We start from the raw sequence: 71,556 nt of genomic DNA on the forward strand, positions 1-71,556 counted from the left end.
CTAACTATTCATATTAAACGAGTTTGAAGCCTTAGAATTACCTCTAGTAGATCAATCTTGAAAAATCACAACTTTGGTAATTTTTGTGTTCTTGAGGATTTGATGATGAAATCTAGTATTTGGATGTAAGAATAATATTAATATTGACTAAGAATCAACCCAAAGTATCATTCATAACTTACCTTAGTTGGTTGCACTTGATTTGAGATTAAAATCGCCTCTTCACCTCAAGAACCCTAACCCCAAAACTCAAAATACCCTCTCCCCCCGATTTTGTACTTATATGCCCAAATTATGGGTTTCGGACGCTTCTCCAGATGCTTCGTGTCCCCAGTTCGCTCCTCCTCCAAGCTCGGATGCGGACCCCGATGCTATGGTAGTACTTTGCTGCCAGCCTTTGGTAATTTGATCATAACGTCTTGTAGGAATGTCCAAATGACAAACGGTTTGAAGCGTTAAAAACTAGATTCAAACAACTTTCATTTGATAGGTTGTTCACCACATAAAACCTTATATATATATATATATATATATATATATATATATATATATATATATATATATATATATATATATATATAGAGAGAGAGAGAGAGAGAGAGAGAGAGAGAGAGAGAGATGCTCGTCCAAAGTTAGGTCTTGCGCATACTCATTTGGAACTTTAGTGTATAGTGTAATTTTCAACTTGACTTAGACTTAGGGCTCTCCTTAGACCCCATATCATTTACTATATGCCTCGTACACTTATTATCATATCCAATTAATATCCATCATATTAATAGTCCTCGTCTGCAGACAAAATAATATAATTAACACACATCAAATTTCTTAATAGCGCTTAAGTACTTCGAAATTTTCGGGGTGTTACATATATACTTTTGTCTAGTTATAAAATCACATCATTACACATAAAATAAAAAATAAATATAAATTATTTTTAAATATAAAAATATGTCTTTTTTCCGGAGAAATTAAAAAAAAAATGTGTCAAATGAAGTGGACTTTGGAAGTAGTTTCATTTGCTCTTGTAATTGTTTATTCAAATAATGTTTAGATATAAGAGAGACTTGAAATACTATTCAAAAGATTGCAATATGGTAGCCTATATATTTTTTAAAAGGGGAGGTCTATGTTACTAAACAAAGAATAGGAGTACAAATGAAATAGTTAAGATTAGAAATGGTAATTATGGAATATTATTGAAAATTATCTTTAAAACCAGTTTTGTTATAAATATATCAATACAAGTTAGGGGTAAGTGTAGTATCTCAAATACAGAATACCTAAACTCTTTGGCATGAATGGACACCTAAACAAGTTTTACACATATTATTTCTAAATGTATTGTATCGTATTATATTATATTATATGAATATAACATTTAGATAAGATTATATTGTTTTTTTGTTGTTTCATAATGTCACACACCTTACAATATTACAAAGAAAAAGTGAATTATAGGATAGAATAATTATTAAAAAAAGGTAAAATAAAGAATAAAATAGAATTATAATAAGGGCAAAATGAGAATAAAATAACGTAATAATGCGATCACACCAAATCAGTCATTACATAATAAAAAAGATTTTTTTCATCGTTACATAACAACGAATTTAACAATACGATATAACAAAATTTAAATTAACAATCAAAACAAATATTGTATTTAAAGTAATAATAGGAACAATATAATATGTAACGACCATCCAAACAAGTTATTAAGCGAAGGCGGAGCCACACTGTCGGATACAGATTTGGTCGAACACAGTAGTTTTAGTTCAAATCATATATTTGTCATATAATTTTTATTAAATATGTATAAATTATTAATTTAGAACTCGATTACTTAAAATAATTAAAATCTCGAACCCACAAATTTAAAATTTTGGCTCCGTGTGTGCTATTAAGCACCCTGCACCCTGTTTTCAACATTAAAATTTTCCCAACTATACTCAACGACCCATTCTTTCTCCAAAAAGAATACATTTTTCTCTGCATGAGGGGCTAAAAAAATGTGATACTGTCCCATTCCCCACCATTGTGCAAATTCCATCTTATTATTAGCATAGATTTTGATGAGTAAATTTAAATTTAAACAATTGTGTCAAACTTTTCTTGAAAATAACAGTGTGAACATACTGTTTTGGAGAAAACTTTCCTTATGTGGGGTATGGTTTTATTAGTTTGTTTGATTAGCAGACTTCAAATGTTGCCGTGTGAAGACTTTTCAAGCCATTCCAAGTCTTTGCCATATTTGAACAGAGATTGCCTCTTATTGGAGCTGTATCTTCCCTATGAAAATGATCAAAATCCAAATAATATTGCCACTTATAAACATAGTGAGTTAAAAATTATCCTGTTTTTTCAGATTTAGCAGCATAAAGGTGAGTTTTTTTTTTCAAGATTTTGAGTACCATTTTTTTGTCTGTTGGCAGTCAAAGTAAAAAGCTGAATATTGTTTTTTTTTTCCACAGGAACTGTAATTTTGGGCATTTGGGTATCCAAGAACTGAAAAAGATTGAATCTTTGTGACCTGTAGATGGTGGGTTTTCTTCATTTCTGGTAATTTTACCTTTTTGGGTTATTTTATTTTGCTTGATTTGTGCTTCAGTTTGCTGGTTTAGCTCTAGTCTTGATAATTAAGTATTGTCTTGGAATTGGTTCAACTTTTGTGGTCCAAATGAAACATAGTGGTTATTGAGATTTCCTATAGGCAAGCCAATTAGTTTGGGGTTGAGTTGTTGTTTCTGTTTCAAGGGTTTTAGAGCATTTTCTTTTGAGAGCCATGGGGCATATGTCCCGGGGGAGCTAGAAGCCCGAGTACGGTTTTGGACCCAATAGCTTTTGCTCAAACGGTGTATTTGGTGTAATTTTTTTTAATAAATATACAAATATTAAATTCAGAATCAGTTATTGTCGTTGTTCTAAAATCCAGAATCCATAAAGTTGAATCCTGACTCCGCTTCTGCATTTATCATTTGGGTTTGGTAGGAGAGAATTGATTTACTAGTTAATGGCTTCTCTTTCTTTTTGCATTTCCATGGGTTTGGTTGGTAGTCTTCTGCCTATTTGTCATTTTCATTTTTGTCTGTTTCTTTATCTTGTCCTTATTTTTACTTAAACAAGGCATGTGGCATTTTATATTCCTTAAATTCTTCTGTGTATTTTGCAGCCGATCGTGTAATTAGAATTCTAAATATGATGTACAGAAATACGTGCCATGTGTTACTTGATATTAAGATTCCATTCTGGATTTGAATCTGCAGGGAGCGTATTTAAGTACTATACTGAAGGACATGAAGTGTTTTCAGTTCTACGTTGGCGACAAGAAGGAAGAACCTAAGACAGTGAATTCAAATTCCGTTTTATCCTCCTCTTCTGTTCTGTCTGATCGCGAATTTAGGAATTCGCGTCTTGAGTGCAGCTCTCAGAATGCATCAGATACCAGCACAGAGTCCAGAGGAAGGAGCCAATTTCCAAGCCTGTCGGATAGGCCTTCCAATCTCAGGGTATTTACATTCTCAGAACTGAAATCAGCAACGAAGAATTTCAATCGTACTACCAAGATTGGAGAAGGCGGATTTGGATGTGTATATAAGGCCACTGTAAAGAGTGGTGAGGATTCTGTTAAAAAGATTGACGTGGCTGTAAAACAACTCGGTAGGAGAGGATTACAGGTAAATACTTTCTTTTTTAAGCTCGAATAGTTATGTATTAGAAATTTTAGGATCTTGCACTTTGACATCTCAATTTATTAGGTGTTGGTACTTTGCTGTTAGTACTTTGTAGGGTCACAGTTCATTCATTTTTCTTACCATTTAAGCCTTGTACGGCGGTGTATTAGAAAACTTAGGATCTTGCACTTTGACATCTCTATTAATTAGGTGTTGGTATTTTGGTGTTAATACTTTGTAGGGCATCACTTCATTCATTTCTCTTGCCATTTAAGCCTCGTACGGCGGTGTATTAGAAAACTTAGGATCTTGCACTTTGACATCTCTATTAATTAGGTGTTGGTATTTTGGTGTTAATACTTTGTAGGGTACCACTTCATTCATTTCTCTTACCATATAAGCCTCGTACGGAGCTGTATTAAAAAACTTTGGCAACTTTTTTAGGACAAAAAAACTTGCAAGAACAAAGCAAACTACTCTACAGTATGAAGTTGCTAAGGGAAATATTTTAACTTTAATGTTTGTATATCTATAGAGCCACAACGACATATATACATACTGATTGAGTTGGCTTGATGTTATCAAAATATCTTATCAAACTGTGCACATGAAAGCCCATGGATTTGAGTGATCTTCTTTTTTGGTTAAAACATGTCCTTTCTTTTGTACATTTCCTCGGTTCTTTTTAGGTATAGTGATGTACTCGCCCCATCTAAATAATGACCAGAGATGCATATTTGAAAAATTGTAGATGGCAGATGGGAGATTGGTGATTTGTTGACTAGTTTTGGATTGTCTATTACTGCCTGAATAGAACATTTGCTGTAAACGGAAGTTTTGTCCGATATGACCTTTCACATATAAACAAAAATAAGAGTAGCTAATAGAAAAGGGTTTATTTTCCTCAAATTTGTTGATAGCTAGTCATGACGAGAGTTCATCATCCTCTTGAATTCTCCTTTGGTTTAAGATGTCCAATATCTTAGACATATTTTCTTATGCTTGCATTCATCTTATATGTGACTTGAGCAGAGTGATATTGAACTTCTATTTTTCTTACTCCAAGATCCACATCATTGTTTTTCTTCACTGGAGTTTTGTGGAACTGCTCTATATTTTATTTATTTAACCTCAAAAGAGTGGAATATGCTACTAGTTTGAGATTGAGCTGTAGTTAGTTGATATTGTTGATTGAATGATCCTCTTTTATTAAAAAAAAAAAGTTAATGGTCTCATTGATCATCAAGCATGGTAATACTCTCGTTGTACCATGTTTTGCCTGACCTAGTTAATATATGGTGAGTCGACCACTTTCAATTAGAAATAAACTATTCAACATCCAATAACGTACTATTCCTGCTTCTATTCAACAGGGCCACAAAGAGTGGGTAACAGAAGTCAACGTTCTCGGGGTGGCTGAACACCAAAACCTCGTCAAATTGGTTGGCTATTGTGCAGAAGATGACGAGAGAGGAATCCAGCGCCTTTTGGTGTATGAATACATGCCTAACAGAAGTGTCGAAAACCATTTGTCAGCTAGGTCAGAAACGCCTCTCTCCTGGGCAATGAGGTTAAAGATAGCCCAAGATGCTGCTCGTGGCTTAACTTACTTACATGAGGAAATGGATGTTCAGGTACTTTTTCCGCTTAGCTCTTTATACCTATATATATAAAGGCGTAAAACTTCAGCCCCTTGTACCTTGTTTTTGTTGACTCAAGTTATAAATGTTTTGAGTCAGCTATCGTTCTTAAGCATGACGTCTCTATTTTTTTTTTTTTTATAAATATTGTAGATCATCTTCAGAGATTTCAAATCTTCAAACATTCTCTTGGACGAGCAATGGAATGCAAAGTTATCAGATTTTGGACTTGCTAGGTTGGGACCTCCTGAGGGTCTAACCCATGTCTCAACTGCGGTATGCTCCCATAACTTGTTGGCATGCATCTCAATACATATTAGCTGACAAGATCTTTGCCTTTGGTCTTTTTCACTTATTCTTGCTTGTTTATTAGTTTTTCTAATTAATGTAGGATACTAAGATATTGAGAGACTTTCATGTAGACCCAGGGTATAACTTTTTCTCAAACAGTGTATTTGTATTAAAAAATTCAATAAATATGTACAAATATTGAATTTAGAACCCAGTTATCTACTTGAAGTCGTTGTTCTAAATCTAAAACCCATAAAGTTAAAATCTCAGCTCTGCCTCTGCATAGACCTAACTCGTTTTCTTGAAATGATCAACCATAATCTACCTAAAGTCTTCACTAGACTTCTTTGCTAATGATAGTCCTCCGACTAATTTTAGTTTTCATCCCTGTTACCTTTTAACAAAAAAAGGGTCCAGACACATTGACTTTTGCATGACTTCATTTTCGGTCCAGTGTCTATTTAGCTAACTAACATACGCTCCTTTAGTAAAGGATTATGTCAAAATCCAGTAAAACCTCTATATTTCACTTGCACCAGGTACTGCGTCTAATTAATTGAATCTATTTTTCATCAAATTTATCATTTGTCCATATGATAAGGTTTGATATATCTAGTTAATTAGTCCTTGAAATAATTCTACACGTGTTCGACCTATATGTTCCGAGGTGGACCTATGTTGTAAAGAGAGGGGTCACCGGTACACGGAAAGTTCGGTAAAAATTTCATGTATACATGAACATGTCGTTAAAAAAAGTAATATATTAGTAGTGACACCCTATATACAAAGCAGATTTTGGTTGAGTGCAAAAGCTCCCCCACGACCTTCAAATCCTGGGTCCGCCTCTGTAATATGTTGAACAAGGACGGGTAGTTTTTGCGGTAAATGTGTATTTTCCTTACGGAAAAGGGCTTAAAGTACCCCTATCGTATGGTAAATGGTTTATAAAAGCCCCCGTCCATCTATCCATCTGAAAATATATAAGACGTTCATTCTATTATCAAATATACCCTCGCGACTAACGAAACTCCATGTGGGCATCTCATTAAATGATGTGGCGTTCTTTCATTTGTCCACGTGGCTCAGTGGGGCTGACATTGTATTTGGGTAATTTCGACCCAATTAACCGATCCGACCCACTCCTTTTACCTTATACCACTCTTTTAACCAGAGTACCCATATATTTTACTTGTCTTCTTCCCCAATTTAGAAACTAGGTCATCAGGTTGCTTACCCGAGTCTTCTTCCCCAAAATTTCTCTTTTTCAACTAATTAAATCTTGTCTTTTTCCTTCGAAAAAAGCAGTTCCAAAAAGTGATTCAAGAGTGAGTGTATTCCCTGAAGCATGACTATTGTTATCTTCCTTCTTAGATCTGTCTTGCACGGTAGTCTCACCATGTGCCTCCAATGATTCAATGCCAGCATTGGACCTCTGTGTCACATTTCCAAGATTTGGCCCCTTCTGTAATAATGAAAGGAGGTGCTGATATGCCTGGCTATCCACATTTACAGGTTTTTCAGTCTTTGTACGATTAGTACTCCAGCCTTGTGGCTGTGAATTAGACTTCTTCTCGCTGAACTCTGACAACATTGTATGCTCAAGGTCTTCACAAGTAAGGATCATCGGTGCTGCCTCCCTTTTACTGGACTTGTACACAAGCTCAGGCCCCCCACGCGGTGAAGAAGGTAAATTCGACACAAACTTACTTGTAGGCTCAAGACTTTGATGGGAGAATTCTGATGGTAGCTGTTCCGAAGTATCACCCTCAAAGGGCTGCGTTCTGTTTTTATCACCACCAACAATTAATGCAAGCAAATCATTGGGTATAAGATAAAAGAAGTGACCACATAAAAAATAATGGGTCGGATCTGTTAAATGGGTCGAAAATTACTCAAATACAATGTCAACCCTACTGAGCCACATGGATAAATGAAAGAACGCCACATCATTTAATGAGATGCCCACATGGAGTTTCGTTAGTCGCGGGGTATATTTGATAATAGAATTAACGTCCTATATATTTTCAGACAGATAGATGGACGGGGGGCTTTTATAAACCATTTGCCATACGATAGGGGTACTTTAGGCCCTTTTCCGTTTTCCTTAACTTTTAACCATAAGAAGACTGGCAAGGAGAAGTAAATTCAACACAAGAACCACCCCTTGTCCCTAGCTAGCATGCTTTCCGAGCCTTTTCTTCCCCCTTAAGCAACCTATCTTTTATTTTGTTTGTTAGCTTTTATCAATTCTATGTATTATTGGAAACAACGTAAGCATATTATATTATCTTTCTATTGTATCAGGTTGTTGGAACCATGGGATATGCAGCTCCCGAATATGTTCAAACTGGCCGTCTGACATCCAAGAGTGATGTGTGGAGCTATGGGGTCTTTCTATATGAGCTGATTACTGGTCGACGCCCATTAGATCGAAATCGTCCGAGGATTGAGCAGAAGCTTTTAGAGTGGGTAAAACCATACATATCAGATTCTAAGAAATTTCAGCACATATTAGACCCAAGGCTTGAAGGTAAAATCTCAAGGTCAGCTCAGAAGCTCTCTATTGTCGCCAACCGCTGCTTGGTGAGACATCCAAAGTCAAGGCCGAAAATGAGTGAAGTCGTGGAAATGGTGAATAAAGTTGTCGAATCATCAATAGGAGTAGGAAATCCTGAACCACCTGTGAAAATTGTGGAACCAACTTCACCAGAATCTGAAAGAAAAGGTAAAAGGAGGATAAGTGATACCAAACTTGGAGATGGTAGCCGGTTAGTACGCATGTGGTCAACAAAGCTGATAAACACCTGTTAATATAATAATTTCCGATACGCACAAAAAAAAAAGGGAGAAAGAAAAAGTTAACAAAAACATTATATCCATGAATTGACAGCATGTGGTGACTTTGGACATTATATTCGACTTGCTGCAGAGTTTTCTGGGGATCTATAATGATGAATGAAGGGGGTTTGGCATTTGATACAACAGTTCTAGGGAAGAGTCTGAAGCTCTTATGGTAATACTGATCTTGATATTTTTACTCTTTGATTAAATGTGGCTTCTTGCCTCTCGACCTTTACCACGTAGGGTTAAGGTCTGTGTACACTACCCTCCCCAGACCCCATTTGTGGGATTAATTTGGGTTTTTTGTTGTTGTAGTTGATTAAATGTGGCTTTTATAATTTCCACGATATGCAAGAAAATGACCAAGATGAGAAACTTCGTCTTGTTATACTGTTAAACATGAAAATTATCGATACTCCTTGATATAGAGAAATGGAGTATAGTGTTATTGAACTCTTTTCTATTCCGAGTCATGTAAAACAAACATTCAAGTGAAAATATTGGATCTTCTAACTAGATTATTTCAATATCGAAAATGGAAACGAGCTTTTAGTGGTATTAGTGTTTAACCAAAAATCTGAGTCTTTGGTCAAAGCTAAAAAGAAATTCGGGTTACTGATAATCAGGAGACAGAAAATAAAATACTTTTGAGAATGATGGTAAAACAACAAATAGTTTTGTATTTCAATGAGTTCCCAATAGTATTCCGTGTCCTTACAAATGATGATACTTCTTCCTTTTATAGATAATTCTAGGTAAAGGAATGAAGCCTCAGCTTTAATGATATAATTATGAGTAATAAATGATATTAAATAAGCCGTTATACAATCATTCCTATTAAATACTAATTTTCTAACGTATCAGGTATTTAATAATGAATTTGGACTCCTTTCTGTCATCAGATCTTTGTTTTTAATGCCTTCTAATCCGTTGGCTGTAAATGACTTGAATTGGTACGAGACTAGTATCTACACTTCGTCTCGTGCCTATTTAAATTCCTCTTCCCGTGGCTGTCTCCATCCGTGCTTCTTAGTCAATTGTTGCGCTTTGACCATTTAACCAAACCACGTGTCATGTCACGTCATCTTTAATATAAACTCAGTTTTTCCCAATACAGATAGTCCCCCCACTTTCCATTTATTTATCAATTAAATAATTGGGAAGTGGATCTTCATAAAAAAGGAATTTTTGCCACAATTAATGCTTATGACAGTATTAACGCCTCAGTAATCTTTTCCATTTAATGTTCTGCCCATGTGTCATTTTCTGATTGATTCTGCTATTTACACCCTTTTTCAAGACTTCTTCATTCTCACTATTCACGAAGTGATAGTTGCCTTTATTATAGGCTTTCCATTATTACACTTCTAAGTTTGACGGTTCCCATTATATTCATAACTTTTTCTTCCTTTGTCTTCGTCACAAATCTTCAGCAAACATTTTCTTCTTCATTTCTACTTTCTTTCGACTTATCCTTCCTAACAATGTCATCTTCAAACCCTAACCGTAAAAAAGTTCCGATTCTAGACCAATTCCCCAACGCCCTTGTTAGACACAGAAGAGGCGGAGGAGGTAGGCTTCGAACAGGGTTAGAATCTACTCGAGGTGGCTCCTCTGGTTCTTCTTCAAGGAGTTCTATCCCAAAGGCCCCCTCTTCTAGAAGTAGAGAAATTCTTGATTCTTCTCAAGAACCCTTAGTTGATGAGATAGTTCCCAGCGATTTGTCTTTTGAAAGTGACAAAACGTCTCTTCAAAAGCAAATTGCAAATTTGGAAAAAGCCGATACTTACCCTACAATAGTAACCGAGCTTACAATCCCCACCATAAGAAAAGATTGTAACTGGAAGGATAGTCTTCGAATGTCAATTCCTTCCCCAAATCAGAGAATTTCCTCCTTTAGAAGTGGGTATTCTTTTGTTTATACTTACCCCTTCACTTTAGGTTTTAATCCTCCGATTGACCCAGTTATTCTTGATTTTTGCCGTTTCTTTACAATTTGTTTGGCCCAAATCGGTCCCCTAGTGTGGAGAACAGTGGCTTGTTTGAGATACTTATCCTCCAAAGCCAATGTCAATTTCACCTTCTCTCACCTCATTCATTTATACCACCCTAACTTAATACGCCATGAGGTTTTTACCTTAACTGCAAGGAGCAAAAAAGTTCTGGTAAATCCTGAAGATGACAAAGATCATGGATGGTATATCCGTTACGTTGCTGTTCGTACGGTGGACTTGATTGGCGAAACAAATACTCCCTTCCCTGAGAAGTGGAATTTTGAACGTAGGTTTCCTTTTACTTACCGTACCTACTCTTGAGAATTTCAAAAGAAATTTGTTTTTAACCTCGTCTCTTCTTGGGTTTTTGTAGCAACCATGGGAGATGTGAAACCTATTCCCAACTTCCGTGGTTGGGTAGACTCACTTTTGAAGATTGCTTCTAGGGAGCAAAGAACTTGGAAATTGATTTCTTCCTTACATGGCTGGAAGGTGAAAACACATGGTATGCCCCTTTTTATATGTTTTTTTTACATGTTAAGCATTTTTTCCTCAATTTTGATCATGTATATCCTTCCTTTAATCAGGATTTGGCGTTAGAGGAATGACGACTGAAGTAGCTATGGCCATTCGCATGTCTGCTAATGCTGCTCTTGATTTGGATAAGGCTCGAGCCTTGCTGTCAAAAAGGAAAGCTATAAAAGAAAGTTCTGAAGAAGAGGAGGGTAACTCCCTAATTACCAGGCCAAGGGTCAGGAGGCGAATAATCATTGATGCTGAAATTGAAGATACTCCTGCTCGAACCTCAACCACCGAGCCTGTTTTGATTCATTCTGACGAGGACACCGAACCAAGAGATAATAATGAGTCAATTCAGCATCTTTTTGATAGTGGTTTCGAGAGTGGCGAGCTCGACCCTGTTTTTGATGAAGCTCCTCTTTCCTCATTCGTTCCTATTTCCTCAATTCCACTGCCAACCGTAAGTATTTCTTCACCAGTTTTGACGACTTCCGTTCTTTTGCCAGTTTCTGCCGCTCCTATGTTCGTTCCCTTGACAGTTTCTACTGCACCTGCTTCCGCTCCTGCGTTGGTTTCTACATTTTCTCCTTCCATTCCTGTTTCTACATCTTCTCCTTCCATTCCTTCCATTGCTCCTCTTCCCTCTGTTCATCGTACAGAGACGGGTTCTAGCAGTGGAAGTATGACTATGAGAAGTGTTACTCTTGAAGTTCCTGCCAACCATAGCCTCTTGAGAAAGACTGGTAGAGCCGATGTTTGGCTCGAGCCCCTAATTGGAGATATTGAGAAGAAGAATATGGAGCCATAACTGCTTGACTCTGATGAATGACATAGTTCATTCTACTTTGAAGGTATTTTTCCTCTTCTTACCAACAAGTTTTTTTTTTATCTTCAATCCCTCATTTCTATGAGTTGTCTTTGTAGGCTAACCTCATTGGTACGAAATTAATGGGAAGAATTTCCCTCCTGGAAAGAAAAGCCCGTGAGTCTGAAAAAATTGTCCACGAGGCCGAAAAAATAGCTAGGGGAGCCCAGCTTGAAGCAGTCAATTGGAAAGAACAGTTTGAGAATGCTCAAGGGACCATAGAGGAGTTGCAAGAAAATAAAAACCTCCTAGAGCAGCAAAATCGTGGTTTGACTTCTGAACTGGCAACTGCCAAGGCTTCTTCAAGCCAATTTAAAAGAGACAAAGAGCTTTTGGAATGCTCTTTGTCAGAACAATTATCAAAGGCTAGTGAAGAAGTTAGGGAGCTTAAGGCACTTTTGGCTAAGAAAAAAGAGTATGCAGGAGAGTTAGTGCAAAGCTTGACTCAAGCTCAAGCTGACTTGCAGACCTCCTCTGACGAGATTCATGCCTTGAAGAGTTCTCATGCCTCTCTTGAAGCTTCCCTTGATTCCCATTTAGCTGAGCATCAAATCTTGAAAACGATCTTGCTATGTGGGAAAAGGAATATGGACTTCTGGAGGAGAACTTCAACATAGAGGTGAGTTGGGCTTTCCTAAAATCTCGCCGTGATGCTTTGACGGAAGCTGTTCAGGAAGGCTTTGACTTGCAGTCTGAACTGGCCAAAGTCGTAGATACCATCGAGAAAAGTCAACAATCTATTGATACTCCTTCTCCTCTACTTGAAGTTCCTGGAACGGAAGAACTTTTAAATGAAGAAGTGGCTACTGCAGCAATTGGGGTTGCAATTCCTGCTCCCGAGGGTGAAACTTCTGATGTTCCAAACCCTTCAGTGACTAGCTGAAAATGAAATTGTTGTAAGGGATCTTTTGATGAAGTCCCCAGTTATCATAATGGGGCATTTGTAAAAAACAAATGCTTTGTTGACTAAGTTTGTACTTAGTTTTTTTTTATATTAAGAAGTTTTATCGGTACTTCTGTATATTCTATTCTTGCCTATTTATCTAGGACTTATGGAATAGCTTAGCATTTTTATCCTTTTAAAATGCTTTATGATTCTTCTCATGGATTATCAACATGAGACTTATAAAAGAGGGCCCTTTTATTTTATCGACACTTAATGAAGAAGACGTCTCAACTTCATAATGGTGTTATAATACGATGAAAGAAATAGGAATACACACGTTTTGTATGAAACAACTTTGGCAAGTTTTTATTCATAAACTTTAACAAGTGTTTGACTATTACATGTATTACAATACATCTACAACTTTCTCGTAACTGTTTTTCTTGTAACAGATTTGTACATAACATAGAATAAACAAGGTTTTTCTTCATAACCTGTTTCAGTACATAGTCATGACCCTATCTTTATATATTAAGAAGGGTTTGAGAGGTGACTTTGTTTATGAGTTTTGAGAGATGACTCTGTTATTCTCATGAATGCTGAAGACTTCGTAACTTTTACTCAACACTTGACTCTGTTGTTCGATATTCGTATCTGCATTTCTACACGTATCTGTGTACAATATTGTAGTCCCCCAAGTGTTTGAGCGGTGAAGTATGAAGCCTCGAGCACTTGTTTATTTCTTTTACTTTGGCCCTTTTCCTGAAACAGAAAGATATACGGGACTCGAAGGTGCGATTATAAGATGAAGACTGCCTAACTCGTGTGTATTTCCATCAGATTAATTGTAACCCTGGGCTAGGAATTTAAGAATACTCCATTTTGCCTTGCAGGTTGTGACTCATCATTTGGCACGAGTTAGGGTATTTTGCCTAGCATCTAAAATCGTTAGTAAAATATTAATAATCCAAGAGAGAAATTTTAACATGGTGATACCTGACCGTAGGTACTTTCTCAAAAGTAATATCTTTTTAAGTGGACGACATTCCAATGTGAGGGTAAAACTTTACCGTCCATTGTCTCCAACTGGTATGCTCCTTTTCCTGCAATGTCACGGACTTTGTACGGTCCTTCCCATGTTGGACTTAGCTTTCCTGAGTTAGCAGCCTTTGTAGATTGGAACACCTTTTTAAGCACGAAGTCCCCAATTTTGAAAAATCTGAGGCGTGCTTTCCTAATGTAATATCGTTCAATTACTTGCTTTTGTGCTGCCATCCTTATCAATGCAGCTTCTCTTCTTCCTTCAAGTAAATCAAGGCTGACCCGCATCTCTTCATCATTAGATTCCTCCGTTGCCTGATCGTACCGTGTGCTTGGCTCACCTATTTCAACTGGAATTAAGGCTTCCGCACCATAAACCATTGAAAATGGTGTTTCTCCAGTGCCTGTTTTGGTCGTTGTACGATAAGCCCATAATACTCCAGGTAACACATCAGGCCAATTACCTTTTGAATCCTGTAACCTCTTCTTTAAGTTGTTGATAATGACTTTGTTAGTAGATTCTGCTTGTCCATTACCTACTGGATGGTATGGCGTAGACGTTATCCTTTTGATCTGCTAACTTTGAAGAAATTCTGTGATTTGAGCTCCAATGAATTGTGGTCCATTGTCACACATGATCTCCTTTGGTGCTCCAAAGCGGCATATTATATTTCGCCATATGAAGTCTTTAACTTCCTTCTCTCGTACCTGTTTAAATGCCCCTGCTTCTACCCATTTAGTGAAGTAATCTGTAAGTATAAGTAAAAACTTTACCTGACCTTTTGCTTGTGGAAGTGGACCTACGATATCCATTCCCCATTTCATAAAGGGCCACGGGGCTATAATAGGATGTAGTAACTCAGCTGGTCTGTGCATATTATTACCGTACCTTTGACATTTATCACATTTGGACACGAAACTGGTTGCTTCTTCTTCCATCTTAGGCCAATAATATCCTGTGCGAATTAATGTTCTTACCAGTGACCGTCCCCTGCGTGATTCCCACAATGTCCTTCGTGTACTTCTCTCATCACATATTCTGTTTGAGAGGGTCCGAGACACCTTGCTAGTGGTCCACCGAACATCTTTCGATAAAGATTTCCTTGATATAAACAATATCGAGCAGCTTTTTTGCGAAGCGCGTGAGCCTTTCCTTTGTCATTAGGCACGGTACCGTGCTGTAAAAAGGCAACAATTTCGTTTCTCCAATCCCATGTTAAATGATTAAAATTTACCTCGTTTTTATCAGATTCGAGAACGGAATGAAATAGATGTATGACTGAAGCATTTGTATTGTTTGCTACGTCTGCTGTAGATGCGAGATTTGCTAAAGCATCTGCCTCTACATTCTCATCTCTTGGGATCTGCACTACTTTCCAAGTTTGGAATTGTTTTATTAACTCTCGTACCTTTGCGAGGTACTCTTGCATTCGCGTCTCTCTGGCTGTATAAGTCCCCAGCATTTGATTGACCACGAGTTGAGAATCACTCTTGATTATAATCTGTGTTATGCTGAGTTCTCGCGCCAATTCTAAACCTGCAATTACAGCCTCATACTCTGCTTCATTGTTAGTTATAGAATGACATTTTATAGCCTGTCTTATAGTCTCACCCGCAGGTGGTACAAGGACTATTCCTAGGCCTGCCCCTTTTACATTAGATGAACCGTCAGTGAATAAAACCCAAGTCCCCGGTTTTGCACCATTAAAAACTAGTAATTCTTTTTCTGCTTCTAAATGCATCCCCTGGCTAAAATCAGCCACGAAATCAGCTAGTACTTGAGATTTTATAGCGGTCCTGGGTTGATAAACAACTTCATATTCACTTAGTTCTATAGCCCATTTTGCTAATCTTCCTGAAAGTTCGTGTTTATGCAAAATATTTCGAAGCGGAAAAGCAGTAACTACATTAATGGGATGACATTGAAAATAAGGTCTTAATTTTCTAGATGCCATGATCAAAGCTAATGCTAATTTTTCTAGCTGTGGGTATCGTGTCTCAGCTTCCAATAAGGACTTACTTACATAATAAATAGGAGATTGTTTACCTTGGTCCTCGCGGACTAAAACAGCACTCACCGCGACTTCAGATACGGCCAGATAGATGAGAAGTTTTTCCCCCACCTTTGGTTTTGCCAACAACGGTGGTTTTGACAAATAAGCTTTCAAATTTCTAAGGGCTTGTTGACAATCTTCATTCCATTCAAAATGATCTTGCTTTTTGAGTGCAGAGAAAAACTTAAAACACCTTTCTGAGGATTTGGAAATAAATCTCCCCAAAGCTGCAATTCTTCCCGTTAATCTTTGTACTTCCTTTTTATTAGTAAGGATATCAGGGATTTCTTCTATTGCTTTGATCTGAGAAGGATTCACTTCAATACCACGGTTAGAAACAAGAAAACCCAAAAACTTACCTGATGCAACTCCAAATGCACATTTTTCTGGGTTGAGTTTCATATTAAATTTTCGCAAAATTTCAAATGTAACAGATAGATGAGAAATATGATCATGAGATCGCTGGGTTTTGACGAGCATATCGTCTATATATACCTCCATTGTTTTCCCTAAATGTTCTTGGAACATTTTGGTGACCAACCTTTGATAGGTTGCCCCAGCATTTTTGAGACCAAAGGGCATTACTTTATAACAATAAGTCCCCCTGTCTGTGATGAAAGAAGTTTTTTCTTCATCACCAGGATCCATTTTGATTTGATTATATCCTGAGTATGCATCTAAAAAACTTAAAAAGTTCATGACCTGCAGTTGCATCAATTAGTTGGTCTATATGCGGTAAGGGAAAGGAATCTTTTGGACAGACTTTATTTAAATCGGTATAATCCACACAAACACGCCACTTACCATTTTTCTTGGGTACGACCACCGTGTTAGCTAACCAATTAGGATACTTTACCTCACGTATCGATCCGATTTTCAATAATTTTTGGACCTCATCCTGAATCACCTGGTTCTTGAAAGCACCTTGCTTTCTTTTCTTTTGCTTTATTGGTGTGAAAGAAGGGTCCTCATTGAGTTTGTGAGTCATCACATCCGGTGGTATCCCTGTCATATCAGTGTGGGACCAAGCAAAACAGTCTAAGTTAGCTTTTAAAAATTCGGTTATCATACCTCGCATGTTTAAGCTTAAATTGGCCCCGACATAAACCTTCCGTTCAGGCCATTGCTCAAATAATATCACTGCCTCGAGCTCTTCAATTGTCATTTTGATGCTTTCATTTTCTTCAGGTTCCTGAATTGTGTCAGGCATTGAGTCCAAATCTGTCTTTTCTTGTTCAGCTGAAGTTTGATTTTTTTTTACCTTCAACAGTTTCCTGTAATTGCTATTTTCTTTATTTACGGTGCTCGTACTTGTTACAGCGTTGACACTTCTAGCCATCTGCTGATCCCCACGAATTTGGCAAATTCCCCATGGTGATGGGAATTTAATAACCTGATGTAGAGTTGATGGGACAACATCCATATCGTGTATCCATGGTCTCCCCATGATCATATTGTAGGCCATTTCCATATCAACTACCTGAAATTTAGTTTCCTTCACAACACCCATAGCAAAAGTTGTTAGAATTACCTCTCCTTTTGTTACTACACTTGAATTGTCGAAGCCTGACAAGGTGTGCGCCTTGGGTATCATTTTGTCTTCAGCTTGCATTTCCCGTAGTACCCTTAGTAATATAATATTTACAGAACTCCCTGGATCAATCAAAACTCATTTTACATTAGTATCATGTACAAGTAAAAATATTACCAGTGCGTCATTATGTGGAGTTGTCACTCCTTCGGTATCTGCGTCATCGAACGAAATACTTTCATTTTCTAGGACCTGGCGCACCCGTTTCCCGTGTGTAATTGTTACCTTAGAAACCTTGTTGGAGGCTGTGTAGATTATGCCGTGAATATCTTCTCCCCCGCTTATGACATTCACTGTCCTCTTGGGTGAAGGAGGTTGTGGTGGCTCTTGCCTGTTTTTCATATAAGCTTGTTTTCCTTTCTCGCTAAATAACTCAGTGAGGTACCCTTGCTTCAATAGATGATCCACTTCACTCTGCAAGAATCTACATTCTGAAGTTTTGTGCCCGTGATCATTGTGGAATTCGCACCAATGATCTGGATTGCGTCTATTTGGATTTGACCGCATCTCTTTTGGCCACCGTACCTTATCTCCCATGCTTCTTAAAACAGCTACGAGCTCGGAGGTAGAGACATTAAAATTATATTCGCCGAATCGTGCCTTTAAACTTCTGTCATCATCTCGTGATTCTTGTCTGTTCCGATCATTCCTGAATTTTGAAGAAGAGCCAGAGTCCCTGTTCCTCGATTTTTGATCATATTGCTGGCTATCTTGTTTCGACCGTGGGTCTTTTCCTGCAGGTCCCATATATGGATCGTACCTGTTTTTACCTGATCTTTTTTCGGTTTCTGATCTTCGGGGACCACCCCTTTCTTCATGATGAAACTTAGGTACGGTATCTTCTTCAATTCGCAGCTTCGTACTATACCTGTTGTAAACATCATTCCACGTGGTTGCAGGAAATTCTCGAAGGCTTTCTTTGAGTCGTCTCGTGGCTTCAGAACTTTTGTCATTTAAATTACTTGCAAAGGCTATTGCAGCCCAATTATCAGGCACACGAGGTAGAGTCATTCTTTCACGCTGGAATCTATCAACAAAATTTCTAAGCAACTCTGAATCTCCTTGTTTGATTTTGAAAATATCTTCCATTCTTTTCTCAACCTTTTGTGCTCCCGAATGTGCTTTAATAAAAGAATCTGCAAGCTCAGCAAAAGAATTAATAGAATTTTCAGATAAAAGAGAATACCAGGTTAATGCACCCTTGGTGAGTGTTTCTCCAAATTTCTTGACCAATACTGATTCAATTTCTTGTTTGGTCAAGTCGTTGCCTTTCACGCCTGTTGTAAATGCAGTCACGTGGTCACGTGGGTCTGTAGTACCATCATATTTCGGGATGTCAGGCATTTTGAACTTTTTCGGAATTGGAAGGGGAGCAACACTAGGCTTCCATGGTTGTTGTGAGTATTTGTCCATGTCTACTCCTTTTATTACAGGCGGAACTCCAGGGATTTGTTCAATACGCTCATTTTGTTCCTTAATCTGTTTCTGCAAGGTTAGTACTAAATTTTGCAAATATGAATTATTTGAATTACCTGGTCCCCCTTCCTGTGGTTCACTGGGGGTTGCTCCGTTTCCAGAATTATCAAGACCAGAACGGGGATTCTCCAATGTATTATTATTAGGAGTTGGTGTGGGTGGTGCAGCAGGCAATCGACTAACAAGTGCCTGAAGAGCTTTGCCGACCTGTGCATCAATTAGCTTTTGTAAAGCTTCAGTTGTAACTTCTTCAAAGTGTTCAGATTGTTCTTGTTGATCAGCACGAGATTCAGTAACAGAAGTGCCTTCACGAGATTGACGTGGTGAATCTGGAGGGGAGGGAACCACGTCATCTTGATTTTGATAGAATTGATTTTCATGGTTTCCCAATGTGTTATTACTGTTATTGTCGGTGATGTTGTTTGACATGGTGACGACAATCGACAAGATATAGCTTAAAAGAAAAGATTATCAGATTCCCGGTAAACGGAACCAATTTGTTTAACCAAAAATCTGAGTATTTGGTCAAAGCTAAAAAGAAATTCGGGTTACTGATAATCAGGAGACGAAAATAAACTACTTTTGAGAATGATGGTAAAACAACAAATAGTTTTGTATTTCAATGAGTTCCCAATAGTATTCCGTGTCCTTACAAATGATGATACTTCTTCCTTTTATAGATAATTCTAGGTAAAGGAATGAAGCCTCAGTTTTAATGATATAATTATGAGTAATAAATTATATTAAATAAGCCGTTATACAATAATTCCTATTAAATACCAATTTTCTAACGTATCGGGTATTTAATAATGAATTTGGACTCCTTTCTGTCATCAGATCTTTGTCTTTAATACCTTTTAATCCGTTGGCTGTAAATGACTTGAATTGGTACGAGACTCGTATCTACACTTCGTCTCGTGCCTATTTAAATTCCTCTTCCCGTGGCTATCTCCATCCGTGCTTCTTAGTCAATTGTTGCGTTTTGATCATTTAACCAAACCACGTGTCATGCCACGTCATCTTTAATATAAACTCAGTTTTTTCCCAATACAATTAGATGATGAAGTCCATCTTTTAATTTGTCAGTTCTTGGAATATAAGAGATGCCTTGTATTGACAACTCTGCTGGCTATAATGAAAGAGAAAGGTGCAGAACTGTATATTACTTTGACAATGGATTAACCTTGATTCAAAGATTTCAAACCTCAGCTTGATTTGTTTGTTTAATGTTCTTGTGAACTCTTACACAATTAATGTTACTTTCCTTGAGTGAACATCTGGTGATTTACCTCTTGTGTTTTGGTAAGTCAACAAAAGGAAGTAAGAATACTACTATACTACTCAGGATGAAAAAGTTAACAGGTACCCCCGTATTCAGGGGCGTAGGTGGACGGAACGGAGTTCAGCCGCACCCTTCGCCGAACATTATGCTGTATATAAAAGGCAGCCCGATGAACTAAGCTCCTGCTATGTGCGAGTCCGGGGAAGGGCCAAATCACAAGGGCCTATTATATGCGTCTTACCCTACATTTTTGCAAGAGGCTGTTTCCATGACTCAAATCCGTAGCCTCCTAGTCACACGGCAACAACTTTATCAGTTACACGAAGGCTCCCCTTCAAAGTACACTATATATATAAGGTTAATTTTTTTTAATCTATATTTATTAGATGTTGAATCCCCTTAGTTTCTTTGTGTGTTTACTTATTTTATTTTATGAATCCTCTTGGTGAAAATCGTGCTTCCGTGATTTCGTGTATTTTAACTTAGCCCCAGGGAAACAAAGTAGTAGTAATCTATAACTATTTTGCTTTCATTGGCTGCTCGTTAATGCAAATCCTTACTTGGTAGTTGTCATCATTCAAATATCAGATGACTAGTGCAAAAATGTATTTGTTCATGGTTTTAATACCCCAGTCATATCAGTACCTCAGCATAAGTGGTGACCTTTTGACTAGACCATTATTGTCAAGAAGCCATTTACATAGTTTTTCCATCAAAAAGTTTGATTAACCTTTTTAAAAGTATTGTTCCTTATTGAAATGATTTCATGGTCATCTTTCCACCTAGGATGGTTGTCGATGTTGCCAAAAACTAGGCAATTGGCTAGTGGTTTAGAATTCTAGATCAGACTCTCACATTGGACAGTGGCAGATCCAGACTTTTAACTACAAAAGGATGTGGTGCAGTGGATGAGGCTGCTCTTCCTTATTAAAGGTCTCGGGTTCGAGCTCTGGGTATGAAAAAATCCTTGGTAGGAAGCGCTTTCCCCCAAATGAAGCCTTATGCTGCGCGAATTCGAATATGATTGGGTTTCAATGCTGGTATCGGATACCGGGTAGAAAACAAAAAAAAATCCAAACTTTAGACTTATGCTTTGAGTTGAGAGAGTATATATATATATATATATATATATATATATATATATATATATATATATATATATATATATATATATATATATATGTGTGTGTGTGTGTTGCCTTGTTCTTTATTAATAGAAAGGAAACAAAGAATATTTATAGAAAGGCGGTGGCCAACATTGACTTTAAAGAAGCACAGGGATTGGGAAATATATGACAAAAAGGAAGAAAATGAAGTGATTATATGATGCAAGAAAAGAATCTTTTTCTGTTTTTTCCCAGGATAGGTTCACACTTTCTCCAGCATATACCACAGTGCCTTTAGATCAAAGAAAAGTTTCTGCTTTCTAATTTTTCCCTACTATATCGGGTTGCTCTAGTTTATGAAATCGGCTTTATATATAAAGTAGAGTTCTATCATGGTTAGTCAGAGGCTAAAGTAGAGTTCTATCATGGTTAGTCAGAGGCGAACTCAAAATTTAAAGGTTGCGGGAGTACATGAGCAAGCTGCTCAATCAGTGCCCTTATTGACCTTTGATCTTAAGAGTTCCAAGCAAAATATATGACTATTTTTAACTTATATATATGTGTAGAATTTTTGCCGAGGTTAACGGGGACCGGTGACCCCTCTATTCTATACATAGGTCTGCCTCTGTAGCTTGTGCAGTTGACTTCAATGCGTAATTAATTTGATTGATACTTCCAAAATAATGACCTTTTGATAATTGCTGTGCAATTAGATACTTTTTAAAGTTATATATTAAATTGTTAAGTGTTACTGTGTGAACAATAAATCTCAATAATATCGAGATAATCAAATTTTTATGTTCTCTTTTAGCTCTTAAATTGTATCAATCCTTTCTTGGTTACTATTATCAACATGTGTTCGAAAATAATTTCTGCAAAAAATAAAACAAACAGAAGCAAAAACAGCATAAATAAAAGTTCTGAGCCCAACAGAATATTGTGTTTCCTTAAGAAATTTAATCTCATCATTGTTACCAAGGTTATTGGATTAATCTCTCCTAGAATAGAATGGGACAACTATTCTGTAATACCGGCAATGAAAATTACAGGACTTCGTCGAACTCAACAAATAACAGTAAACAATTTATGCTTACTTTTTGCTTTGAAAAAACAGTGCAGTAATGTAGAAGAAAGAAGGGAGAGTATGCATATTTTCGGTGCTGAAAAATAAGGCAAAATCTATGAGTTTATAGCCAAATTGTCTAGGTTGAATAGGTGCGAAGGTATCTGTCCATATGAGGTACCATTTCGGTAGAAGTCAGGTCGCGAATTTTAAACTCAAAACTTCCGTTAGACTGTTAGGAAATTAATCACGAAAAAATATTAGGAAAAAGAAAACAAATAACGGAAAACGAGAAATAAATTTGGTCCAAAAAATTATTAAATTTGACACCGAAGCCGAGTGATGACGACGGCGCGAGGCACCACTTCTTCTCAACTCTTTAAAAGCTAGAAGGAGTGTTTCTCTATATAAGCACAAAGATTTTCTTTTCATTTTTCAATGAGGGACAAAGTGCATTAGTAAAGGAAAACACTTCAAACTTTTCGTTTCCCTCCCTTTCTCATTCACACTTCTTGTCTAATTAGATAAAAATAACCCAACAGTCCCCACATGAATGGGGAATGACTATTTGAAAATATGCATGCATGAAAAACTGTGTGATTTATAAGAAAGGATTAATCGCATCTGGATAAATAGGTTTTCCTTTAAACTTTCCATAGTGAACTTATGTTTGATATACTCGATCAATTGGTAGATTTGGTATCTTTGAACCATCGAACTTTAGTGTATACCTAGACAACCATAAGTCATACAATCAACCCTTTAACCGCCTTTGGTTCTCATTGTTGTGTTCGTTTCAGCCATTAACACTGCCTGGTTCATAAATGCGTAGAGAACTGGCCTTACAAAATTTGCATTGAAGCGGCTTACACTTCATACTTATATAGGCGATTCCTAAACGTGTTATCCCATAAATATACTATTTGACATACTCTATATCATACTTAGAAACCATTAAAAAGCCTTAACGCTTTATCTTTGGTACTAAACATTGTCTTATCACGAGAATAGACCAAAATTTTATTTGACAATATTGAAAATGACTTTGTTTGATCTCCTTGAACCTAGATGTTGGGATCCTCAGTCTTCTAGGTAGAGTTACCGTCATAGTGACTTGTCCTCGGCTATAGTCTCATTCCCTTTGATGATTTATCAACCAACTCTCTATTTAGGCCTTTTGCAAGTGGATCCGACATATTATCTTTTGACTTTACATAGTCAATTGCGATAATTTCACTAGAGAGTAGTTGTCTAACAGTATTATGTCTTCATCGTATGTGACGAGATTTTCCGTTATACATAACACTTCTAGCCCTTCCTATTGCCGATTGACTATCGCAATATATGCATATAGGAGGCACTAGTTAGGGCCAAAATGGAATATCTTCCAAGAAATTCTGGAACCATTTAGCTTCTTCTCCAGCCTTATCTAAAGCTATAAACTCATACTCCATTGTAGAGCGAGCAATGTCTGTGTGTTTGGATGATTTTCAAGAAACTGCTTCTCCACAAATGGTAAAAATATATCCACTGTGGACTTTGTTTCTGATGATCCAGTTATCCAATTTGCATCACTATATCTTTCAATTACCATATGATACTTACTGTAATGCAAAGCATAATCTTGGATATGCCTTAGATACCCCAAAACTCGTTTCATTGCCATCCAATGAGTTTGGTCGGGATTACTTGTGTAAACGACTCAATTTATTTACTGCACAAGCTATATCAGGACGTACAATTCATGGTGTACATGAAACTTCCCAACATGCGAGCATAATTTAGTTGAGATCTGCTTTGCCCTAGATTCTTTGTTAGAGCCACATTTACATCAATCGGCGTCTTTGCGATTTTGAAATCTAAATACTTGAAATTTTCTAGTACCATTTTAACGTAATGAGATTGAGACAATGCCAGTTATTTGAGGAGTCCTATGAATTTTAATTCCTAGAATTAAATCAGCAACTCCTAAGTCTACGCTTAGTAGCATTTAACTCCGCAATATCTTTGCTCATTATTAACATATAATCATAGAATGACTATATGATTTGGAGTTTTTTAATGTAAAAATATTTATCATACTGATTAATCTTAAATTTATTTGCCAATATTGTTTGGACAAATTTCGCATGCCATTGTTTGGGTGCTTGTTTTAATTTGTAAAGTGATTTAATAAATCGGTACACCTTCTTTTCTTTTCTGGGAATCACGAACCCTTTAGGTTGTTCCATATAAATTTTTTCCTCCAAATCTCCATTTAAGAAGGTTGTCTTCACATCCATCTAATAGATTTCAAGACTATACACGGCGGCTAACGCTGTTAACACCCGAATAGATGCAATCCTTGTTATGGTGAGTGTGTATCAAAATAATCAAGATCTTCTTGTTGTCTAAACCCTTTGACAACTAATCTTGCCTTATATTTGTCAATAATACCATCAACTTTCATTTTCTTTTGAAAATCCATTTAGAACCCAAAGGCTTATTTCCTGGAGGAAGATCAACCAATTCCCAAGTATGATGACTTAATATAGATTCTATCTCACTATTGACCGCCTCTTTCCAATATTATGCTTCCGAGAAAGACATTACTTCTTTGAACGTTTGAGGCTCATTTTCCAACAAAAATATCAGAAAGTCTGGTCCAAAGGAAGTAGTTGTCCTTTGACGTTTACTACATCTTAGATTTTCCTCATTAAACGTACTTTCCTTTGATTCTTCTCGAGGTCGCTTAGATTTTTCACTAAACGACTCACATTTATTTTTATACCGATAAATATTTTCAAATAATTCAGCAATTATCGGATTTGACTACCGTATTAATATGAATGTTGGAATTTTTTGATTTATGAACCAGAAAACGATATGCCTTACTATTTCTTGCATATCCTATGAAGACACAATCAATCATTTTCGGTCCAATCTTTACCCTTTTGGGTTTAGAAATTTGCACTTAGCCAAACACCCACACACTTTAAAATATTTTAAGTTGGGTTTCCTACCTTTCTATTTTTCATACGGAATTGATTGCGTTTTGCTATGGGAAACTCGATTGAGTATTTGATTAGCTGTAAGAATAGCTTCCCCTCACAAGTTCTGGGGTAAATCCGAACTTATCAACAAGGCATTCATCATCTCCTTTAACGTTATATTCTTTTTTTCCGTAATTCCATTAGATTGCGGTAAGTAAGGGGTAATTGTTTGGTGAATAATTTCATATTTCAAACATATTTCTTTAAAAGGAGATTCATATTCGCCATCTCTATCACTTCTTATCATTTGATCTTTTTATTTAGTTGCGTTTCAACTTCATTTTTGTATTGCTTGAATACATCAATTGCTTCATCTTTACTATTAAGTAAGTAAATATAGCAATATCTACTACTGTCGTCAATAAAAGTTATGAAATATTTTTTTCCACCGTGAGATGGTATTGACTTCATGTCGCAAATATCTGTGTGAATTAAGTCTAAAGGATTTGAATTCTTTTCAACCGACTTATAATGATGTTTAACATACTTAGTTCCACACATATTTGACATTTTAAATTATCACATTTAAATTTAGGTAATACTTCCAAGTTAACTATTTTTTTTATAGTTCTGAAGTTGATGACCTAAATTGCATGCCATAAATTATTTGACTCAAGTAAGTAAGCAGAAGCTTGAACTTTATTGATATCAAAAACTATTACATTCAACTTGAAAAGGCCCTCAGATAGGTAACATTTTCTACATACACATCATTCTTACTTATTACAACTTTTTCAAAAACAAACACACACTTAAACCCATTCTTGATAAGAAGTCCAATAGAGATCAAATTCTTGCGAATTTCAGGAACATGGAGAACATTGTTTAGAGTCATAACTTTACCCGAAGTCATCTTAAAATTTATCTTCCCAACTCCTTCAATTTTTGCTGTTGTGAAGTTTCCCATAAAGATAGTCTCGTCGGGCCCTGCGGGAACATAAGAGGCAAATAACTCTTTGTTAGCACAAACATGCCGAATGGATCCAGAATTAATCCACCACTCCTTGGGATTTCCTACCGAGCTGCATTCAGATAGCATGGCATATTAGTCCTCCATTTCATCATTCTTTTCAACCATGTTTGTTTGACTCTTCTTCTTGTCCTTCTTCGGTGCACGACAATCCACAACCTTATGTCTAACTTTTTCACAGTTGTAGCAATTACCTTTGAACTTCTTCTTGCTCGGGTAATTCTTTAGACCAGACGACTTCTTTCTCTTTCTGTTGCTTGTAGACGCTTCCTCAACAATATTTGCTCCCATTATTATTGAGTTACCATGTGACTTCTTCTTAGTGGCCTTGTTGTCCTCTTCAATCCATAGACGAACAATAAGGTCTTCAAGCGTCATCTCCTTGTGCTTATGTTTCAAGTAATTCTTAAAGTCCTTCCACAACGGAGGTAGCTTTTCAATAAATGCCGCAACTTGAAACGCTTCATTTATGACCATACCTTCAATCATAAATTTATAATTAGTAAATAATCAATATCTTGAATAAAAATATTAACTCGATTTATACCTTCAGCAAGGAGGTCATGAACAATCACTTGCAATTCTTGGACTTGCGTTATGACAGATTTATCGTCAACCATTTTGAAATTCAGAAATTTGGTGGCCACAAACTTCTTAAGTCTAGCATCTTCAGTCTTGTACTTCTTTTCAAGAGCATTCCACAACTCTCTTGATATTTTCATGACGCTATAAACATTGTACAAGCCGTCTTCCAAGCAACTTAAAATATAATTTTTGCATAAGAAGTCAGAGTGCTTCCATGCCTCTATGACTACAAATCGCTCATTTTCAGGAGTTTCTTTTCCCAGAATTGGAACGTCCTTGCCGATAAAGCGCTACAAACTGAGTATGGTCAGGTAGAAGAATATTTTTTACTGCCAACACTTAAAGTCCACACCAAAAAACTTTTCGAACTTTTTTGCCGGTGCCATTGGTGATGCAGGCGGTGTGCAACTTGAAGACATAGTAGCCATTGTAGCAATAGTAGTCTCAATAGAACCATTCTTTGTTCCGTACTTGTTGTCATTTTTCTGTAAAAGAAATTGACACAACCAGAATTAGTAAGTCGATGAAGTGTTTATATCTTCAAACCGAATACAAACAATTGAGTAGAAAATCACAAGGATTTTAATCTCGAATTGAGTAGAAAGACACAAAGACTTTAATCTCAAACTGGGGTAGAAAATTCGAAGATTTTAATCTCCTAAAGCAGAAGTAAGATGAACACAGAATTTAAAAAATTACATTCCTTAAGCTTGTTATCAACCTGTGTTCGAAAATAATTTCTTCAAAAAATAAAACAAACAGAAGATGAAACATAATAGAAACAAAATAAATAAAGTTTCGAGCCCAACAGAAAACGGTGTTTCCTTAAGGAATTTAATCCCTCACTATTGCCCAAGATTATTGGATTAATCTCTCTCGGGATAGAACGGGACAACTATTATGTAATATCGGCAATGAAAATTACAGAACTTCGTTGAACTCAACAAACGGCAATAAACCACACTTATGCTTACCTTTTGCTTTGGAAAACAATACAGTAATGCTGAAGAAGGATGGGAGAGTAAGCAGATTTTCGATGCTGAAAAATGAGGCAAAACCTCTGAAATTATAGCCATATAGTCTGGGTTGAATAGGTGCGAAGGTACTTGTTCATATGAGATACCATTTCGGCAGAAGTCATCCGAAGCCGAAGCCGAGCGAGCGACGACGGCACGAGGCACCACTTCTTCTCAACTCTTTAAAAGCTAAAAGATGTATTTTTTTAATATAAGTACAAATATTTTCTTTCCGTTTTTCGTTAAGAGACAAAGTGCATTAGTAAAGGAAAATACTTCAAACTTTTCGTTTCCCTTTAAATCTTTTCCCTTCATTTTCCATTCACACATCTTATCTAATTAGATTAAAAACCAACAGTTATTACCTATTTTATTTTCTATTTTACAAAATAATGTAATGTATTTTAAGCTTTTGTTTTCGGTGCTGAAAAGGAAATGTTATATTATATAACTTCAATAGACTTACGTACAATAACGCTGACATGTATGTAGAGCAATCAATATCATGATAACACCATTATTAGATCTTTAAGCCAATAATTAAAAGCCATATCACCAATAACAAAGTTTTATATGATACTCTTTTCAATGTAGAACTAAGTATGTCTGAAATCATTTTATTTTTATATAATTTTAAAATAGGAAAATTTCACATAAGAATAACTGAGCTCCCTGTTTTTTAATTTTATAGCTCATATTTTAATTTATAACCAACTAGCCCAAAATAATAGGCTAAGATTCAATATCCAATTTCAATAGGTTCTAGAAATTATTAATTAATTTTTAAAAAAGATTGCTCAAGCTTTTAAGTTAATTTTCGAATCAGTAACTGTGACTCAAATATTAGTTCAACAAACCAAATTCATTTGGATGGTGAAAATTAAATTTTTAACAAACTTAAACATGTGGGTTTAAATTTCGAATTTGATTTTGTGAGAAATTTGGAGTGGTGTTATTTAGTCTTGTTAGAAATAGTATAAGGAGGTTGTATATAAAATTTGAAGTCATTTAATGGAGATTTGGACTGGTTTTGTACAAGAATTGCAACTGAAAATCGTGGAAGAAGTTCGTCTACATGCGCTTGTATAAAGATGTATAAAAGTGTATAATAGTGTATAAGATGTATTATACACTCATATACACTATTATACAAGATTATACATAATTATATAAAAAACTGACTTCGTCTTCTTCCTTGCGTCTTTTCTAAAATTTAACTCAAATCTTGCTCAAATCTATTCCAAATCACTTCAAATTTAAATTTTGAACTCTTTTTTATATTTTCAATCAATTGGAAAAACACCAAATCCAAAAAACTAACAAACTTCTTATTTTCGAAAGTAAAGTTTCGAGAGTGAAAACAATGGTTGTGAGAACACATATTTAAGTCCATACCTTTTAGAAGCAATGGTTATAAGAACACAAGTTTTAAATTTGCTAGTGCTTTAAAAATATGTACAATATAAGCTAGGTTGGGTAAACTTAAAAACATGAGCCATTTTTTGTTATGGTGTGAAGTCATGTGTATTTTCTTGTAATTCTTTCTTTTAAAAAATATTTATTAAGCTATTCATATTTTAACTTCAATATGCATGATGTTTGCTCTATTTCAACTACAACTTTTATATTCTTTGCCATCATCGCCAATACGAAATAAATAATGTACTAACATCTTAAATTTTATTGAACACCATCATATATAACATAAAATGAATAACTAATTATACTTACGCCGTCCAACACCGTTATTCAATTTTAAAATTGTTCAACATGTATATGCTTTGGGATCATCTTTAGGATGACCTAATTCAAATAGAATCTAACAAAGCACTGGTGTGTAAGTCAAAATATTGTAACGCCAATGATGGAGGGCGGGCCGATCAAGTAGGAGTGACAGACATCTAGGTTATGTTAGCCCGTTTTTAAAGGAGTACACATGTCACCTTAGGTGAATTCCACATCGGAATACGAGATGAAAATACAATACAAAATTTACGTGGTAAGCTCGCTTTTAAGGCTCAATGTAATATAACCTGAAAGAAATATCTGTGCGAGCCTACGCCCAAACGAACAATACAATGTATGGACTTGAGTCGTGGCAAATACTCCATTAATTATTGATATTGCATGTGTTATTTTTGTGAAGTCAGCATTATCCATGCAGCAGCTTCCCGAAGTGGAATGACATACTCTTTACTATACATAAAGGAAAAAATTAAAATAAAGGACAAATTTAGTAATCACACCTCAGTCCTCTTATGTGTAAGCAAACACCAAATTTAATATTCTAATTTAGTTCAAGTCAAGTGAGCTGAACCTTGTCTCGAGCAACAATATTTTTTCTCATAAAAACTTACTCGTATGATAGTTATATTAAATTATATTAGTTTATTACTAGGGGTGTTCAAACCGAACCGGAAAATCGCACCAAACCGAAAAATCAAACAAAATCGATTAAAAAAATCCGACTAGGTTTGGTTTGACTTAGTTTGGTATGGAGTAAAAAAATCCGAACCAACCTGACATATAAATATTTAATTTATATATATTTAAGACTTTATATTGAATTTTCTTTAAAAACAATATAGTAATATTTGGGATCCTATCATATGTTAACCTTGAAAGTGTATATTAACGAAAAATTATTGTTAGACGATTAAGAAAATAATTATCATGTGTTACTAAAAAAATTCTCTCATTATAATATTTTAATAGATCATATGTTTGTCAATTTATCAATATTTACTAAACATATATCCACTTATCAAAGCTATATCTATAACTTTAACAAAGTAGATTAGAATAATATTCATGTAACCAAAAAAATCCGAAAACCCAAAAAATTCGACAGAACCGAATCAATCCAAACTGATATAATTAGTTTGGTTTGATTTTGATAAAAATCGAACTAACCCGGTCGATTACACCCTTATTTATTATGATGTAATAATGTCATATGAGAATGTGCATCGATTAACTCTGGTTTAAATGAACATTTTATATGATGACATGTTATTTTCACTGAATTAATTGATATAAACATTGAGTATGAATATTTTTCTTTTCTATTTTATCTCTTGAGATAAGTGAAAATGTTTATTTCTTTCTCCTTCTTTTAGGCAAAAATGAAAGCTTACAAGCAACAACACCAAAAAAAATTACCAAAAATGGAAAATGGTGAACGGTGAATGGTGATTGGCTTCATTTTGATAAGTTTAGGCCTGCAGTTTTCCAAAAAAAAAATAGTTGGTAAAAAGTTTTAGGCTAATCCAATCCTTTTTTCCATTTCTTTTTCTGTAATAATAGAATAAAGGGTGAAAATTCATATACCTAATATTTTCTTAGAAAAATGTTAAAACTATACGGAATAAAATGACTCTGAATTTAAAAAGAAAATACTTGAGGGATGTAGCCTTTTCTTATAAGCATAGGGCAAGCAAAAAAAGAAAAAAAAAATCATTAAATAGAAACGTGTGACATGAAAATTAGTAGGTAATAATTGAATGTTCACAAAGATACAATGATTTTGGACAAGCCAAATTATTTACTTTTGCTTTAAAGAGTTTACCAGAATATGCTTTAAAGTGATTTTCATTGAGCTAGACACTATAAATAAAGAGATTCCAACATTTATTTCCATCTTTTTTGCTTTTAAACAACAACAACAACAACCCGGTAAAATCTCACTAGTAGAGTCTGAAGAGGGTAGTGTAAACGCAGACCTTACCCCTACCCCGACGGGTAAAGAGGTTGTTTCCGATAGACCCTGGCTGAATAAGATGAAAAGATGCAATATATCAGTACCATCAGTAAACCTTAGAAAGAAATAACAACATCACAAAAACATAGACGAAAAGCAAAACAATAACCAATAGATAAAGCCCGACACTAAGAGGAACGAAAGAGTAATGTGAACTCAACATTAACCACTAGCAGTCTAAGACAAAATCCTAACAGACTAGCCTCATTCTGGCGCGCCGTAGGAATATGCATAACTACCTCCTAATCTGCGACCCTAATGCTTGATCCCCACAACTTCCTATCTAGGGCTATGTCCTCGGTAATCTAAAGCCTTGCCATACTTCTTAAGCCCCAATATGTCCTCGGTGATCACGCAGGTGTCCTGCGTGATCACCTCTCCCCAATACTTCTTAAGCCGCCCTCTACCTCTCTTCGTGCCCACCAAAGCCAGCCGCTCTCACCTCCTTACCAGGGCTTCTCCTCTAAACGTGTTCGAACCATCTGAGCCTAGCTTCCCGCAGCTTGTCATCCATGGAGGTCATGCCCACCTTCTCCCGGATATCTTCATTCCTAATCTTATCCATCTTAGTGTGCCCGCACAACCACCTCAACATCCTCATTTCTGCTACTTTCATCTTCTGGATATGTGAGTTCTTAACTGGCCAACACTCAGCGCCATACAACATAGTCGGTCTAACTACTGCTCTATAAAATTTACCTTTGAGTATCGGTGGCACTTTCTTGCAACACATGACTCTAGATGCTAACCTCCACTTCATCCACCCCACCCCTATACGGTGAGTGATATCCTCGTCGATTTCCCCTTCCCCTGAATAACCGACCCAAGGTACTTGAAGCTGCCCCTCGTAGGGATGACCTGTGATCCAAGCCTAACGTCCAATCCCGCTACCGTCGGCTCGACGCTGAACTTGCACTCTAGGTATTTCTTCTTAGTCCTGCTCAACTTGAAACCCTTAGACTCAAGGGCCTATCTCCAAGCCTCCAGCCGCTCGCTGATGTCGTCTCGCGTCTCATCAATCAGAACAATGTCGTCAGCAAATAACATACACCATGGAACCTTCCCTTGAATATAGTGTGTCAGAGCATCCATCACAGGGTAAATAGGAATGGGCGGAGTGCAGATCCTTGGTGTAGCCCCATAACAATCGAAAAATGCTCCGAGTCGCCTCCCGCATCCTAACCCGAGTCTTAGCTCCATCATATATGTCCTTATCACCCTAATGTAAGCAACTGACACAACTTTTGCCTCCAAGCATCTCCATAGAACCTCTCTAGGAAGCTTATACGATTTCTCCAGATCAATAAATACCATGTGAAGATCTTTCTTCCCATCCCCGTATTGCTCCACCGACCTCCTAATATGGTGGATAGCTTCCGCAGTAGAACTTAAGAATTTTATTAATATTAAAATTAGACATTTCCACTAAAACTTAAGAATTTTATTTACATATACTTTATTTAGGTATTTATTCCGTTACTAATACCTGTGATTGAATTAACTAATATTCTTTTAAAAATATTTACTTCTGATCTATTATCAAGTGAATTTTCATTTTAATAACCTCTTGGCTCTTGCCATACAAATAACCTAATTGAGTAAATATAAATGAAATAAAAATGAAGAAAAGATTTTTTAAGAAAAGGAGCAAATTCAAAGAAAGGCCGCTATAAAGCAACGGTATCTTTCATTCTACTCAAAGGCCAAACACATCCCCTCTATAAAGCTTTTCGTACACATACTCATAATTCCAAAATTTCTGAATTAAAACTTGTTAGACTTTTAACTTGCCTTTTTTCTTACTATATAAAACTATATAGTATTCTATATACCAAAATATTCTTTCCTCCTTCTTCCTTTTTCTCCCCCATAATAATAATAATTATCATCTATTTCAGTGCCCATTTTGGCCATTTTTCTTCTGCAACTTCTTATTACATACTAATACTATACAACACAGAGATATTTTGTACATATAGAATATTATTCGTATAGCATATGAACAGAGTTGAAGTGGAATTGAATTAAAGGTCAGTTGTTGATTTTTTTTTTCCGATTAATTTGTGACTATTTTAAATTGATTCTTCTTTTTCATTTTTGGTTTTGTTTTGTTTTCCAAGTTAATGGATTTTTTTTTTTGGAATTGGTTTATGGTAAAGTTTGGAATTACTTGTGCAATAGGCAAAACGCGTTGATGGAATAATGGTTTACTGTATTTTTGTATTTATCTCTGTTTGCAGTTTGTGTGGTTTTCAGTTTATTCTGTTTTATTTTTTTGGATTTTGGCGGGTACAAGGGTTGGGGTTGATGAGTTTTTTTTTTTTTTTTTTTATTTATAATTTAAAAATTAGTCTTTTTTTAATATTTATTTGTATTACTTGGTGATAAATGAAGAATTATACTGAAATTTAAATTTAGAACTAGGGATGGTTACTGTGGGTGTATGAAATTCAGAACAAGAAAATGATGTGGGTTTTAGGGGTAAATTTCTCTGTACACTTTGATCTCACTTTACAACAACAACAGCAGCAACAAGAACACAGTGGAATTCCACAAGTGGGGGTCTGGGGAGGCTAGTGTGTACGCACACCTTACCCCGCTTGATAGAGAGTGTGGAGGTCGAGAATTAGGATAGAAGGTTAGTAGATAGTCGAGCTTGTCTTTTAGAAATACTACTGGCACTTTGATCTCACTTTCTGACTATTAAAGTGAACTGGGTATGTTTGGTAAAACTTAAAATGTTTTTTAATGGAGAATATTTTTTTGTAAAAATTTGTTTTTTTGGCTGTTCTTTTTTCACCAGTGTTTTGTTGGATATGAAAGTAGGTGATATTAAGTAATTGTACAAGGTGGTGGATAGGTATGCATATAGTATTTTGGTAAAATTTTCGGGTTATAAAGGTTGAAAAAATGTTGAAATATTGATGAAACAAGTAATATGGAGTAAGAGTTAGGATATTTGTGAAGAAAAATGACTTCTATCCATAGGTGACAGAAGTCATTTTTCCCATTTTGGTAAAAGATTATCTCTTTTCGAGAGGATTTTCTATAATTTGAGGTCAGGACATATTGGAAATTATATCATCAAAGAAAATATTTTCCAGGAAAATACTTTTTGCAATACCGAACAATACCGCTAGGTGATTAGGCTAGTGAGCCCATAGCTTTAAAGCTTAAGTTCATTTTATTGTTTTTCTTTTCACGCTTAAGGTTAAGTACTTTATCAAGATAAGTCAGTATGTGAGTGAACCTGCCCTATGGATCCCCTTTCTTCAATGAGGGAGGGGTCATACCTTCCCCGTCCGCTTAGTTTCATAAGTCTAAATGATTTGGGGCACAAAATCTGCCGTAGATGTGAAATTTGCTAATTTTTATTCTCAGCTCTCTCATCACATGAATGAGACATAACTTCTTATCGTAAGAATAGTAAACTAAAATCAGATTTTGATTGGTTTGAGGATTTCGACCTTGAACCAGAAGAGGTTGTGTTTTCTTTGGTTTGGACAGGCAGGAAAGAGAGATCGGGATGATGTGTTGGTATGGCCCAAAATGTTTTACAAAAGTAAAATGCTTCTAAGATCAACTCTTTAGTTGGTTATAAATCCAACTAAAGGTTAATTTTTGATATATTGGTAGGAATTGAGGGAATGGAGAAGGATAGAATGATTTCAGCAATCGAGCTGGTGGCTATAGTCTTAGAATAATTCTATTGAAACATTATTCTGGTACTATCATCAGGCTTTAGGATATCGCAACAGAATCGCATGAACTTCCGTTCCCAAACTGTTAAAAAACAAATATCATCTTTTGTTGATTCCAAAAGGAATTCATAATGTCTGAAACGTTGGGAGGGGTTTGAGAGGGGAGAAGGCAGAGTCTTAAATAGAATTTGTGATTCAAGAATATTTGCAAGATTTTGTTCATGTTGGACTCAGTAGTCCTTGTAAAACTCTGGAATATGTGGGGATTTTGTGCGTCTCCAACTTACAGCAGGAAATAATATTCTCACCACAATTTCAGACACTAAGATGCAAAATTACGGAGAATCACTCAAAACTGATAAGCAATATTTTGGTTGTTAAAAGAAGTCTGAAAAGTTCTTAGTAGATGTGATATTTCAATATAAAAACAAGTCAAAACAAGTAAACAACTACTTAATGTGCATGTTCAGTGAAACAATCATTTTAAATATAAATAGCATTTAGTATAATTACGGAATGTCAAAACCTAAATCCTAAAGCGAGGCGCATGCTTGCAGTGATTTTTCTCTTTGTCTTGAAATTCGAATTATTTTCTGTAAGAAAGGAAAATATGTCCATGGAAAATAATGTATCCTTATGATCCTATCCACACTATCACTTATCAGTTGTACCACTTCTGCGTTTGTTAAATGTTTGGCACATATGAGAAACGGAAACACTACTGTATTAAGGTTTCCTAATTGAAGCAATTGACTGCCCTGTAGCTGCGTAGCTGCCCTTCCAGGGGTAGGGGTAAGGTTGCGTACATCTTATCCTCCCCAGACCCTACTTGTGGAAAACTACTGGGTTTGCTGTTGTTGTTGTTGACTGCCCTGTAGCTCAACACATAAAGCAGCATAACTTATAGTAATTATTTATCTATTTGCTTTTTTTATTTGGCTGTCTATCTTTCTCTTGATCTATTAGGACCAGCGCTACATGTCTCAAACTCTCAATCCTATTTTCATGTTTAATATTTTTAGGTGGAAGTTATGATACATATGCATCACTACTCATATTCAACTCTGACTATTCATTGCCAATAGCACTATCAGAATATTGCAGAATAATGTTGACAGATACTTCATATTACTAACATAATATCATTGTAATATCCATAGATTTCATATTATCTACCAATAGGTCTGAATAGTCTTATCCTTCTTAGCTGAGCCCTTCATTAACTGGCTCTATTCAGGTAGATAGACACAATTTAGAGGTGAGACGAGATTCTTCATTTGGCAATTTTTCTGAAAGAGATAATTATGTGTGAACCGGAGTCTGAAGCAACTCGTGGGGTTCTTAGTTTTCTCGATGTGGACCAACTTTTCAGTTCCAACTATTACGGCGATGGTAGAAAGCATGACGTTGAGATATGTCATGAACAATATGCCAGAGAAAACCAGTATCACACATCATATTGCAATGTTGACAGTGATGAGGCTATTGCTCATCTTTTACAAGAAGAATTGTCAGAGTTGTCCATCGCAGAAGATGCTGAATCTTCACATGCAGATGAGCAGTATTTTCAAGCCTCCACTGGTGTACAACATTGGCATACTCCTCCAAGGGAGTACTATGCCGGTACATTTCTTGTTTTCAGTTTTGTGATTTTTCCTCGAGTTTAAACATTTGCTAATTTATATATGATTCACAGGGCATGACACTGGTCTAGAAGCTGATGATGTGGGGCCTTCAAGTTCTTGTTCTAGTCCTGGCGACAGATCATATGATGGAGAAGAGTATACCTACACATTGGAAATACAAGATGAATTTGAGCTTGATGGAGAAGTAGGGAAGAGAATAAACCAGCTGAGTGCTGTTCCTGTAAGTGTAGTGTCTGTTAGTATATCAAGAACACTAATTCACTTTGTGTACGAGGACATGTGCGGCGCTCTGCAACTTTGGCCATTTTCTTGTCACTGCTTTAGTTTCTTATAACAATTTGTGTTATTAACCGTGCAGCATGTTCCTAGAATAAATGGAGACATACCTTCAGTCGATGAAGCAACTTCTGATCATCAAAGGCTGCTAGATAGGTATCTCCTGATCCCTCCGACTTAGGTTTTCAAGTAGACAGAAATTTTGTGTATGAACAAGTTAATGACATATGATCTTATGGTAGTGCTTTGCTTAATTCTCTCCAAAGTCTGAGCACTTTTCAAGGTAATGAAATATAAGTTCACTGCGAGAAATGCATACCTCTATTGTGATTAGGTGTCCTGTGTCTCCAGAATCATTTCTGTATTTTTTTTAGGTTTTCTCTTTCTTTATTAATTCATTCTTTTCCCGGTGGTTCTTACTGCCTGCTATTTGAAAAGTAACATCAAACCCCTCAAGCATTTTGAGAAAAGAGGATCAAATGGGAGAGATGGGACCCGGGACAAGCACAGAAAATAATTGTTGTGGAATGAGCCAACTAGTATGTTGTGCTTTCTAAATAAACACTTACGAAGCACATTCCAGTAGATACTGTTAACCCTTTGTTTGCTTAAAGTCACAGGACAATGCATGCGGTTTTTCATTTTGTTCTGTTTTTTTATTAGGTTTTGTGCCACCTAAGTTTCCTAGGAAGTTGATATTGTTGTGTTTTTTCATTAGGTTTTGTGCCACCTTAGTTTCCTATGAAGTTGATATTTTTGCTAATTCATTTGAATGGTAATACTATTGCTATAATAACTTATTTTCTGCTAAGCATCCCATGCTGTGATTTTTCTTGCTTCAGATTGCAATTATTTGACTTGGTGGAGCACAAAGTGCAAGGAGATGGCAACTGTCAGGTTATCATATTACCTGGTTGATTTATCTTGCAGTAATGATATCAAACTGTCTAGATGCGCTCATGATTTGATTTCTAGTGGAAGAAAAAAACTGTATTCCCTTTCCTTAAACTACTTACAGCATAAGTATTAATCTTAAACATAATGTTTATCAGTATTCCTTCCTTTTGGAATTGTTCTGGTAGAAACTTGTTCTTGGTGTTTGTGACAATGTCTTAGCTTTCTTTATTACTTTTTAGTTATGCTTGAAAACAGTGGAAACAGTAAAGTTATCTCCATGTAAAGTTGTCTCTGTGTGACATATAGGTCATGAGTTTGAGCCGTGGAAGCAGCCATTAATGCTTGCATTAGGTTAGGCTATCTATATCACACCCCTTGGGTGAGGCTCTTCTCGGGACCCTGCGTGAATGTGGTCGGGACCCTGCGTGAATGTGGGATGCTTTGTGCACTGGGCTGCCATTTTAGTTATGCTTGAAATTCTCAACTTTTTAATTTTCATATTTGGTTTTTACTTGTCTATTCTTTCCATTAGCCTTAAGCAGTTGCTCACTGTTCATCATATTTCATTTAAGTTTGTGAAGTGTGTGAGACCATATACAATATTGCTGAATTATGATATACATTGGGGATTGACAATTTCATTTAAATTGAATTCTTTAGTGATTAGTTCAATAAAGTCACAAAAAGAAAATCGGACTTGAATTATTGATTTGGGAGTTATTTAATTATGAAATGAATACTAGTAAGAAGCGAGTCAAGAAATTTGAGACTGAATGTGAAAATTGGATGGAAGATGTTCACGGAGAAAAGCTGATTAATAGTAATGTTGGTAAAATAGGAAGGGATTAGAACTCGGATAATGAATGTAGAGCGAACTACAAAATATAAGAAGTTGAGAGTTCGGATGGAGTTGGGGGGATGGGTGGTGAATGGAAGTGGTTCATAATAGGATTTTGGAGAAAAACTGGAATATGAAAACTCAAGTGATATATCGGCAGGTTGCTTGCCATGCCAAGTGCCAACTTTATGAAAATTATTTGTGGATTTTCAGTTAGTTTGACAAAAGGACAATTCAAATTTTTTCTTAACTCTTTAGTATTATGGGGGTATGGGAACTTAGCCCGTTTTTCCTTTCTGTGAATTAGGTTTCACCTCCGATTCTAAGTTTGTTGAGATAAGGTTCCATCCTATCTCTTTCTAATGCACATCTATTCACCTGTCTTCTTTTGTTCCAGTTCCGTGCTTTATCAGATCAATTCTATCGTACACCGGAGCACCACAAATTTGTCAGACAGCAAGTAGTCAGTCAGGTGCTTGTCTAAGTGAATAAGATTATCTTCTCTATGATATTTCGGTTTTCATTTTTGAATTATTTCACATACATTTTAGCTGAGTAGGTTTTTTAAAATCATTTTGTTTTGTCAGCTTAAACATCATCCAGAGATGTATGAGGGATATGTCCCAATGGAATATGGAGAGTACTTGAAGAGGATGTCCAAGTAATTCTCAGACCTTTGTTTTTCCATTTTGAAATCGTGCATTACCTTCTCTCCTTTAATTTACATCTGACTTTTATATTGGTTGAACCAGGAGTGGGGAATGGGGCGATCATGTTACGTTGCAGGCTGCTGCTGACTCGGTACTGATTATTGCCCTTACTTTGGTTCCTTGGTTTTTCTCTCCATTTGATTACTGCCTTTTGGTTTGTTTCTTAACCTTGGAAATAAGAACCGTAAGCTATTGTTGGCCAAACCATAACTTGGATGTCCTCATATGGTGCCTTCTTTGGATATTGTAGTAGCTTGTTAATTGCAAGTTGATGGTATGTAGGAAGTAACATGCTTCTATAGAATTTGTGATCCTGTAGTTTTTCATGAGTATGTGTTAATCCTTTATTTTGTAGTGTGGAAGAAAATGTGTGTTTATGTGCCTCTCTTGCTATTTTTTTCTTTCAGTCTCCGTTGTGTGGTCGTGTTGCATTTTTTATTGTATATGCTTAGCTCCTTTACGAAGATTTTGCTTGTGATAATATTAGATGAGGATGGATTGGTTTGTGAATGACCTATTTGTGCTGCACATTGAATTGTCTTTTTGTCTTGTGAGCAGTATGGTGTGAAAATTCTCGTTATAACGTCATTCAAGGATACATGTTACATCGAGATTCTTCCGAAGAATCAAAAGTCAAACAGAGGTAACTAGTTCTCAAATTTTGAATTGCTTTTACCTTTCTGTAATATCCTCTACTTCATAGAATGTGATTGAACAAGTTTTCATTAACAAAATATTTGGAAGTGGTAGTGGCATGAATTCTCAATTTCCATGTATCTCATATACAAATACATGTGTCACCGAATTGTGTACGTACTTCCAGTTCGCAGTTAAGGATTTTCCCCAACTTTAATTCCACTATGTGAGCAACCCTTACAAAGTTCTTCAAACATTCTTTATTGGTTATTTCTGAAATGTGGTTTTAGACTTATAGATAATACCAGAATATTATCCAGGGCCAAATTTCAACAATTCAAACAAGGAAAGATAGTATGATCATTCTTAACACCACTTTAGTTACCCCCCATTGAATTTTCCGATAACGAGGGCTACACATGGAGATGAAGGAGATGATCTGATTATGCATATTGTAGTAATAGTAGTAGATAAATTTATAAAAGTAGCTAATACTAGATAACCCGATTTATTATCTGAGTTTGATTCTTGAAACTTGTTCGAGTTATGGAGAAACTAGTATGGCCTTTGTATAGGACCTTTCCGAAAGTCCCAGATCCGATAACGATCTGATAAAGTAGGACCACTGGAGTTATGAGACAACATTAGTCTATAATATAAATGATCAGAATATTGCAACAGAAAACATCAGTTGTCTCTTTCCTCTCTTCGATAGAGGCAAAGGAGATTGAATCTAATTGATTCCGAAATGCTTCATTGGATATTCAATAGTTAAATCGAACTATTCATCTTGCAACTCTGAAAACAGACGTGCTATACATGCAGTATAAGAGCAACATAATTAACATACACTAGGTTGGAGGTTTACTTATCTATGTTTAGGTGGTCGGTTTATGTGCAAGTTTTCCATTTTTCAACAATTTAGAGTTATCAGAGCTACTTATAAGACATGATACTTTTGCTGTATTTAACTTTTTTTGTAAAGTTCAGCAAGAGTTTTTGCTAGTCCGAGTGGAAATAATTATTTGTTGACTACCCATTTTCCCTTTTTACTTGAGAAAAAGATTGAGAGGGGGGAGGCAGAGCAGCATCATGAGTCATCTGGAGAATGCAAAGAGTACTTTTGATCTTTGAACTGAAGAGTTAGAACGTTGGCCTTCCTTGATAACAAAATTTTCAAGGGGAGGGGGGATTAATGGATGACTATGAACCGTTATGGACAATCTTAAGCAAATCCGATCTTGGGTTTCATGAAAAGGAGATTCCCAAGGGTTGACCAGTTTTGGTTGTTTTGAAATCTAAAAGATGGACCGATGAGCATCCTTATTGCCTTTTTAGAGACCTAAAGTTGTCTACTTTAACATATTGAATGATTATGAGACAGTTCTAAGTTTAATGAATGGGGACAGCTTTATATCGGTCATGTATGCATGACATTTATTCCATGCCATTATATGATACCTCTACTGTGAAGCCAAGGGTGGGCACAACTTAGCAATGGATACTTAAATCTGGAGATTGCTTGGAACATCTTTGTGCATATGCACTTTGTAAGAGCGATGTTTGAAGTTTTGATATTGATTCGCTTACACCAATTTAATTGTTTTGTTTCTCACGTTTTTCTCTTGGTGCAGTCATATACTTAAGTTTCTGGGCAGAGGTGCACTACAACTCAATCTATCCTCAAGGAGGTAGTTGCTTGTACATTTATCTCCTGTTTCTGTTTATTTTGTCTTAGCATTGAGAGTTGAGTGGGAGTTTGCTGATCTTGCTTAGTTTAGAATTCCATTCTATTATCATATTATTCTAATACTGTAGTTTGATGCTCCATTCTAGACTTCCTGCCATTTGATCTTAAGAAGAAGAAGAAGAAGTGGAGTTTCTGGAACAAGCATTAAGAGTTCTGGACCTATTCAAAGGCAAACACTTAAATACAACGTCATCATTCTGGCTTTGATACACAGCTTCTGGTGCAAGACTTACATTTCATTCTTTTCTTCTTTGATAAACAATACTTACTTTTCATTCATATAATAATTGTTCACATAATTATTACAGTATAGCATAGTCAATAGTTTTATCAGTTGCATAATAAGATCATATTGTTGTATAGACATCTTGTTTTTCTTCAAACATTGTGTTCCACATGCACATCTCTCCAATTAGTACAATGGTTTACACAAAATCTCATATACTTTGTTATACTGGGTCTTATACTTTGTTGAGCTTGGAAAGGGAGCCGTGACATAACTGGTATGGTTGTTGCCATGTGATCAGGAGGTCACGGATTCGAGCCGTAGAAAACGTCTCTGGTAGAAGTGCAGGATAAGACTGTGTATGATAGACCCTTGTGGTCTAGCCCTTCCCTAGACCTGCGCATAGCGGGAACTTAGTGCATCGAGCTAACCTTTTTTTATAGTTCGTTGAGCTGTCCTGCTATGAACACTAGTGAAAATTTCTTACCAAAATAAGATATGCAGCAAAATCCAATTGGGGTGGTAAATAATTTAGTCAACAACAACAACAACGACGACGACCTAGTATAATCCCACAAGTGGGGTCTGAGAAGGGTAATATGTACGCAGACCTTACCCCTACCCCGAAGGGTAGAGAGGCTGTTTCCAGGGTAGAGGGGTGGTAAATAATTTAGTCATGAGTGTAAAAACAAAGATAAAGGAATATATAAGCTAGTTTCAACTCTTCCAAGCTTATGGGAATGGATACTACAACAATAATTATGTCTCAATTGCAAACAAAGATGGAAATGAGAATGGATACAAGTTACTGTTATTATTAGGGTAGTAATTATACTAAAATTTAATTATTTAAAAAATAATAGAAACTGTTTTACCTAATGTGAAACATAGGAAGTATTCAAAACCAGCTACATAATGTAACATCTTCCTTAGCCATAGCCACTACTAATTTACAAAAATCAAAAAGTTACTAATGGAATATATATCAGAAATTAACATCCTTTACCCTTGAATTAACCTTTTTTTACCAAAATCCCCAAATATGTTGACCCTCCTTTGATCAATTTTACCAAAAACCCAAAAAATTGACCCTCCTTTGATCCTTTCCACTCTTTTGGATATAGCAAAAAAGGAACTTAACTCTAGAAACTAACACATTGACCCCCCTTCCCCACAAAAAAAGTTGCCATGATTCCGTATCTACTTGTTATCATCCTCACCGGCGACTTTTTTCTCGCCGTCATCGGCAGTCACCGGCTGCAAAAGTAATGCCGTGAACGGCATGTGTCGATACTCATTGCCGGAAAATTCCAAAGCCGGTTGGTACAAGTCGAGCCGGCAACTTGGCGGCGGCGAGGTCATCGAGAAGATTCCGCCGCTCACCGGAAAACCAGAAACAGGCTGAGAACGGTTTACCGGAGCCAAAACCGACGGCGGTGACCGGGACAAGGGTACGCTCACCGCCGTCGTGATGACATGCCCCGACGGAACCGTGCCGGTGCCGGTGGCAGCGATAATTGCCGGCTCCGCGTGGCGGAGCAGCCACTCGATGGTCTCGCCGTCTGTCCGATGACCTAGTTCCTTCGTCAGCTGAAAAACGCGCGCCGCGCATAACGCTGGCATCCTCACGCGCCGCCCTCTGCCGTTGACCTTCGTGTGCCTGTCTCTGTTTGAAGAAGTAGTAATCCTAGTAGATAAAGAATGCTTCTTTTTAGGACCCACCACAAGGGCATTTTTGTCATTAGACACTGAGTTAGTGCCACCACTTCCAGCGACGGCAACAGCGCCGGTGGATGGGGTGAAGTTGTGGTGGAGGACAAATTCTGAACCCATTATTAGGGTTTTTTTTGAATGAGGGAAAATGGAGGGAGTAGTACTTTGAGCTTTACGGATGATTTTTGATGACCCCACAACAAAAAAAGGTAAGAGTTTGGGGAGTTTTTTATAGGGGATAAAGAGGGGGGAAAAGCATTAAATGTGAAGTGAGATTGTTTTGGGTAGGTTTGTGGATTACTGACAATCTGTATCTTCTTGGTAACTGTGTTCGCTTTGGGCCTGTTAGAAGATTTCTAAGTCCACAACAGGAAAAAAACTTGAGAAATACTCCTTCCGCTCCAAAATAGGTGATTTTTTTTGGATGTTTTCACATAAATTAAGAAATTCACCTTTTAACATTTATGGTACAGTAAAATTTATAAGGTAAAAAGGTAAAGATTTTTTGCGGTAAAAATATTTTTTGTGATTAAAATCTTATGTTGTAAAATCCTACTCGGTACTCTCTTTCTTATTCTATAGATCTGTATTGTTACAGTATTATCTAAATTATAAACTGAAATTACCCCTTCTATTTTTTATTTTTTTTCTCACTTCACTCTGTTCATCTCTTCTTCTATATATATATATATATATTGTAGAAAAAATTTGCAAATATATACTGTATTTACCATTCGTAACTATATTTTCAAAAAATTACCATTTGACAAGCTATATTGGAATTTTATAACAAATCCACCTATAGTACCGAAATAAGAGATCAATTGTTTAGAACTGAAACAAGAGAGCAACGAGTGAGTTCGACTCTCAACCAGAGCATTTTATTTTTCTGTGTATGTTAATTAGGCATCCTGTATTTTGATACAGACTGTATCATATACAATTGACACAAGCTATATTTATTGTGCGTCTGAATACAAGTGATACAAGTTGGTAACGATTGTACAGTAGCTACGAATGATAATTAGGCAAATTAAAGTCATGTAGGGTAATTGGGCTATTAACTGTAGTATTTTATGAAAATTCCTCTTTCAACGAATATAGTTGACACAAGTTATATTCGTTGCATATCTGAACACAAGTGATAGAAGCTGGTAATAATTAAACAATAGCTATGAATAGCAATTAGGCAAACTATAGTTACACATGATAATTAGGCTCTAAATTGTAGTACTTTGTGAAAATTTCTCCTTTTTGTATATATGTGAATTATATACATGTAATTTATATTTTTGATATACTTTTTAGCTAACAAATGCAATTAGTTCCCGACAAATTTTGTATTTTACCCTAAAATCTTGTTATGCTCTTGTGGGTCCCAAGAAACTTTTTTCTCGTCCCATTCAAACTAAGACACATAAATTAAAACGCATCGAGTAGTACAATATTTTAAATTTATGGTCTAAAATGAAGCCATAAATTATCATATTACGAGTTAAATGGAATTATTTAATATAAAAAAAATGTAATTCATTTTGAATCACATCAAAAAGGAAAATATGTCATAAGATAGGATAAAGGGAGTATTGTTACAAATTGTAAATTATAGTTAAAGTAAGAGTTGTTTTCTTTGATAGCAGTAGTTCTCTCTTTTAAGAACGGACAGAGGAAAAATAGATTAGCAGTATTTTCTTAGTGGAAGTGGATTAACTAAATCCATGGTTGGATTAAGAGAACTTGGACAATTATTTTTGGAATAAATGTTAGTTTTTGCTAATCTTTTATGAACTTGACTTGAGAATAGCTATTTCCCCATATCAGAATAAAATGAATGAACAATTTTCAAATTTTCAAATAAGTAATTCCATGGAGGCCAGACTAATTTGGCGTTTGGATTTGATTTTGATTGAATTTGAAAAATTATTTAAGAAGTTTTTGGAAGGTAGTTTAAGAGAGAATATGTATTTGGATTACTCTTTTGTAAAGAAACATATCTTAAGAATATTATGTAGTTCTTTTTTGAGATAATTTAGTAGGGATTGTATTTTGTTTAAATTATTTTGTATTGATTTTTGGGAAATCAAGTTTTTTCTAAACGAAAGATGATTGTTTTTCTTTTCTTTTCTTTTTCCTTTTGAAAATAGTTGAAAAGAACTTCATAGTCGAGGGGTTGTTTCGTTTAGTTTTTAGAATTACCTACACAAACGGTAAGATTGTTCAATTACAGATTTTTTTCTTAGTAAACTGGAGGTTAATAGCATTAAAGCAAATTAAGCAGTCATTAAATTTTAGTAAACCTTTTTTTTTTTTTTTTGTTTTCATCACAAAAATTTTCAACTAATACAATCTGGTCAAAGGTCCAATTTTTCAAAAAACGTCTCATCCAACTAATAGCTTATTCAGAACATGGCCTTTTCTTAAACACGAATCTAGAATTAAAATTTGATGAGTTTTATTTAAGTTTTTATCTCAATATTAAATTTATTATAATTTTAAAATTTGGGTTCATAATATAAATTATTGTTTTCTAATTTATTATTTTTCATATACATATAACATGTTTTTATGTTGAAAATATCAAACAAACAGCCGTTCGGTTCTGAATTACTCAGTTAAGTCTGCTTCTAAAAAATTATATTCAAACGAGAATATTCTAGAATTTGATCACCGCTATAATATTATCCGCGTATTGTTAAAACTTATTGAAATTACACTATATTTGGATCATTGTTTCCCATTCTTTTATAATGTATTGTATTGTATTGTATCGTATCGTTTTATGAATATAATGTTTGGATAGATTGTATTGTCTGTTATTGTTAAATAATATTTTGCTATTTAGTTTGACTGTATCGTACTGTATTGTAACTGATAAGTTTACTAAAATACCCTCATTTGTTTAAATATTAAAGTTATAAAAAATAATGCATAAAAATAATTTTAAAAAATAAAACAGAAGAAGGCAAAACACCTTAAGAAAGTAAACAAAGGAGCGAGACAAAAGAAGGCAAACAAAGGAGCACAACTAATTAAAATTGAGTTAAAAGCAAATTAGGAGACTTGGAGTTAAAATAGCAAAAAAAGCTAAAGGGTAAAATATAATTGTAGAGTAATAAGTTAGAGTATAATTGGAAAGAAAAATAGGAAATAATGTCACCATAACAAATCAGTTGTTTCAAAAAAGGGGATTTTTTATTTTTCTGGAACAATGAATTTAACAATACAATACAATCAATTTTAATGAAACAATCAAAACAAACATTATTTTGGGATAACAATGCAATACGATACAACGGGAACAATCATCCAAACAAGTTGTTAATAGGGTAAAGTTAAATTCGAAGTTGGAAATTTGAGACGGATTCGATCGAACTTGAAGCTGAAGAACGAAGAAGGAGCTGAAGCCAATTTCAAACATTTGTATGAAAACTTCAAACAAAAATTCCACTCATTTGGGTGAAACTTCAAGGAAAAAATGAAACTACACACAAATTTAGCTCCCTTATATATTAAGAATTATTACACAAATAGCCGGATCGATTCAATATTTACTTTTTTAGGCAGTATATATAAATAATACATTGATTATACACAGTTATACATATATATTCGCTGACTACTTTTAATTTAAGAAATTAGGTGTACGGCTATTTGGATATATTCGTGAAGTTGATTTTGAAAGGGCTAGACTTACAATTTAATAAATATCCTTTCTAAAATGCCAATGGTATTGTCCAAATAAATGAAAGATACAGGGGTACTATAGTCAATACAGTATAAAAAACCTCATCCGATGGGGTTTATCAATTCTGAGGCAAAGAACAGAAGAAGAGCCATCATATATACAAAACTTCAAACTTTTACAAAGCCATCACTTCAAGAAAACACACTCACGCACTAAAACCCCCTCTTAATTCTGAATAAAGATTGCCTTTTTGCAACCCCATATGCCAAGAAAATAGTTGTACAATATAAAGTGAAGAAATTCACAAAGAAAAAAAAAATAGCAAAAATGGAGGCAGCTGGAAGAAACTTGCTTTCTTCACCACCAACAACTTTTTCTCATAAAACCCAACTCAGCAGAAGTTCCCCTTCTTCCATTTCCTCTTCAGGTAATTCTTAAATGTGTTGAATTTCAACTGTTTTTGCCTTTTTGGTACTTGCAATGTTCCATTTGTCCATGTTTGTAACTTTAGTTTTAGAAAGCTAATGACTTTAGGTGAAGGGGAGCTTTGGCGTAACTGGTAAAGTTGCCTCCATTTGACCAGGAGGTTGGGTTCAAGCTGTGTAAACAACCTTCCTCGGACCCTGCGCATAGCGGGAGCTTAGTGCACCAGGCTGCCCTCTTTTTTAATGGCTTTTAGTGAAAATGTAGCCTAAATTTGTTAATTCTGGATTAGTTATTCAATGTGTTTCCTAGTTACTTCTTTGCCATGATATTGATGCTAGATTGTTTCTTGGTTAATTGATAGAAATGACCATTAATTCTATGGTAAGTGTGCCATGTTGGTTGAGGGAATGGACTGTTGTCTCCTTATATTATCTTGGGCAATCCTCGTCTCCAATGGCGGAGCTAGATCTTAGGATGCGGGTTCGACCGAAACCAGTAGCTTTGTCCCAAACTGTATAATTGTTTTAAAAAATCCATTGGATATATATAAATTATTAATTTAGAACCCAATAACTTAAAGGGATTAGAATCCCAAACCCATAAGTTTCAATTTATGGCTCCGCCTCTGTGTCGTCTCATGAGCTAGCTTTTGGAATTGTGTTAGGTCCGATGTATATATGCAATTTTTTTTACATTCTTTGCTTAGTTACCATTGAAAGTAAAAGATGGAGTTAAGAATGAGTTTAGCTATGTGAGTTATGTGAACTGAAACAATCTCAAATATATCTTCTGCTTCATTTTCTATCCAATTCAGGTTTTCTGATTTTGGACTTTCTCATATTTTTGTGATATTTTCATGTTTAGGGATTTTTCCAGATTTCAATTATCTAATGTTGGGTTTTTAATGTTTTCTTGGAGGATAGAATTTAATTAAATTTATGATGGTTTTCAAAAATTGAGCTTCTAAAACTGAGCTTGTGAGGTCAGTTTGATGAAGGAATTCGAGTTACAAATATCATTATTGTAACCAGATAGTAGGTAGTGAATTTTGTCACATTTCTGAATATATCCTGTAAGGATGCACAGACGTTTTTTAATTTTCTACAAGGCTTCATTCATAATCGGGGTTTTTCTATTGTTGTGCTGATAACAAAATATTTCTTTTCTCCCACTATATTTCCGTTCTCTCCCTATTTTCTCAGAACGACAAAGAACTCTCATACGGGCTCCACCTCATATTTGGTCAAAGTCAAACATTCTTTTTCGTTATCGCCATAATGTGTCAGACTTTTCTAGTTTTTATCACAACATGGTGATTGTCACCACTCACCAGCAGGAGAGACCACAGATTGAAGGTCAATATTAAGATGGTTTATAATAGACATAAGAATTTAAGTACATAGTATTTAACTAAAGTTGTTTTTCCTTGACATAAGAATTTAAGCACATAGTATTTAACTAAAGTTGTTCCTTAGTATTGAAAATCCGTAGATACCATAAAAATGATTCTCCTTATGAAAGATTTCTTTGATTGTGTGTAATCACTTCTTCTCGATACAGAAAAAGAAAGAGTTTCTAGTTTCAATGACTTACTGGCGTTGTCCTTTACTGCCAGATATCTGTAAAATAGAGGATAGAATCCCAATGCATAGTATTGAACTGTCTGTTAAGAGGACTAACTATCTGAGGCATACCAGAAATATGCCAAATTTGGCTAGGACAAATGATTGTTAGAAGGGTTATCCGAAGAAATTAGGTGAACTTTAGTACTATTGCATTGCTTCCTTAGAGGTGTTTTTTTAATTTTTATGCGGTAGGCCGTAGCAGCCTGTGACATTTGTACTCTGCTTTTGTAGCTGCAGCTTTCAACCGTTTCATGACTTGTGAATAATCCTATTTCTTAAGGACATTAGTTTAATATTACATGATAAAACTTGCAGTTCTGATGCTTTATGAGCATGTTGCTCCTGCGCTTACTTCAGTGCCACATGCTTATTTGGTTCGACATGTTCCTGCATCAGTTATCAATCCGGAGCAGCAGTTTGAGAATCGGCTGCAATTACACTCGGTAAAGGAAGAGAAAACATCCCTGGTGAGTTTCTCGGAGTTCATGACTTTACATTGAGAAACATTTGTCGTCGTTTCATTGTATTACAGTTCTTAAATATGTGGAAACTTTATGGTATGCATACAACTACCTTTCTAAGCAATATTCTTGTGATCGTTAATTTAATGTGGCCCTGATTTTTCTTGCTGAAGGCAACTATAGATAGGCGGCTTGTGGAAGCTGCATCCTCAGCAATGGAAGAGAATGACGCTGTTGATTCGGAGCAAAATATAAATGCTTTGCAAGTGCAGCTACTTCGTTCGCCTGGTCTATCATATTTGTAAGATGAAGTGAATACATGTGTTGAATCATTATTGTGCACGTAGCATTCTTTATAGTGCAGTCATTCACTAATTTACTTTGTGGTTTTGCTGGTAGATTTTCCTCGTACCATCTGAAGGAAAAAGTACCACTAACTCTGGATACGGAATCTCTTTCCGACAAGGGAGAGAAATTAATGAACTTCGAACCACACAACGTGGTTGCTCTTGCTAGAAAGGCTTTGTTGGCATCAAGAGAGGCAGCATTATTAGCTGAGGACTCCAAATTACTTGGGACTAACTTTGATGACTCTATTTTTCCAAAGTCAGTTTCGTTAGCTCCCTAGAAAATATCCGTGTTAGTTTTCATTTTGATAGTTATCTTCATAATCTATGATCCTGCATTTTGATTTTCAGTTTGCTTTCCACAAATTTGACTGATGATAAACTGAAAGATCAAAGAATAGCGAGGTCAACACGTCTTCTAGAGAGGCGTTCTAAGAAAAGGGGAGCTCCAACATCAAAACATCAAGTTCAGGAGACAAATCGTTCAGAGAGGCCAGATGTGCGGAGAAGAGTGAACGAATCTATTGATCTTAATGATCCTCTTCGAATGTTTCTATGGGGTCCCGAAACTAGACAACTTTTAACAGTCAAAGAGGAGTCCGAATTGATTGTCAAGATACAGGTATTATTGCCTTCTTGTCTCCGTTCCTATAGAAATTGTTTTTCATAAAGCAACAACGAGTCAATTCAATATCTGGTCATGTTTCAGAATACCATGAAATTACAAGAAGTGAAGCATCGGCTTCAAACTCAGTTTGATCGTGAACCGACATTGATCGAGTGGGCTGAAGCTGCAGGACTTACTTCTCGAGAATTGCAGTCACAGCTTCGTTCTGGCAAGAGCAGCCGTGACAAATTAATTAACGCCAATTTGCGAATGGTGGTTCATATTGCTAAGCAATATCAAGGGCGTGGTCTCAGCCTTCAGGATTTATTGCAGGTAAATGGAGATTAAGAACACATAAGACATAAATAATTTGGCCACCATTCTGAGATATGTTTGTATAGCTAAGCAATATCAAGGGTGAGTAACATTGAGAACAGGGAATTTTCTTGTCTTTGGGTTTATCATTTAGTTATTTGTTTTTACTTTGCCTGGTGATGGACTGGGTTGTTGCAGGAGGGAAGCGTGGGACTTATGAAGAGTGTCGAGAAGTTCAAGCCTCAAGCTGGTTGCCGATTTCCCACCTATGCATACTGGTGGATAAGGCAAGGAGTTAGGAAGGCCATATTTCAACATTCTAGGACAATTCGTTTGCCAGTAATGCCCTCTTATAGGATTACTATGTTGAATTTTTGCATATAAACTAAAGTGTGACTTTCCATTTGTTGGTTTAAAATTTTCCCAAAGTTCACTAATGTGAAATTTTTGCAAGAAGCTAAATTCTTTCTATTTGTTTGTGATGACTGTTGATCCATATCTGGATATCTAAGTAACTGACCTGGAATTGCAGGAAAATGTGTATGCCCTACTCTCCAAGGTAAAAGACGCCAAAAAGTTATGCATCCAACAAGGTAATCATCATCCAACCAGAGAAGACATTGCTTCATGTGCTGGAATGAGTGTGGAAAGGTTGCAGAGTCTGCTTTCAGCGGCTAGAACACCTCTTTCAATGCAACAGTCAGTGTGGACAGATCAAGATGCTACTTTCCAGGTGATCTTTCCTTGTGCCAATTCATGCTTTCAAGGAACTCACTAAGTAAATCACAATGTATGAAACAAGAAAACTCCTATATTTTTCTCCAATTCATAGGAAAATCTCTAAAACTTCTTCTGGTGTTCCCTGGTTTACGAGTCAGAAGGATATTACTCTATATTGTTTTGTGGCTCACATGCGCTACTGGTTAGTCCAAGGGGGGCTATAAAAATCTGGTTAAAAATAGAAATTTCCGAGCATTAAATTGAACTGAGAAGCATGTGGTGAAAGAGCTGCATTTTTAGCAGAAGAAATGGTGTTAACTGCTTTTGCGCTACAAGCATGAGCCATCTATAGTTTGGGTAGGCAGTGAAGGTTTGGTTCTCACTACATCTTCTGCTGCTCACTACCTATTGATGATATCTATAGAGGCGGATTTAGAATTTGAACTTTATGAGTTCGAGTTCGGGATTCTACCACAACCCATTTGATTTACGGGGTCAAAATCTATTATTTGTACTTATTTAGTGAATTTTCTAACTTACACACAGGGTCTGGAGCCAAAACTATTAGGTTCAGATATACCTGTAACATTAGCACTACCTCTACCCCTCTTTCTACAAGGAGACGTTCAAAGAAATGCATGGAAGTGCCATTTCGTCTTTATATATGTTTTTCGCCGGAGGAAAAAATTACTAGGAAGTGTTTTCCATGTTTATGACTTTCTTTGCTTTCAGCAACTCTGTTTATGTACTCTTTTCTCTAGCATTTCTTGGGTTTTTCGACTATGTTCTGTTACGAAATGTGATTATGTGTTATCTCTCTCCAGAGAATGGTATGTATGTGTATGCAAGATTTAGGTATCCGCCTCTAATAATTGACTTCTATGATGCAGGTGTCTAACTTTAAAATCTCCTATCTTGTCTGACACTTACTGAAGAGAGAATATCGTCTTTTTTAATCCAGGAAATTACAGCTGACAATGCAATTGAAGCACCAGAACTGAGTGTGTCAAAGCAACTTATGAGGCGACACGTACGTAACCTTCTAAATGTTCTGAGTCCAAAGGAGAGGAAGATAATCCGACTTAGATTTGGCATTGGAGATGGTGAACGAAAGTCACTCTCTGAAATAGGTGCTGTTTTTGGACTGTCAAAGGAGCGAGTTCGACAGCTGGAGAGCCGTGCACTATACAGGCTAAAGCAGAATCTTAGCAGCCATGGGCTTGATGCCTATAATGATTTGCTCTTTTAGGTCCGAGTCTCGTCAATTCACACAATGAGATTCAAAGTGGAGCAGTGGCTGATGAGGGCAGATGTAGTTAACAATGCACAGTACATACAAGTAGCTCGCTTTCTTTCTCTATTTGACTTTGCTTTACAGACAGTGGTGATCATGTTGATCTTGTTCCGACCCTCTTTTGATTTTGTAAGTATCAAGTTGTAAATCTTTTCTTTCTTCATCCTGACATTTATCCAAATGTAAAATTTTTCTAAAGTTACATAGACAGCTATATTAACAATGTTCTTTTCTAGCTCTTCTGCTTGGAAATGGTGTTGAGTGCCTGAACAAAAGTCCCGTATTAGAAGTTGACAAGAAATAAAAGTTATATGAAGTGTAGTTATACACTAAATGGTACGAGTCTTTGGGAAAACCATGCGGACTTGAGTTAAGGCGGATCATATCATGGTAAGAGTCGCCTTTGGTATGGCATAGTTCAACAAATGGTATTAGAGCCTATGGTTCAGAGAGCTAGATTTAGCCGAGGATCTATCGGAAAGAGCCTCTCTACCCTTCGCGCGTAGGGTTAAGGCTGCGTACATCTTACCCGCTCCAGACTCCACTTGTGGGTAACCGGGTTTTTTGTTGTTGTTGTTGTTGTTGTTGTTGTTGGTTCGGAGAGCCAGGTGTGGAAAGACACAAAATATTTCTGTATACGGCCGAAATTAGGTATGCCCGATTTCACGGGCTCGAGGGGTCGCTTCAAGCCCGAGTTTAGGATGGGTCGAGTTCGAGCCCGATGGACCAAGCTCGAGCCCGACGACAGAATATAAGGTTCGAAGATCGAAGTACGCAATGAGCGCCGAAGCCGAGTACGATCAACTCCGAGGTGATGCTGTTACGAGTTTGTAACAGAAATAGCAAAATTCCTGCCACGCCCTCAAAGATCATGGCGTAAATTCCGGAATAGATTTGTACGAGTTTGTACTAATCTATACTAGGCGGTTAGACAACTGTCCCAATAAGATTCTTTACTGTAAATAGAAATGTATCTTATTTAAGGTTTCCCCTACCCCAATCATTTGTAACCATCATCAATCATGGGTAAAAGAATATACTCTCTTACTTTCTTGTTCATTGCTCGTCAGAATTGTCCTTTAACTTTATTATGCTTATTTTATTGTTCTTGGCCTACCTCGAGGCCACCTTAGCTCGAGGTCGTGATTAGCCTGCACACTTGTTTGATTTTACTTCTTTTATTTATACGTCAGATTTCTTGGTTATTAGTTAGTATTGAACTAATCACATATCTTTAAAACAATAAACAAGTTTAATTGTTACTCGTATTTTTGAGGTAAACAATTTGGCGCCCACCGTAGGGCTAAAGATAATAGTGGTTGTTTCAGCACTGATTCTGATAACACACGTTATTTTCACACTTGTTCTTGTCAAGAATTTTTGTTCTCAGGTTAAAACATGTCAAACTCACAAAACACACCCATACACGGCGATAATGGTCTTGGATTTCATGGAGAAAACAATAATGTAGGGGTCGGTGTACCAGCGAATACCTTGGGAAAATGCCAAATGTGGAACCAGTCGATGTTAGTTCACACATTGCTTTGAATGCGGATTTAGGCGCAGACCCCGGAGGAAGTGTACGCAGGGAAGCCCGATCTGGTGGCCAAGGAACACAGGGTATAGGAGATGGGGGAATCAGCCTCCAAGTAATATTCTAGATGCTGCAAGCTCAACAGGTTGCTACCGCTCAACTTCAAAGTCAACACAAAACTCCAAGTAAGTCGAACCAGAAAACAATCGACGTAATGAACCGGTGCCAGAAAGATCAAACAGTAATGGCTCGGGGACTGATCACACAATTATGAGGATGCTCGAGGAACTCACCAAGAGAATCGAGTCCGGGGAGAAAAAGATTGAGGATAATGACAAAAAAGTGGAGACTTATAACTCCCGTGTTGATCAAATACCAAGGGCACCCCCGGTCTTAAAAGGTTTGGATGCCAAGAAATTTATACAAAGCCATTCCCTCCGAGTGCGGATCCGAAGCCCATTCCTAAAAAGTTCCGTATGCCCTATATACCCAAATACAACGGGACAACCGATCCTAATAAACATATTACCTCATACACTTGCGGGATTAAAGGAAATGACTTAAACGATGATGAGATCGAGTCAATATTGTTGAAAACATTTGGAGAAACTTTGTCAAAGGGAGCCATGATTTGGTATCACAACTTGCCACCGAATTCTATCGATTCGTTTGCTATGTTAGCAGACGCCTTTGTAAAAGCACATGCCGGGTCCATAATGGTTGCGACAAGGAAATCGAACATTTTTATGATAAGACAGAGAAATGATGAGATGCTAAGGGAGTTCGTATCTCGATTTCAAATGGAGCGAATGGAATTACCACCGTTCTCAGATGATTGGGCAGTACAAGCTTTTATGCAGGGGTTGAACGAGCGGAGTTCGATCGCGCCACAACAGTTGAAGCAAAATCTGGTCGAGTATCCAGCTGTGACTTGGGCAAATATACATAATCGTTATCAATGGAAGATCAGGGTCGAGGACGGCCAGTTGAGAGCCCCCTCGGGCTCAGTTCATCCAAATAGGTTGGCGGTTAAGGCCCCGAGGGATACAGACAGGGAAGTAAGATCAAATAGGGAACGATATCAGCCATATGTCTCGGATTGAAGAAATAACGGTTCGGGGCGCAATCCTCTTCGGAACGATAGGAGAAACGATCGAGGACAAAATTCTCGGGGACTTATGAGTAAGCATGGTTTTGATAAACATACCAATCCTGCAGAAGCACCTCAGTTGTTGGAGTATAATTTCAGCGTAGATGATTCGGGCATCATGTCGACTATTGGAAGAATCAAAGACACCAGGTAGCCCAGGCCTATACAAACCGATCCTTCTCAAAGAAATCCAAACTTGATACGTTAATATCATGGCACACATGGCCATAGGACCGAAGACTGCAGGCGGCTAAGGGAGGAGGTAGCTCGATTGTTCAACGAGGGTCACTTCGAGAGTTTCTCGGTGATCGAGCTAAGAACCACTTCAGGGAAAGAGATGCAACAGAAAAAATAAGCAGGAAGAACCGCAACATGTAATTCATATGATCGTTGGCGGTGTCGATGTTCCACAAGGGCCTGTATTCAAACGCACCAAGGTGTCGATCACCAGAGAAAAACGAACTCGGAGTTTTGTGCCCGAAGGTGTCCTATCATTCAATGATGAGGAAGCGGAAGGCATATCTCATCCGCACAATGACGCCCTGGTAATTTCTATTTTGTTAAATAAAATTCAAGTTAAACGTGTTCTAGTGAATCCAGGTAGCTCAGCAAATATAATCAGATCGAGGGTCGTAGAGCAGCTTGGCCTGCATGACCAAATTGTATCTGCATCTCGAGTCCTAAATGGATTCAACATGGCAAGCGAAACAATGAAGTGGGAGATAGTCCTACCAGTGAACGTGGCCAGGACCATCCAAGATACAAAATTCCATGTCATCGAAGGCGACATGAGATATAATGCACTACTCGGGAGGCCGTGGATCCGCAACATGAGGGCAATACCTTCAACCTTTTATCAGATGATGAAATTCCCAATAGTGGATGGTGTGAAGATGGTTTACGGAGAACAACACGCTGCAAAGGAAATGTTTGCAGTCGACGATGTGGCACCGATGCCAGTTCCTTTGACCTCGAAAAAATCGAGCACCAAAGATAAGCAGACGGCCAAATAGCAATCACCGTCCCAGCCTCGATCGAACCGGAGGAACAGGTAATCGAAGAATAAGAAAAGGATTTCCAAAGTTATCGCTGCCAACTCGACGCTACACTAAGGTAGGAAGAGCGGGTCGCAATAGCTTTTACCCGATATGAGGGTCGAGATCGATTTCCTCAGGGAGCTAGTAGTGGAGTTGGATTGTCTGTCTAGCCTAGAGATGTGTTTGTACTCCTAATGTCACTTCAAACATTTTTTGGGTTTTCGAATTATAACTATTTTTATAAAACTATTGATTAACACTAAATTATGCTACGAGAATATTTCTAAGTTGTATCTAGTGGGAAGAAGGGCACTAGGGTCTTGACACTACCTAGGTGGCTAATTGACGGGTAGATGTTACTAAGGTTCGATTGACATAATTGGGGCTTATGTTATAACCGTTGCACAATTTTACCCACTCTCACACCTCTAGGTAGAGAAAGTGATTTTGCCCAATTGACTCTCTCGAGACCAAATGGGTAGGAAAATTAGAGCAAGCAACTAGGGTTCAAGTAGGGTAATTACTCTCTCAAGGTTTAACCCGTTAATTGGGACTATCATTTCTCATGAGTCCATCCCAATTCCTTGTTGGGTCAATTTTGGGGTCATAGACTCTCTTTCTCAAGAAGAGTTAAACCCACAAAGCTTGAATCAGTGTTTGCAACCACCAATTCTAGATTAAAACATAAAATCAACCCAAATAGCAAACACCCATAGTCAATCTAACATTAGATGACAACACCCATCAATTACCCACACTAGGGTTGAGCCACAACCCTAGTTGATGAGTTTAGCTACTCATACTTGAAGAAAAAAATAAAGAAATAGATGAAGAACTAAGCATATTAATTGATTGCTAAAATTAAACTACAAGAATCTATTGTAAATGTAAAGCAAAAGTGCCAAAAATGGCTACAAAATTCGTTCTCACGAGCACAACCCTTGTCTGATATATCTCCTCCCCTAAAAAAGGGTAAAATGTTCTATTTATACTAGGCTGGAAAAACTGGACAAAAATACCCCTATGGGGTCAGTGTGGGCCGCACTAAATGGACCGCGGCCGCACTGGGCTCTTTGACTTTGACTTGTGCTTCTCTGAACTTGGACTCCGCGAACCGCGTAGAATGGACCGCGGCCGCGGAGGGAGCTGGCACGGTCCGCGCAATCACGACCGCGGACCGCATGGCACTGACTTTGCAAACTTTCATCTCTCTGAATCCCATGACCGCGGACCACACAAAAGAGTAGTGCGGCCGCGGAGCTTTCACCGCAGATCGCGAGATGTGTACCGCGTCCGCGTTTCTTCTAGCCTGATTCACCAACTCTCTAAACCACCTAGTGCGGTCGTATTCCACTTTGCGTAGTCCGCACTAGGCCTTCTTTTCTTAAATTTCTTCGTCACTTTGTCGATCAAACCTGTAATCAAGCACAATTTGTAAGCCTTTTAGGACTATTTTGTAACAATATATGATAGAAGCATAGGCATGTAGGGGCATAAAACACATTAAAACCCTAACTTATCAACTTACTCCTCGAACTTTTGTTATTCTCGAAGAGTCAGATACAACCAAGTCAACGATCGAGGAACTGGAACAGGTCATACTGATCGAGTACATGCCCGAGAGAAAGGTATACCTAGGAATGGGATTAACCCCCGAACTCATGAAAAAACTCGTTCAATTTCTTATCGATAATATGGATTGTTTTGCTTGGTCTCATTTAGACATGACAGGGATCCTACCAGAAATAACAACACACCGGCTAAGCATTGACCCCAGGTTCAAACCAGTAAAACAAAAAAGAAGGCCCCAGTCCGAGGTGAAGCGTGCATTCATAAAAGATGAGGTAACTAAACTTCTTAAAATAAGGTCCATTAGGGAGGTAAACTATCCCGAGTGGTTAGCCAACGTAGTTGTAGTCCCTAAAAGGGAACAAACTTAGCATGTGCATAGATTATAAGGATTTGAACAAGGCATGCCTTAAAGACTCTTTTTCACTGCCTAGCATCGATCGCATGATCGATGCCACGACCATCCATGAGATCCTTACCTTTCTTGATGCCTACTCCGGGTACAATCAAATTCAGATGAACCTGGAGGACCATGAGAATACCTCGTTTAGCACTAAGTTTGGAACATACTATTACAATGTAATGCCTTTCGGGCTAAAAAAATGCCGGAGCTACATACTAACATTTAGTTAATAGAATGTTAGGGGAACAAATAGGTAAATCAATGGAAGTTTATATTGACGATATGTTGGTCAAGTCCCTGCGCAGAGGACCATTTAACTCATTTGCAGGAAACATTCAAAATCTTGAGGAAGTACAACATGAAGCTTAACCCAGAAAAATGTGCCTTCGGGGTTGGTTCCGGCAAGTTGCTCGGCTTCATGGTATCAAATCGAGGGATCGAAATCAACCCCGACAAGATCAAGGCCATCAAATATATCACTATCGTAGATAGTGTGAAAGCCATACAAAGGTTAACAGGACGGATAGCCACCTTGAATCGATTCATTTCAAGGTCATCGGATCGAAGTCATAGGTTCTTTTCCTTGCTCAAAAACAAAAAAAAAATTGCGTGGACCCCAGAATGCCAACAAGCATTGGAGCAATTGAAGCGATATTTATCGATTCCACCTTTGCTTCACACTCCAAAGGTAGATGAAAAGCTTTAGTTATATCTGGCAGTGTCCGAGATAGCAGTAAGTGGGGTACTAGTTCGAGAAGAGCAAGGTACGCAATTCCCTGTTTATTATGTAAGTCGGACTTTAGGAGATGCTGAAACTAGATACCCACACTTAGAAAAATTAGCACTTGCATTAATAAGCGCATCTAGAAAGCTAAAGCCATATTTCCAGTGTCACCCAATATGTGTGTTAACCACTTATCCTCTCCGAAATATTTTACATAAGCCTGAGATGTCAGGCCGATTGGCCAAATGGGCAGTCGAACTTGGCGGGTATGATATCGAATATCAACTATGAACAACCATTAAGTCTCAAATCTTGGTAGACTTCATGGCCGATTTTACACCAACCCTCGTGCCCGAAGTGGAAAAAGAACTTCTGCTAAGATCAGGTACATCATCTGGGTATGGACCCTCTTCACGGACGGTGCCTCGAATGTGAAAGGGTCTGGGATTGGCATCGTTTTGAAGCCACCTACCGGTAACACCATTAGACAATCTATTAAAACTTCTAGGTTGACTAATAATGAGGCCGAGTATGAGGCCATGATTGTAGGTCACGAGCTAGCTAAAAGCTTGGGGGCTGAAGTTATTGAAGCCAAGTGCGATTCTCTGTTGGTGGTACATCAAGTAAATAAAAGCTTTGAAGTTCGAGAGGATAGGATGCAAAGATATTTTGACAAGTTACAAGTAACCTTGCACCGCTTCAAGGAATGGACTCTAGATCATGTGCCTCGAGAACAAAACATTGAGGTTGATACACTTGCTAACTTGGGGTCATCAGTTGAAGAAGATGATATTGTCCAGGGAATTGTCGTCCAATTATCGAGATTTGTGGTCGAAGAGGGTCATGCCGAGATAAATTCTACAAGTTTGACTTGGGATTGTAGGAATAAGTATATCGAATATTTGAAAAATAGAAAGCTCCCATCGGATCACAAAGAGTCGAGGGTTCTACGAACCAAGGCTGCTAGGTTCCCATTGGATGAAGATGGAACATAATACAGGAGGATGTTCGATGGACCATTGGCGGTATGTTTAGGGTTGGGGGACACCGATTATGTTCTACGAGAAGTCCACGAAGGCACTTGTGGGAATCACTCCGGCGCCGAGTCTTTGATTCACAAAATTATTAGAGCATGGTATTACTGGGATAGCATGGAAAAAGACACTAAGGAGTTTGTCAAAAAATGAGATAAATGTCAAAGGTTTGCACCGATGATTCATCAGCCCGGAGAGCAACTTCACTCAGTCCTGTCCCCGTGGCCTTTAATGAAATGGGGAATGGATATCATCAGCCCTCTACCAACGGCTCCAGGTAAAGCTAAATTCATTTTGTTTATGACTGACTACTTTTCTAAATGGGTGGAAGCACAAGCTTTCGAGAAGGTCAGAGAAAAAGAAGTTATTGACTTCATTTGGCAACACATCGTGTGTTGATTCAGGATACCTGCCGAAATTGTATGCGACAATGGCAAACAATTCATCGGCAGCAAGGTAACGGAGTTCCTCGAAGCACACAAAATAAAAAGGATTTTATCAACACCATATCATTCGACAGGGAACGGGTAGGCCGAATCAACAAACAAGACTATCATTCAAAACTTGAAGAAAAAGTTGAACGACGTTAAAGGTAAGTGGAAAGAAGTTCTACCCGAGGTTCTTTGGTCATAACGAATGACATCGAAGTCCAGCACGAGGGCAACCCCATTCTCCTTAGTATATGGCTCCGAGGACTTAATTTCAGTCGAGGTCAGGGAACCCAGCACCAGATTTCGACATGCATCGGAGGAATCAAATCACGAGGCTATGAATACTAGCCTTAAGTTATTAGATGAAAAACGAGAAGCTACAGTTGTTCGGATGGTCGCGCAAAAGCAAAGAATCGAGAGATATTATAATAGAAGGACCAGCTTTCAACACTTTGGAATCAGGGACTTAGTTCTATGAAAAGTCACCCTAAATACTCGAGACCTGAATGAAGGAAAACTAGGCCCGAATTGGGAAGGACCGTACCGAGTCATCGGAGTTGTCGGTAAAGGATCTTACAAACTTGGGATTTATTTTTGTCTTTTTTTTCATTGTCTTCCTTTCCTTTTGCTTTTGTACCTTTTACCACTTTGTTTCCTTTCTCGTCACTCCCCCCCAAACTTAGATTTTTACCATTACTCAAGGGACGATTTGGGTGCCAAGAGAGGGTATAATTTAGAACGGGTATAGGTTTGTAGCATTGGTTCTTGAAAGAAAAAGGTTTAAGGCTCAAAAAGGTTAGCTAGAGATTATATCATTGGTAGGCTATGGAATTGTTCGACTATTATTTGTATCAAGGAGAGCCTATAATCACTTCTCAAGTCGAATTTCACTCAAAATTTTGCCTCAACAAACATTCAGGGCAAGTTCTAGACCATTGGCTCGGGACTTGGACTCACAATTCGATTTCTCACCACACACACTCAAGGATTGCTAAAGACATAGAGTCGGGGGCCCACAACAACTTTAGACACGATTGAGCACACAATAGTTCCGAAAGACCACATGATGTTTGTTTGGTCAAAACAAGAGTCTCAAGGTCACTACTTTTACCATCCTAAACACAACTACTTGTCTTTGACCATGGGATCAAAGGAAAATATCTTAGGCCCAAGTGAAGCTTTGCTTGAGGTACTTTTAACTATAAACTACTAAAAAGAAAAGAAAAATAAAAAACGGACTCAAACCCTTAAGAAGGTTGTCACACCATCCATCATCGGGAAGAGCCACACGGTTTGCACAATACTCCACCCTTGAAAAGAACCGTGGCATTAAGAAAACCAAAGGCTTATTGAAAGCACCAAAACCGAAACAAAAAAGCTGCGAACCTATCTACTAAGCTAAAAATGAAAACTTTGTACGAAAATAGAAAATAGAATGAATATTTACAATAGGGGATTAGAATATACAACGGGGAATGAATATATATACAAAAAATGTAACTTTATATACAGACCAAAGAGAAGATAAAAAGTGCGATAAAAGTGACTAAATGTAAAGGTATATACAGACCAAATAAAAAAAATCAACAGAAACATAAACTAGGTCAATTAATATATACAATTATCCGGATAAAAAAAAGTAGGGCGCACCCCCACAAAGAAAAGTTGGCATTATCCCCAATGCCAACTAAACAAATAAGCATCCAAAAATCAAGATTAAAGGATATAAGAGCTCCCTAAGCCTCGTCTGTATGCATGGGAACATGAGTGGTCCCCGGGTCCTCTGTATGTACGGGAACCTCAAACTGGTTATCGGTCTCCTGCTGCTCAGCTGCTGGGACTGGGGCCTGGACCTGTACGGGCTGAATATCAAGAACATCCTGTGGCTGACTGGAGGAAGCCTCCGGTGGGTCCGCCAACTGGATGATCGCCTCATCTGCACTAGGGAGCTTCCTCTTCTTCTTTGGAAGCTGTTGTGTCTTCTCCTGCTGTGGCTCTGCTACTGATGCTGCTGCTGGGGCTGGATCCTCAAATAGCAAGTCTAAAGGCAGCTGGTCTACCTTCAGTTTGTCAACATCCTCCCTCAGCGCCTTCACAGACTCCTTGGAAGCCCGTGTTTTGCGCAGCTTCTTGTGCTTCCTGGCAAGCTCCTTCAGGGCCTTGCCATATGAATCCACTGCCTTAGCCAAGGCAGCTTGAGAATCGAGGATCTTTTGCTGGTTAGCAAGAATCTCCTTAAGTGAATCCTCGATAGACTGGGGCACCTGCACTGGCTGTGGTGCCGACTGAGCCGCAATGGTAGAAATCAAGGTGGACAACTTGGATGAAGAAGTCGCCATCCAGTTGTTCAAGCTATGAAGTGTCTGGCTCAGCTGGTGGGCGATGATAGGATGGGCCCGGGAAGATGGAATCCCCGGGCCAGCTGAAGTAGAGGGACCAGCAGTAGTGGAAGGTCTAGAGGCATGTCAACAATTATGGAAGTAGGCTCAATGGAGGGCTCTACCGCAACCGGCTTGTAATTTTTGTCCTGGGGGTTGTCTGACCCCTTCAAACTGTACCATGAAAACGGAGCCACAGGTTTGACCTTGACGTCAAAAGGTCTCTTCTCCACCTCCAGGTCCCAGAAATACATAGTCAGGGTGATGGGAAAAGGGTAGTTCCGGTCATTCTCAACTCCCACTGCAGAAATGATGCAGGACATCATATTTCCCACGTTTATAGGATATCCCGCCATAATAGAAGCAACAAGAACAGCCCGGGCGAGTGGAATAGTCTGATCATGGGTAGTGGGGTCGAGCCCACTGCACACAAAAGTCAACCACCCTCTAGTCTCAAAGTTAAAGGTTCTCCGAAGTATTTTGGTCCTTGCTTGTAACCACTCTGGAACCGTACTCGGGATTGCCAGGTATGAAGCTAACCACGGACAAACCTCCTCGCCCACTGCCAACTTTTCATTGTAAAGAGACTCATCTTTATCATTGAACCCCAGATATTCATTTATTGCCTTCCCGGTAAATACCATATTTTTGTTTCTCACTTTGGTCACCTTAGTGCCCTTCAAGATGTGGGCCACATTGCTATAGAACTCCTTGACCATATGCTCATTCGCCTTCACACAATTATCTTTAAAGAACCCCTAACCCACTCGATCCTGAAACTGTCTATGTACATTGAGGTGTAGGGGTAGGAGGTCTTTGTCAATGAAGCTCCTCTCAAGAATCAATTTTCGTGACGGCTATCATTCCCTAAACTTGTGGTACGCTACATGACTGATGAATCTATCCTCCCAAATAGCGGGATTTCTAGTCCGGTTAACACCCCCCAACCTGCGGCACACCACCCCCGGTAACTCCCCATCTCCCTCATCACCTCTAGTACCCTTTCTAGATATTGATGCTGTGGGAGAGGTAGAGTAGTCATCCCCACTACCTGCTGTTGAGCCCTTAGACGACCCAGAAGAAATGTTGATTGAGGCTCGAGCATCGGGGGAAGATGGGGGAGTTCTCTATGTATGGCATTCTCCGGATATGAGATGTATAGAGGGACTGAATCTGAAGAGATCTTCTGGGAGGGATCGTACTCACTCCCCGAGGTGTCAAGGGCACTATCAGCCGCTTTGATTGCTTTCCTCATGTCCTTTATGTTTTGTCTAGACTGGGGAGTGACTTTTACCATCCGTTGCTTCCCTCCCCGGGAGGAATTACCTCGGTCGGGTTGTTTGGCACCTTTACCTCATTGTTTGACCATTATCTGCAAGCATACACATCTAACATGGTTAGTATCAGCACAGGCAGTGAAACAAGTCTTGAAATTTAATTGCAGACAACAGATTAAATATTGCAGAAACAGTTGTAGAACATGGCACCGCGGCCCGCACAAACAGAAGTGCGGTCGCATTGGGGCACCGCGAACCGCATAAAAGCGACCGCGGTACGCACTGAGGTAAGGAATATAACACCACCTCTTTGAATCCAACCACTGCGGCCTGCACAAAGTAGCACCGCGGCCACGGTGGGCCAGCATGGACCGCATAAAGTGCAATGCGGCCGCGCTGGGCATAGATTCAATTTCAATCACTTGGGCACCGCGGTCCGCGCAAAATGGTAATGCGGACCGCATCAGGGCACCGCGGGCCACACAAAGGCGACCACGGGCCGCGAAGAGTATTTTTCACAGGCACTAAGTTAGGGTTTCATGTTTTTGCACAATTGTTCAAATTTGTTCACCTACTTTGTCCTTACTCATTTGCCCAACCATTATGCATATCCAGCACACAAACTCAGCTTTTAAAACTATCCTAAACTAACAACTAAATAAAGAAGATGAAACTAACGAGAAGAAAAAGAAGTTATGAGCTAAAAAATAAAACAAAATTAATCAAGTGAATGCACAAGGACTGAGTAAAACATTACCATATGAGAAAATGAAATGTAATTAGTTAATCTCAAGCAAGAATCACGGTCAAAAGAGGTTATGAACAGTACTATTATGTCCCTGAGTGTAAAAAGTTCGAAAAGGGTAAATAGTGACATGTGGAATCTATTTATAGAAAACCCATGGGACCCAGCCTTACCTACCAGCGCGGCCGCACAAAACCGACCGCGGATCGCGCTGGGTTTGTTCAAATGAAGCTTGAGTAGGCAACCTCTGCTGATCGCGAGAAACAGACCGTGGCTGCGGAGGTCCATCGCGGACCGCACTAAATGGAATGTGTCTGCGGTGGCAGACTTCAGAGAGCACCACTTTTGACCATCACCAGTGCGGACCACACAAAAGCAACCACGGTCGCACTGGCAATCTTCAGAGACTGTTCAGCTCTTTTTTCCAAACTATTTTGCACTGCATCAACTCAATCCCTGCAACATCTCACAATTAGTTAGCTCAAAAATCAAACCTACACTACCAAGAAAACACAGAAAACAACAAAAAGGAAAAAAAGACATGGGTTGCCTCCTAAGCAGTGCCTGATTTAACGTCGCGGCACGACGCATGTTACCAGCACATCACTTTAAATGGAAAAGTGCCACCACATGGCTATCATCAAATTTCCCAAGATAATGCTTGACCCGATGTCCATTGACTCTAAATACTTCACCATTCTTGTTCCTTAGATCAAGAGCACCAAAGGGGGTCACGAACACAACTTCAAACGGCCCACTCCACTTTGACTTAAGCTTACCCGAAAACAGACGTAACCGGGAATTGAACAAGAGAACCATATCTCCAACCTTGAACTCATTGCCCCGAGCATATTTGTCGTGAAGGTACTTCATTTTGTCCTTGTACAAGGACGAGTTGGAGTAGGCATGAAATCTAAACGCAACAAGCTCATTAAGTTGTTCAACCCGCAGATTTGCCGCAACATCCCATTCTAAGTTCAACTTCCTCAAAGCCCACATGGCCTTGTGCTCTAATTCCACCGGATGATGACAAGCTTTCCCAAACACCAACTGATACGGTGACATACCAATCGGAGTTTTGTAAGAAGTACGATAAGCCCAAAGAGTACTATCCAACTTTTTTGACCAATCGGTCCTATTAGCATTAACAGTTTTAGACAAGATACTCTTAATTTCTCTGTTTGAGACTTCCACTTGGCCACTAGCTTGAGGATGATAGGGGGTCGAGACCTTATGATTGACACCGTACTTAGAAAGCAATGTGTCGAAAGCCTTGTTGCAAAAATAAGACCCCCATCACTAATGATAGCACGAGGAGTGCCAAACCTTGTGAAGATACTCTTTTTCAAAAATGCCACAACACTCCAGAATTCATTGTTGGGCAAAGCCACGACTTCAACCCATTTTGAGACATAGTCCACCACCATGAGAATGTAAGTGTTCCCACAAGAGCTCACAAAAGGACCCATGAAATCGATGCCCTAAACATAAAAAATATCCACTTCGAGAATTATATTGAGGGGCATCTCATCCCTTTTAGAAATTCTGCCGGCTCTTTGGCACTCATCACATCTCTTCACCAAATCTCCCGCATCTTTGAACAAGGTGGGCCAATAATATCCGCAACTAAGCACTTTAGAAGCCGTTCTCGCCCCACCATGATGACCACCACAGGGTGAAGAATGGCAAGCCTCTAGGATACTCAATTGTTCTTTCTCCGGGACACATCTATGAATCACACCATCTGTGCAAATCTTGAACAAGTATGGCTCATCCCAATAGAAATCCAAACTATCCCGCTTGAGCTTCTTCCTTTGGTTAGAAGAGAGCTCACACGGGATTATTCCAGTCACAAGGTAATTGGCGACATCGACAAACCATGGCATATCCTTCAGTGACACCAAGGAGTTGTTCGTCGGGAAATGAATCATTGATCTCAAGGCCGTCACAAGGCCTCCCATCCTCTTCCAAACGGGACAAGTGGTCTGCCACTTGATTCTCACTGCCCTTCCGGTCAACAATTTCTAGATCAAACTCTTGAAGAAGTAGCACCCATCTCATCAATCTTGCGTTGGAGTCCTTCTTTGTCATCAAATACCTAAGGGCGGCGTGATCGGTGTGCACTATAATTTTGGCCCCCATAAGGTAAGGTCGAAACTTTTCCATAGCAAACACAATAGCCAACAATTCTTTCTCGGTGACTGTATAGTTTCTTTGAGCCTCATTCATGCTCTTGCTTGTATAGTACACCGGATAAAACATCTTGTTGATTCTTTTGCCCAAAATAGCCCCAACCGCAACGTCACTAGCATCACAAATGAGCTCAAAAGGCAAGCTCCAATTTGGTGCGGTAATGATGGGGGTAGAAGTCAACTTGAGCTTAAGAAGCTCAAATGTTTGGCTCATCGAACAAGAACTTTGCATCTTTCTCTAGCAACTTGCACAATGGATGTACAACTTTAGAAAAATCCTTTATGAACCTCCGGTAGAAACCCGCGTGCCAAAGGAAACTCCTCACCCTTTTGACAGAAGTAGGGGGAGGGAGCCTTGAAATAACCTCAATCTTGGCCTTATCAACTTCAAGTCCTCACTTCGAGATCTTGTGACCCAACACTATACCTTCTTCTACCATAAAATGGCACTTTTCCCAATTGAGAACAAGGTTGGTGTCTTCACATCGGGCAACACTCTATCCAAGTTTACCAAGCACTCCTCAAAAGAATCCTCAACCACGCTGAAATTATCCATGAAGACCTCCAAGATATCCTCCACCATGCCGGTGAAAATAGCCATCATGCAACGTTGGAAGGTCGCTGGAGCATTACACAATCCAAATGGCATTCTAGAGAAAGCGAATGTGCCATAAGGACATGTAAAGGTGGTCTTCTCTTGGTCCTCCGGGGCAATTAGAATTTGATTGTACCCCAAGTAACCATCCAGAAAACAATAGAAAGCCCGGCCCGTAAGACGATCAAGCATTTGGTCAAGGAATGGCAATGGGAAATGATCTTTTCTAGTCACCTTGTTCAGCTTCCGGTAATCCATACAAACTCTCTACCCGGTGATCGTTCTAGTGGGAATGAGCTAATTGTTGTCATTGGTCACAGTCATACCACCCTTCTTTGGCACATATTGCACCGGAGAGGTCCACGAAAAGTCAGAAATAGGATAAACCACCCCTGCATCTAGCCACTTGATAACCTCTTTCTTCACCACCTCTTGCATCGCCTCATTTAGTCTTCTTTAATGCTCCAAGGAAGGCTTTGCATCCTCCTCCAAGATGATTTTGTGCATGCAAAATGCGGGGCTTATTCCCCGAATATCAGCTAGAGTCCATCCGATTGCCCTTTTCCACTTTTGAAGAACCGCCAAGGTGGCCTCAACCTGCATGTTAGTAAGGCAAGTAGAAAGAATAACAGGTAAAGTAGAATTTGAACCCAAGAATTCATACCTGAGGTGTGGAGGAAGTGGCTTCAACTCCAACATCGGTGGCTCCTCAATCGATGGCTTTGTTGGTGGAGTTTTGCGGTTTTCAAGATCCAAGGATAGCCTCCTAGGCTCATATGAATATGAACCCATACCATGCAATGCATTCACGCATTCTACTCTACTGGCATCATCATTGACATCCATATTAAGAAGCACGGCCTCAAGGGGATCTTCAACATGGATCATGGAACTTGTGTCATCCAATATCACAGCTGCGACAATGTCCACAAATGAACACACCTCCGTACTATTGGGTTGTCTAATTGATTTGCAAACATGGAATACCACCTTCTCATCCCCCACTTGGAAAGTCAACTCACCCGCTTCAACATCAACCAATGCCTTCCCCGTAGCTAGGAAAGGCCTACCAAGAATAATCGGCACTTCAAAGTCCACCTCACAATCCAATATGACAAAGTCGGCCGACAGTATAAACTTATCCACCCGTACAAGTACATCATAGATTATGCCCAAAGGTCGCTTCATCGATCGATCCACCATTTGAAGTCTCATTGAGGTGGGTCGAGGTTGTCCAATTCCCAAAGTCTTGAAGACCGAGTACGACATCAAATTTATGCTAGCCCCCAAGTCACAAAGGGCCTTGGCAAAATCCACACTTCTGATAGTACAAGGGATAGTAAAAGCTCCGGGGTCCTCAAGCTTGAGTTCCATTGAATGCACTATGGCACTCACTTGATGAGTCATTTTAATTGTTTCACACTACATCGACCTCTTCTTTGTTACCAAATCTTTCATGAACTTAGCGTACCCCGGCATTTGCTCAAGCGCCTCCACCAAAGGCACATTGATTGTGAGGATCTTCATCATGTCAATGAACTTTTTGAATTGATTGTCACTCTTTTGCTTTGCTAACCGTTGAGGATAAGGTGAATGTGGCCTAGGCAAAGGTGCCTTGGCCTTTTGTACAACCGGCTCGGGCATGTCAATCACGTGTTCCCTAGATGGGTTCACGACATCTTGAGTCTCTACCTCGAATTCATCATCAATATCAATCCGCACATCATTGTACAAATTTTGATTAACCACATCATCAACAATCAAAGGTACATCATCATCCCGTAATTCAACATCTTCTTCAATAATTTGCTTTTACTTTGAGGCATTCACATCACTGCCTCTCCCACTTCTTGTTGTAACCACCATCACGTGATTATTATTCCCACCCTTCGGGTTCACTACCGTATCGCTCGGTAGCGCACCCTTGGGACGAGTATTCAAAGCTTGAGAGATTTGGCCTAATTGCACCTCTAAGTTCCGGATAGATGTATTATGAGAAGCTAATTGGGCATCAGAATCTTGGTTCTTTTTCATCATTTGCTCGAACATGCTTTCAATTCTCCCCATATCACTCCCGGAAGAACTCGGACCTTGAGAAGGAAAGGGGGTGGATTGTTCGGTTGTTGGTACAATGGGGGCCTTTGAAAGACTTGCCCCCGGTTGCCTTGGTTCCCGCTATTGTTCCACCCTCCTTGATTGTTGTTGTTCCCGTTCCAATTGCCTTGATTGCTACCTTGATTACCCTAATTGTTGTTTTGATTGTTGTTGTTCCAATTGCCACCACCTTGTTGTTGGTTGTTGTTATTCCAATTTCCTCCGCCTTGTTGTTGATTACCCCAATTTCCTTGAGGTCGCCATTGTTGGTTGGAAGAGTTGCTGCTATTACCTTGATAGTTGTTGACATATTGAACCTCTTCACTTTGGTCATCATAACACTCATTTGAAAACCCACTACCATCATTGTCATATTGTTCACAATTCCCTTGAGATTGTTGCCCTTTTTGCCTTCTCTTAAGCATAGTGACACCTTCCATTGCGTTGACTTGGCGCGGATTTTGGATTTGTTGTAACTGCGCCTTTGCCAGTTGATTCATAGTTGTTGTAAGCTCGGCAATAGCTTGTCCATGATCGTGCAATTTCTTGTGCAAGTGGATGACCGTGGGGTCACCTTGGGGCACCTTGGTAAGAAAGTTTCATAAAGTTCCCTCCGGCCAATTGGTTCACAATGCATTGATTCGTGGTGTTGATTCCCCGATAAAAGGTTTGTTGAATTATAGCCTCAGTCATGTCGTTATTAGGACACTCTTTCACCATTGTTCTATATCTTTCCCATATCTCGTGCAAAGGTTCCGTTGGATCTTGCTTGAAGGCTAGAATTTCATCCCGAAGAGCCGCCATATGACTTGGAGAAAAGAACTTGGCAATAAA

At 37.8% G+C, this 71,556-nt stretch overlaps 6 protein-coding genes across 9 annotated transcripts; 5 read left to right on the forward strand and 1 right to left on the reverse strand.

Annotated features, from left to right (window-relative positions):
• Window positions 1-1,973: 1,973 nt before the first annotated feature.
• Window positions 1,974-8,962, forward strand: LOC104216204 (serine/threonine-protein kinase PCRK1). Of its 2 annotated transcripts, none has more exons than XM_009766209.2 (6): window positions 1,974-2,384; window positions 2,475-2,562; window positions 3,267-3,677; window positions 5,048-5,308; window positions 5,468-5,590; window positions 7,910-8,962. In XM_009766209.2, the coding sequence occupies exons 3-6, from the start codon at window positions 3,297-3,299 to the stop codon at window positions 8,414-8,416; spliced, it is 1,272 nt and encodes a 423-aa protein (XP_009764511.1). In that variant the 5' UTR covers window positions 1,974-2,384; window positions 2,475-2,562; window positions 3,267-3,296; the 3' UTR covers window positions 8,417-8,962. The 2 variants fall into 2 exon arrangements, with proteins under 2 accessions (XP_009764511.1, XP_009764510.1); XM_009766208.2 differs by having other exon boundaries at window positions 2,475-2,542.
• A 1,856-nt stretch (window positions 8,963-10,818) lies between these two features.
• On the forward strand, window positions 10,819-11,767 carry LOC104216205 (flocculation protein FLO11-like). Its single transcript, XM_009766210.2, has 2 exons — window positions 10,819-10,945; window positions 11,028-11,767. The coding sequence occupies exons 1-2, from the start codon at window positions 10,819-10,821 to the stop codon at window positions 11,765-11,767; spliced, it is 867 nt and encodes a 288-aa protein (XP_009764512.2).
• Window positions 11,768-33,479: 21,712 nt separating this feature from the next.
• LOC104241186 (OVARIAN TUMOR DOMAIN-containing deubiquitinating enzyme 12-like) lies at window positions 33,480-42,580 on the forward strand. 2 transcript variants are annotated; one of them, XM_009796105.2, is made up of 11 exons: window positions 33,480-33,716; window positions 36,625-37,010; window positions 37,084-37,253; window positions 37,392-37,465; window positions 38,152-38,206; window positions 39,442-39,516; window positions 39,632-39,705; window positions 39,797-39,845; window positions 40,313-40,397; window positions 42,025-42,081; window positions 42,227-42,580. In XM_009796105.2, the coding sequence occupies exons 2-11, from the start codon at window positions 36,692-36,694 to the stop codon at window positions 42,286-42,288; spliced, it is 1,020 nt and encodes a 339-aa protein (XP_009794407.1). In that variant the 5' UTR covers window positions 33,480-33,716; window positions 36,625-36,691; the 3' UTR covers window positions 42,289-42,580. The 2 variants fall into 2 exon arrangements, with proteins under 2 accessions (XP_009794407.1, XP_070006805.1); XM_070150704.1 differs by lacking the exon at window positions 33,480-33,716 and adding an exon at window positions 34,073-34,324.
• A 681-nt stretch (window positions 42,581-43,261) lies between these two features.
• On the reverse strand, window positions 43,262-44,334 carry LOC104241177 (transcription factor TCP11). Its single transcript, XM_009796096.2, has one exon. The coding sequence runs from the start codon at window positions 44,197-44,199 to the stop codon at window positions 43,567-43,569; it is 633 nt and encodes a 210-aa protein (XP_009794398.1). The 5' UTR covers window positions 44,200-44,334; the 3' UTR covers window positions 43,262-43,566.
• A 3,576-nt stretch (window positions 44,335-47,910) lies between these two features.
• LOC104241163 (RNA polymerase sigma factor sigF, chloroplastic) lies at window positions 47,911-53,794 on the forward strand. 2 transcript variants are annotated; one of them, XM_009796083.2, is made up of 9 exons: window positions 47,911-48,191; window positions 50,131-50,282; window positions 50,450-50,577; window positions 50,676-50,882; window positions 50,975-51,245; window positions 51,333-51,563; window positions 51,744-51,884; window positions 52,078-52,278; window positions 53,227-53,794. In XM_009796083.2, exons 1-9 carry the CDS (start codon window positions 48,092-48,094, stop codon window positions 53,512-53,514), a joined length of 1,719 nt encoding a protein of 572 aa, XP_009794385.1. In that variant the 5' UTR covers window positions 47,911-48,091; the 3' UTR covers window positions 53,515-53,794. The 2 variants fall into 2 exon arrangements, with proteins under 2 accessions (XP_009794385.1, XP_009794392.1); XM_009796090.2 differs by having other exon boundaries at window positions 50,212-50,282.
• A 2,832-nt stretch (window positions 53,795-56,626) lies between these two features.
• Window positions 56,627-57,256, forward strand: LOC138874062 (uncharacterized). The gene has a single exon (XM_070152565.1). The coding sequence runs from the start codon at window positions 56,627-56,629 to the stop codon at window positions 57,254-57,256; it is 630 nt and encodes a 209-aa protein (XP_070008666.1).
• Window positions 57,257-71,556: the final 14,300 nt, after the last annotated feature.

Source organism: Nicotiana sylvestris, chromosome 7 (assembly GCF_000393655.2).
Source record: "Nicotiana sylvestris chromosome 7, ASM39365v2, whole genome shotgun sequence".
NCBI classification, from domain to species: Eukaryota; Viridiplantae; Streptophyta; class Magnoliopsida; order Solanales; family Solanaceae; genus Nicotiana; species Nicotiana sylvestris.

Coding starts and splice junctions, on each gene's coding strand:
- LOC138874062 (XM_070152565.1), top strand. CDS start 56,627: ATGATCGTTGGCGGTGTCGATGTTCCACAAGGGCCTGTATTCAAACGC.
- LOC104241186 (XM_009796105.2), top strand. CDS start 36,692: ATGTGTGAACCGGAGTCTGAAGCAACTCGTGGGGTTCTTAGTTTTCTC. Junction 37,254..37,391: donor ACCAGCTGAGTGCTGTTCCT/GTAAGTGTAGTG, acceptor TTAACCGTGCAG/CATGTTCCTAGAATAAATGG. Junction 39,517..39,631: donor GACAGCAAGTAGTCAGTCAG/GTGCTTGTCTAA, acceptor TTGTTTTGTCAG/CTTAAACATCATCCAGAGAT.
- LOC104216205 (XM_009766210.2), top strand. CDS start 10,819: ATGGGAGATGTGAAACCTATTCCCAACTTCCGTGGTTGGGTAGACTCA. Junction 10,946..11,027: donor CTGGAAGGTGAAAACACATG/GTATGCCCCTTT, acceptor TCCTTTAATCAG/GATTTGGCGTTAGAGGAATG.
- LOC104241177 (XM_009796096.2), bottom strand. CDS start 44,199: ATGGGTTCAGAATTTGTCCTCCACCACAACTTCACCCCATCCACCGGC.
- LOC104216204 (XM_009766208.2), top strand. Junction 3,678..5,047: donor TCGGTAGGAGAGGATTACAG/GTAAATACTTTC, acceptor TCTATTCAACAG/GGCCACAAAGAGTGGGTAAC. Junction 5,309..5,467: donor ATGAGGAAATGGATGTTCAG/GTACTTTTTCCG, acceptor TAAATATTGTAG/ATCATCTTCAGAGATTTCAA.
- LOC104241163 (XM_009796083.2), top strand. CDS start 48,092: ATGGAGGCAGCTGGAAGAAACTTGCTTTCTTCACCACCAACAACTTTT. Junction 50,578..50,675: donor TCGCCTGGTCTATCATATTT/GTAAGATGAAGT, acceptor TTTTGCTGGTAG/ATTTTCCTCGTACCATCTGA. Junction 52,279..53,226: donor ATCAAGATGCTACTTTCCAG/GTGATCTTTCCT, acceptor TTTTTAATCCAG/GAAATTACAGCTGACAATGC.